This window comes from Homo sapiens, chromosome 1 (genome assembly GCF_000001405.40).
Source record: "Homo sapiens chromosome 1, GRCh38.p14 Primary Assembly".
Classification (NCBI taxonomy): Eukaryota; Metazoa; Chordata; class Mammalia; order Primates; family Hominidae; genus Homo; species Homo sapiens.
This window is the reverse complement of record NC_000001.11, coordinates 209,492,445-209,564,533: the sequence shown is the minus strand read 5'-3', so window position 1 is coordinate 209,564,533 and position 72,089 is coordinate 209,492,445. Positions and strand designations below refer to the sequence as shown.

Genomic DNA, 72,089 nt, shown 5'->3' with positions numbered 1-72,089 from the left:
GAGCCCAGAGCACATTTATTTCATTAAGTTGAGATTTTAGTCTTTATAATTCATTCATCATTTACTTCATCATTCATTCAACAGCATCTACTCTGCTAGGCAACTGAATTCACATGTATTGGTACAGAGAGAAGGGTGAAAATAGTTTGGAGTAACCAGAGAGTCTCCTGGGACAGGAGGAGAAGCCTGGGGAAAGCAGAGTGGGTGCAGGACTGGGCCCCCAGGGTGGGCCTAGCTGCAGGCTAGCAGATGCTGCTGTACTCCTCCCTTCCAGGAAGGCCCTACCAAAGCTGCAGTGACTACAGGCCCAAAGCCAAGGCACACAGTGGACAGGGAGAAGTAATGCTCACATCATCTTCTCTTTAAGAAAGAAAATGCATCTTAAAAGCAGTAGGAGCTAATTTGCTCTTCTGTAATCAATCACCCAGTACAGGAAATAAAAACACAGGGAGATTCTAGGCAGGCAGGCAGGCAGGCAGGGGGACTCTGTAGAGAGGATGGTCTTCACTTCATGGGTTTAACAAAATAAATCTTAAGGACATGTGGCATGAACATGTGTATGTTTGGGTATGAGGAGGTGTGTATGTGGAGGGCCATGTTTAAAGTGGTGCCAATCTTCTCCAGGCTTCCAAACAGTCTCGCCTCATCTTGCCTGTCTTTTGATCTATATGTGGGTAGCGGGGAATTATTTCAATTAAGGCTTCTCTGAGCTCTTACCTCTAGAAAAGGAAAATGGTCATGTGCGGTGGCTTACACCTGTAATCCCAGCACTTTGCGGGGCTGAGGCTGGTGGATCACTTAAGGTCAGGAGTTCAAGACCAGCCTGGCCAACATGGTGAAACCCCATTTCTACTAAAAACATAAAAATTAGCCAGGTGTGCTGGTGCATGCTGTAGTCCCAGCTACTCGGGAGGCTGAGGCAGGAGAATTGCTTGAACCTGGGAGGTAGGGGCTGCAGTGAGCTGAGATTGTGCCACTGCACTCCAGCTTGGGCGACAGAGGGAGACTCTGTCTCAAAAAAAAAAAAAAAAGGGAAAAACATCCAGATGTCACCCTGGAAACAAGGAGCTTAGATTTACCTCCACCTTTCAGCTCATCGCTGGCTACCTTCTGTTCCCTCCCGAGCCTTGGCTTCCCTGTCTGTAGAATGGGGAGATTCTCACTCTTCCCTCTCTGTCCCACACCACTGAGGTGAGGAAAACGACAGTGTTACTAAACCTGGTGTAAGGTAAGCTCCAGGGGAACCTAGTGCTTGGGCTATTTCCATCTGAGCCTTGGGGTTGGGATGAGAACAGCCCACGACAGTGTTAGACGGTGGCTGTGGAAACAGCACCCCTTGGGAATGCCATACGGTGTGGCACGCGTTTTCTAACTGTTCCATCCCCACTGCTCAAAGAAGTGCCCCAGCCAGGTCCCTTTCTCATTTGCTGTCTTTCCTTCCCTGTCTTTTCTTCCTTTTTTTCTCCCTCTCCCTCATACTGTTTCTTTTATCCCTGTATCTATTGTGACTATAGTTTCCAAATTAAAAATTTGGACATAGCCTGACAATACATCAGAGTATTTGAGACATGGACATCCACAGGCATTCTGGGATGGGTGAGCTAAACACCCCTCTCCATGTGCTGCCTCCTCTGCCTGTGTCTGCTCTGGGCTCCAACTCCACGGTCATATGACAACATGTTGGGGTCAATGTGATGCCAAATGCCCAGATGTTTAGAAATATCCGGATGGTAGATTTAATGTTTACTGTTTTGTATATTCTGAGTGCCCTGTGCACACAATTCAGTAAAAACAAATACATGAATAAATTTTAAAAACCTCTGCAACCCAAGCAGTGAGTTGTTTAGCATCTTGTCTTCAAAACAAGTGGTAGAGATTGGGTTTTTTTCCTTCCTCCTGGCATTATTTTGGTGGTATCCAATGCAGACTTCATATAAGCCATCTCTGACCAAACTCTCTGAATACCTTCCTAGGAAGAGACTCTTCTATGCAAAGAACCCCATTGTTTGGTTTCCTGAAGCCACATGGTCTGTATAACAGTGAATGTGGTCCCTGGTTCAAATCCCTACCACATCATCCATCTGTCCATCCACCCACCCACCTGCTTTTTCTTCATTCCTTCCCTCCCTCCCTTTTCCCCTTGCTCCCTTTTTCCCTCCTTCTCTCCTTCCAAACTTATATGTCCCCTACACACCCTGCACTGTGCTAGATACTGATCCTTGTCTGCTAGGACTCGGGGTTTATTGGGTAAGACAGACATGCACACAGCAGTTGTAGAACATGTTCAAGTGCAATTCTTCCCCAGACCTGTCTCCGGATATTTTCACCTTCTCTTCCTGACTTCATGTCCCATGCCCCCACCAGCTTCCCTGCACCCCCTGTGTTTCCAGGGTGGGAGCTCAAAACATATTAGAGAAGAGCCACTCCTTTGTAGCAGGGAGATTTCCTTCCCAAACACATGTGGGTGTCTAGAAGAAAGAGAGATTTATACCCACAAGTTTGAATGGTGTCCTTTTCTCTCCTCTCTCTCTGGAACACCTAGTTCATGTTTCCCCACAGAACAGCAGGCCTCCTGCCATGGAAGGCAGCACCTCTCATCTAGGGTGGGGGATATTTCTTCCTGCAGAATGTCCTCCCCTTGCATCCCCACCCCCACGTGGGAGCAGATGGACAGGGGGACGGAGCCAGTTGTTTGTTTCAGTTCTGGCTGGTGTCGGCCTGGTGGGAGAGTGTAACCAAGAAGAGAGAAGGCTTGTGGCTTTGGGAGCTTAATTAAACATATTTACAAAGTCCAGGCCTGGTGAGCTAGTGAGGAACAATGAGACAGAGGATGGTATTGCATTATAAGATTAATAAACCAATTAAAGAAAGACTGCAGTGGCCTGGTGGCCCCACTGGGGCAGAAGGCGAATTTGACAGCTGCTCTTTTTTGATGATTGCCACAAATTTCGGAAGAAAAGACAGCCTGGGCTTCCCCTAGTCCACGAGAGAATACCCCAGGCTGTTGTCCTGTCTAATCGCTCAGACTGCTAGTCAAGTTGTTTTCCAAGCCTGTAGGTTGGATGTCATGTTTAGTCAACTGGGGGAAAACAACAACAACAACAACAAAACCCCAACAAAACAAAAGCTACTTCTTCTCTAATCCTAAAAAAAAAAAAAAAAAAGCACACACATGAGACCATTTATATTTTCTCGGAACGCACCATTCCCAGGAAGAGTGGGATAGGATAGGCAGGGGAATTTGGGGAGCTCCTGCAGGCAGTTCACAGAAGAGCCTCGCTGGGGAGGGCCTGCCTCCCGTGGGTCTGTCTCTTGCCCGTTCTATCAACGTTAGCATGCTGCTCCACAGCTCTGGTTCTCTTGTAATCAGATTACTGTTAGAATTTTTGCACATGTTACATTATGTTTAAATGACTGCCCCTTGCCATTGCCTGGGACATAATTAGTAAAAACAGGCCCTTATGCAAAGTCCAATGAAGACCCTGACTTTATGAAGCAACAAAACAAGCGCCTCGACTCATTAACCATAGGCCATAGGCCTCTCTTTTCGCACGACCTCCCCTCCTCATTAACATTATTTTCTCAAGACCCCTAAAGGCATGTGCCTTTCCTAAACACTCCTGGGCCAGGGCCCAAAAGCTCCTGCTCAAAACCAGGAGAGAGGCTGTGAACACAGTTTCCCTACACGATGGGAAGTGTGAGTTAGAAGCCCGCACCTTCAGTGATAGCCAAAAAAGCATAAGACAGTGTGTTGGGGCTCCTTTCCCTTGCTTAGCTGTACCAGCCCTGGGAGCTCAGGGGCCCCAGTGTTCGTGGCATCAGCTGCCTAGGCTTGGTTTTCACAGCTGTCAGACTGCTCCTATCAGGAGCTGAAAGGATGCTAAGATGGCCATGCAAGTTTCAGAAAAGGTTCTGGGTATTTCAGTTCCTTCATTTGAAAAAAAAGAAAAAGAAAAAAAAGGGGGATAGTAACATAGTAAAATCAATTCTGCCCACTTTATAACATTGGCAGAGAAGCAAGGCGAATAATGTACTTGGAGACTTCTAGGTAAACATGACTATTTGTTGTTATCAGGCAGTGCCTTAATTCCTTCCTATCTGGAATAAAATAAGGAATGAATGACTCAGACTGACTTGGGTCTTACCAATTGTGATCGTGGCAACTTGTTGGGACTCTCAGACCCTCATTTTTAAATGGGAATGACAATGCTTGAGGTCGAAATGTGGCTTTTGGCATCATGATGAGGTTTTTGTCCCTTCCTAGCTGCTTAGTCTTGCAAGATTTATATTCTTATCTGAAAAATGAGATAATTCCCACCTCATAGGATTATTCTAGAAATTGATTAAATCGTTTATGTAAAGTTTCCAGCTCTGTGTCTGGTACATAGTAAATGCTTAGTGTAATAATAACCACATATAAAAATAATCTTTTCTTTTTCTTTTTTCTTTATTGAGACAGGGTCTTTCTCCGTTGCCCAGGCTGGAGTGCAGTGACAGGATCACAGCTCACTGCAGCCTCAACCTCCCGGGTTCAAGCAATCCTCCCACCTCAGCCTCCTGAGTAGCTGGGACTACAGTCACACACCACCACACCCAGCTAATTTTTGTATTGTTTGTAGAGATGGGGTTTCCCCATGTTGCCGAGGAGGGTCTTGAATTCTTGAGCTCAAATGATCTGCTTGCCTCTTCCTCCCAAAGTACTGGGATTATAGGCGTGAGCCACCTGGCCCAGACAATAATCTTGATTTTTCTTGTTAATAAATGAGATTATTTAGACAGCATCCTGCACAGTATCTAGCACATGGCAGATATTCAATAAATAAAGGTTTCCACCTTCTCTCCTTCCTAAATAAATGAAACCAGTCCATATAATAAAAAACCTGGCCCAACTCAGTTTTCTTTTGAACAGAAAGGCTATTGCAGCATAGAATGGTTAGAGCCTGAGAAGGTCACATACCTTTAAAAACTGCTCCACAGGGTCACTGCTTTCTCCAGGAGAAAAGAAATGGACGTAAGAGGCCGGGCACCATGGCTCACGGCTGTAATCCCAACATTTTGGGAGGCTGAGGCGGGTGGATCATGAGGTCAGGAGATCGAGACCATCCTGGCCAACATGGTGAAACCCCATCTTTACTAAAAATACAAAAATTAGCCGAGCGTGGTGGCATGCGTCTGTAATCCCAGCTACTCAGGAGGCTGAGGAAGGAGAATCACTTGAACCTGAGAGCCAGAGGTTGCAGTGAGCCGAGATCATGCCACTGCACTCCAGCCTGGGCAACAGAGTGAGACTCTGTCTGCAAAAGAAAAAAAAAAGAAATGGCCATAAGGAATGAAGTGGGAGGAACAAGGACAGAAAAATCACAACTCCACAGGAAGCACGGGGCTGGCCTCTCCTGGGCCTTCTCCCCATGCTCAAAGACAGTGCCTTTCAGTTTTCCTCACATGCCTCTGAAAGTACTCTGAAAGTCTATGTAGCTCCTCAAACATCTTTAAGCTAACATCTACAATTTTCTCCATTAAGTTTGGAATCATTCCAAAAGGTATAATTTCAGGGTATTATAAGTACTGACTCTTTAAAATGAAACCATTACTACTTGTTCAATGTATTCAATGGAATTGGAATATTATAGTGATCTATCATCGTCCTTTAAAAACTATGTGAAACTGTTCTCTATTATTTCAATTTGTTTTTTTTTTTTTTGAAGTTTTGTACAGGCAGGGTCTCCCAGTGTTGCTCAGGCTGGTCTTGAACTCCTGGTTTCAAGAAATCCTCCCACCTTGGCCTCCCAAAGTGCTGGGATTACAGGTGTGAGCTACCATGCCCAGCCTCAAACTGCTATTTAACATTGAGAAATTTTATTTCATTCTCTAATCTTCTTAAACTCACTTTTGTATTCTAACTCCCACAGAATTTTATTCTAATGTGATATGTTTTTATGCTTGACAGTCTTTTTGAAGTGTACAGTTCAGTAATGTTAAGTTCATTCATATTGTTGTGTGTAATCAGAAATTTTACTATTAGTATGTTTCCATAAGTTTCCAAATGTCAAAATTACTTCTTCAATGAATAATCATTATAATTCAGTGTACACATTGCCAAAAAACATAAATATAACATAAATTTTGTCATTGCTAACTTAAACATAGTAGAAATTTATTGGGACTACATCTCTTAATGAGATTAGTGAGATCCTCCAATTAGATAATAAATATTCCTTTTTGCTAGAATGATAAAGGATATAAATCCATTCTATTCTTTATTGAAAACTGGTTTCACTTTTATAAATGTGCACATTGATTAATTTTGCTTACATGTGTAAGTTGATGGGAACAGATATTTTATTATGGTAACTTCATCAATTATTTGAAATCTTTTTGGGTTCAAATGCTCCAAATCACACAGTGACCTATCATCAAAAATTATTTTCTTTTTCAATTCTGTCAAAAGAGAAAAAGACTTCCTAAGGTATTTGTTGCCCATAATTGGAACCATTCCCTTTCTCAATTTCTGGGAATATCCAAAAATCCTTTTCCAAAATTTATTTAATGACTATTAATTACATCTTTTATTCATTTTTTTTTTTAACTTAGCAGCAACTTGTCTCATTCAACTTATTAAGAAAAGATTGAGGCCAGGCACGGTGGCTCACAACCTGTAATCCCAGCACTTTGGGAGGCCGAGATGGGTGGATCACGAGGTCAGGAGACCGAGACCATCCTGGCCAACATGGTGAAACCCCATCTCTACTAAAAATACAAAAAAAATTAGTGGGGTGTGGTGGCGCATGCCTGTAATCCCAGCTACTTGGGAGGCTGAGGCATGAGAATCACTTGAACCCAGAAGGCAGAAGTTGCAGTGAGCTGAGATCCACTGCACTCCAGCCTGGCAACAGAGCAAGACTCCATCTCAAAACAAAAAAAAAAGAAAAGAAAAGATTGAAAAATTAAAATATTGTAAATTTCAATATACTTTTTTCAATGCATTTTAAAAAGCCAGATGCATTTGTTTTATTGCATGCTTCAAGTGTCTTTTTGTCAAAACCATATAGCTCAGATTTAGCTCATTCAATTTATGAAAAATGCCTTATGCATAATCTCTTTAGCAAAGCCAGTCTTTCTTGTCAAACCAGTCTGCAAATCAGACTTACTTTCTGTAAAAAGAGTCTGACTTAAATTTTTAATTCAAATCAACATCATATATTTGAAGGAATATTATAAAAACTACTATAAGAGGGATTACTTATAATCTTGTAAAAAGATTACTAAAAAGCAGTCAAGATTAAAATCATGAAGGATATAATATAATTAATCTATTTTATGGTAAATTATAAAAGCAAGAATAAATCTCTATGCTGTTTCTCATTACTTAGTCACAATTAAATGTTATATGAAGCCAAAAATGCAAGTTATTTATGAAACAAAAGAAAATACATAATAAAAGTGTCGCAAATATGCATGCATATGTGAACTGAGTTTTAGAGTTGGCTTTTGGGAATAATTAAATTAAAATCTTGTATAAAAAACAGAAATAACTCCTTTAATTTCATTAGACATTGAGATAAACTCTCCAACTGATTTAATGAAAAAGCAATGTATATGTTACTAAAGATGAATTGGTCCAGTAGCTAGCATTTAATTTTATTTTTTGATTAATAGAAGGTGTAGGAGAAACAAATTTTAAACATTTTATAAGATGAAATAGTCTCAGGATTGATTGTAACTGGAATACATATTACATTATTTGATAAAATAGATTTTAAGTACCTATTGAATAATGCACACTGCATTCAAAAGAAAGCGTATACAATTTCTCTCTGTGGTTTTATCTGGCTTAACTTGTAAGTGTTAGTAGCCCTGAATACATTTTATTTGTGTTTAAAAGAATTAACATTACAAACCTGTGCTGCTTTGGCTATTCAAAGAGCCTTTCCTCCCTTCCCTTTTCCTTCCCTCCTTCCTTCTTTCCTTCTTCTTTTGTTTTTGGCCATCCTAGGGTTGGTACTGAGAATATTTGAAAAGAGTTGCTTATGTTTAATATGTGAGGAAAAAAGGACTTTTTTTTAGCCTTTGTTATTCTTTATGATGTCTTTTCTTTGCTCTCCTGGGACCCTGTCAAAAGCAATGCATTCTTGGACAAGCCTTGAGGAATGCAGAGAAGAGGTCCTTACCCCAAATTGCCAACATTCCACTGCCGCTACTCTATAGGATGACTGATTAAAGACCACTTCTACAAGGGCCCATTACTGAGCTTGTAGCTTGCTCTTGACTAAAGCAGGGAAGGACTGAAGGCCCTAAGATGAGCTTTTGTGCCTTAATTTATCAATAAGGAAACACACCCCTGAAAAATGTTTTTAATTGTCCTTTTTGTTTGGTGCCCTGAAAACTTTTCCATTCTGGAGAGTAAAGCACAGTAAAGTTGCGAATGGGTGAGGGAAACTCCTTTCTTTTGTAAAGTGAGAGAAAGGCAATTAAAAAGTGCAGGGATGGGGAGAGCAAAGGGGACTGATAGGACACTAGGAAATAGTAAATGCGGTTTGAGTATCTTAGTATCTCCTAGCAGTGGATCAAAATAGCCATATCTGAATACACCTCAGAAGGTCCTCATGGATGGAATTATTTCCACACACTCACACTCACAAGCTCACACACACCAAACATTCCCAAACACACACCTTCACACCTACAAACACTGTTGTACACACGGATGTATACTCACAGGCTCACCTACGTACACACCGTCATCCATATACACTCACAAACTCTTTCATACACTTTCACACTCACACACCAAAACACACACATCCACACATGTACGCACACTCACCTTTTCTTCACTCACACACACCTGCACTTACCCACATTGCAGAAGTTGTTAGAAGGCTCAGAGAGGTCTTTCATTTGCTCCAGGTCACACAGCACAACTGTGTACCCCAGTTTTAAGACTACTGCTCTAGGATATCATGTACAGCTCCCCTCACCTAGGCCAAAAGTCTTGCTTTCCTTCTAGGAGACTGGGAGAGATGTGATTTTTTTAATGGAGATGGTTCAGCCCCTTCTTTGTCGAGGAGGAGAAGGTGCCAGGTCCTGGCAGGTCAGCATGAAACCCTGGCTGCCCACTGCTGTGTCAGCAAAACTCTGCCTGCCCTGGGGATCAGCGGGGTTTTTCTCTGAGGCACCTCAGCCAGGGCAACTTGTCTGAATAGCACAAAAACCTAGAAATATACTTCATTGACGATCAGGTATGGCATTAGTCACTGGTTGGTGGCAAACAGAAATCACTGTTAATGTACCCAGACACACTTTTACATCTTGTGGTCCTGTTAGTCCAGTGGGGGGCAGTGTGGTCACCTAAGCAGTCACCTTGGGATATAGTGCCAGGCCTGCCCCAGTTGTGCTGTGTGACCTGGAGCAAATGAAGACCTCTCTGGGCCTCTCACTAACCTCTGCAATGTGTGTGAGTGTACGTATGGATGTGTGAGTGCGTGTGTAAATATGTGTGAGTATGTGTATGTGCAGAGGTGTGTACACATGAGCGTGTTTCAGTGAGTGTGAGGCAGTGTGAGAGGGTTCGAGAGTGTATGGCATATGTGCGTAATGCTACTGTGCAAGTGTGTGAGTGTGAGAGTATGTAATGAGTGTGAGCATTTGTGTGCAATGAGTGCGAGCATGTGTGCATGTACACATAGATGGTGGAGAGAGAGAGGGTCAAGTAGAAGGGAATCTTTAAGGGAATTTCCAAAGTATATTAGTATCTCCCAGTGACAGGTGAGGACACAGGAGACTATTTTTCTTCTTTCAACAGATACTGATTTGTTCTATACAACATATATAGTTTGCTGCTAGGCTCAGTGTTGAAGTTGAATGATAAAGAAGACAAATACAGTCCTTGCCCTCATGGAGCTGACAGTCTCAGATTCAGATAAGAACACAGGCTTTTGCAATTCAGTGTGAGAGTTGCAAGAGGGGCTGTAGGGAGTGCTATGGTCTGGATGTTTGTGTCCCCACAACATTCATATGCTGAAGCCCAAGGTGATGGTATTAGGGTAAAGGGCCTTTGGGGAAGTAGCAGGTCATGAGGGTGGGGCCTCAGAAGGACACTCATAAGAGAGACCCTCACCGGTTCCACCAAGTGAGGATACACTGAGAAGTTTGCAGTCCACAGCTGGAAGAGAGTCCTCACCAGAACCTGACCAGTCTTGAACTTGCCTCCAGAACAGTGGGAAATACATTTCTATTGCTTACAGGCTGCCCAGTCCTATGGTAATTTGTTATTGTGGCTTGAATGGACTAAGACAGAGAGCTACGGGAGCACAGAGGAGGAGCACCAGGACAGACAGGACGAGAGGCCGGGCCTTGCTGCTGAGACCTAAACCACAGGGTAGAGAGCTGGGTGGGGTAGAAGCAGCGGGGCTCTAGGCCTGTGTTTCCACTATGGTAGCCATTAGCCACATGCGACTGTCGAGCACTTGAAAACTTGGCAAGTCCACACTGAGATGTGCTGTAAGTGTGGAATACACACCAGATTTGGAAGACTTGGTATGGAAAAAAATGTAAACTATCTCATTAATCATTTTTATATTGATTCCATGTTGAAGTGATAACATTCTGGATAGATTGAATTATAAAATATGGTTATTCATGATACCATCACTCCTTTCTTTCACTTTTTTTCACTGTGGCTACTAGAAAACTCACGATTGCCTATGTGGCTCCCATTCTATTTTTATTGGCTGGCACTGCTCTAAGCAACAAGAACGGTCTGCACAGAGCTCAGAGGCAGGTGGGAGTTCGATGGATTTGGGGAATTGGAAGGGATTTTTAATTGCTGAGCTTGGGGTTTAGGGAGGTCATGGGGCAGCCTTATGAAGCGTCCCAGTGAGCCCTTCACAGGAGCCTGACTGTATCCTGAAGGCAGCAGGAAGGATTTCAGGCAGGGATGTGATCAGATCAGACTGATGTGCTTCAGAAACCATATTCTTACTTTATTCATGGAAAAAGGGACGAGGAACGAGAGCAACACTGAAAACAGGGAAGATGAGTCAGAGGCTGTAGCAGGCAGGGGCCTGGTGAGAGATGACCGTGGCCAGGGCTTGGTGTTCTCAGTGTGGATCGAGAAAAGTGAACCATCAAAATGAGTACTTTCATTACAGACACCTGGGATTTATTTCAGCAGGGAACTCTAGGAGAGTTAAAGTTTCCAGTGTCTGCATCTTATACTCATGGAATCCTCAAGCCACAGATGAATAGGGCAGGAAGGGAGTTTTCAAAGTGATTTGGACATTCCTCTTTAGGGGCTCTGATAGAGCAGGGCCCTTTAATCCCCAACCTGAAGAACTACCTAACAGGCAGGTGCTTTTCTTCCTGGGATGAAGAGAAGAGATTTTCTTCCCGACAGAAGCTTGTCAAAGCAGCGGTAGCTTGAGGGTACCCCAGGATGTGGGCCACAACACCCATGGAGACTGTTTTGCATGTCATTTCTAACAATTGTCTCTGCAGGCTGCCATCCCAGAGAACATCTGAGCCAGTGATTTTAGGTTTTCTTTCTGCGGAAGCCAGCACTTTGGCAGATGCTTGTGGAATGATAGGGTGCCTGTCTGGGCTGGCTTCCTGGTGCTGTCCACTTTTCCAGCCCACAGTATAACAGCCTCTGGCATTTGATGCACCTGACTTAGAAAATCAGCCGTTACTTGCCAGCTGTTGTTAAAATGGTCTCCCAATTGCTTTTCCCATTGCTGATCTTGTCCACTTCCCCCAACATGTAATTCTTTATTTGTGATGCTAAATCTGATTACCTTCCTCCTCTGCCTCAAAATCTTCCAAGATGCACCGTGTACCATAGATCAAAGCCCAGCACTCCTCCACAGGGTATTCAAGGCTCTCTAAAATCTGGTCTTCTTCCTCTGTGACCTCATCTCCCATCATTCTTTCCAAGTCTCTCACCCTCTAATGATGCCCAGCCATCTGCTAGCCTCAGAACACACCACACCTTGACTCATGCTGTTTTCTGCCTGCTATCAGCTTTCTGTTTTCTCTCCCTAGTTCCAAGTCCCAGGTAAACCTACTACAGGTTGCACATCCCTAATCTGAAAATTCAAAATCCAAAATATTTCAAAATCTGAAATGTTTTGAGCACCGATATGGTGCCACATGTGGAAAATTCCACGCCTGACCTCGTGTGATGGGTCACAGTCAAAACACAACCAAAACTTTGTTTCATGAACAAAATTATTTAAGAATACTGTATAAAATTACCTTCAGGCTATGTGTATAAGATATATGTGAAATATAAATGAATTTCATGTTTAGACTTGAGTCCTATCCCCAAGATATCTCATTATGTATATGCAAATATTCCCAAATCTGAATAAATACAAAATCCAAAACACTTCTGGTCCCAAGCATTTTGGATAAGGGATAGTCAACTTGTGCCTTCTCCTTGAAGGCTTCCGTACCATCTCTCTTTGTAAGGAATCCCAACCTCCACTGCCTTCCACATGTTACTCTGTTATAGGACTTGGTCTGGCCAGTCTTGTGTTATTTCTTGCTTATAGGTTTTCCTTCCCCATTATGCTGTGAGTTCCTGACAGCCAGGAACTCTGTCTGCTTTGCGTTTATAACCTAGAGATACACAATAAATACTGGCTGAGTGACAGAATAACTTCATGGAGCCCTTGGGGTTGACAGTGTCCTACTTTAGTCTTTCATAGGGACCTGCAATATTTATGGCAACCTGGGGCAGGAGGCAGCACTGGGACAGGGATGAGGTGAGTGAGGGGACCAGGGTGCAAAATATAAGAAGGCACCCCCTCTCTGGGTGCTGATCTGGGCTTGCCCGACCCTGAGGGTGGGCACCTCCTAGGTGTTCCTCCTGTTTTCCCCTCATCCCAGCCCTGGCAGGAGGGAGGGATGAGAGAAGTCTTGGGATCTGAAATGAGTCTTGCCACAGGGCATCTATAGGGACAGGCTAGGCTGTCAGTTCCTCCTCTTATTCTGATGCATGGAGCTCTCTGAACAAGTGAGCTCAACCCATGTCTAAGGGGCCCAGAAGTTCCAGCATGAATCCAGAGCCTACTGGCATGAGGAGAGTGGCCACAGAGATGTGGCCCCACAGATGGGATGGCCTGGGGAGTGGCTGACATTTGGAACACTCTGGAGACAGGCAGAAGGGTAGCCCTCACAGGCAGTCTCTCTAAGGGAGCAAGGTACCAGCCTGTGGGCCGGAACATGAAGCCAGAGAACACGAAGCCAGAGGACATCCCCAGAGGATAGTTACATTCTGGGGTTCAGTGTAGACATATGTATCTTAGGTTACTCATAGAATATAAGACATATGAATATAATATAAGACATGGAATATAAGAGAATATGTATCTTAGGTTACTCATAGAATATAAGAGACAAATAAAAAGTTATAGCAGGAGGAAATGCTAAATATTGTCTACCTTGGTGGCTCTCAACCCTGGTTGCACAGTGGCTGTCAGCCTTGGTTCCCCACAATCACTGGGGAAATTAGAAAAATATCTATGCCTGAACCCTACCAAATTTAATAATCATCTTTGGAGATAATGCCCAGATAGTCATCTTTTTTTTTTTTTTTCTAAAAGCCCCTAGTTGGTCCTAATCTATAGCCAGAGTTGAAAGCCCCTGATCTAGACCAACTTCATCATCTTATAGGGCAATTATCTGTGAAATTATTGCTTGCACGTTTATTTCTCATATTAGATTGAAAACTTTATATGAACAGGAAAGGTATCTGTTAATCACTATATTCATCCCCAGGGCATGGCACAAGGCTGGCACAAAGTTGAATGAATAACTGAGTCAATGGGTGAGTAAACCAAGGCCCAGAGAGGGGAAGGAACTTAGGCAATGTCATGCAGCAAATACACATGTGACAGAACCAGCATTAGAATCTTTGTCTTTTGACTCCTTGCTTGGTGTTCTTTCAGTTATCCCATGACTTCCATGGTTGGATGGTCACACCTTGGATCGCTTTACTCCAGAACTGGTAGATGTGCTTTTGTCTTCCTACAGGCCACATTGCCTGCTGTTGTAATTATTTGGGAGTCACAGGTTTGGAACTAGATCTTATTTTTTTGAGCATCACCAGCTGACCCACCACAAACGACTGACTTTAATAACTAAGGTGGGGAAGAGGGGGCTGGAAGGGAAGATGGGGAAATAAGCCCCACTCCGACTCAGGCTTTTGAAGTACCATACCTTCATTTTAGGACTTCACTTGCCAGAGGCCACTTTGCTGTTCTTCAGCCTTCCCCTACTGTGCCCTATGTAAACTTGAACTTTCCATCTTCTCTAGCCAATTGCTCAATTTTAATTACCTGTCTGGTTGAAAAGTCCTGAAAACCAATTCACAGCAAGGTGTTAATGATTGATAAGCTTTGATGGAATACATCTTCCTGGGATCTTTGCATATCAACCAGGGACAGTGTCCTGACTCAAAATAAGGGACGTCTAATTGCAACATTTTGAGTAGAAGGGAACAGAACTGTGAGGGGCAAGTCAGGGTGTAAACAGGGTGGCCCTTCTGGAGAGACTATCCTCAAATCCATCAGAGGAAGGCAGCCAGGAGTTTATCTTTGAGTAAGGCATCTGAAAGGCACTATTGGGGGTCAAAGTCTCAAGTCTACCTGGGTTAGAGGTGTACTTTGAACACAGAATTCTCACCTTCTACCAGTGGTATGAGACCAGCAGCTTCCCTGGGATTCTGTAGGGGGCTTGGCCAATGGGCTCAGACCCCTAGTGGTCAAGGAGGAAGAAAACATATCGGTGCCTGAGGCGGAGCTCTTAATAAATGTTAACGCTCTTTCTTCTCTCAGCAGGGACTGCTCAGCCTGCAGCCCCAGAGGGAACAATTAGATTGTTTATCCAAACCTCAGCCACTTTGCTATGTAATTGATTTTTCATTGAGTGTATTTAGGAAATGGTTATTTACGTGAATACAGGCACACCAGGGACATGGCAGCATCTGATCATAGGAAATGGGAGGGGACCGAGATCAAAGGGGTTGCTGGAGGAGGAATAGTAGGAGGGAGGGTGGGCTTTGGAGGCAGACATCCTAGGCTGAGATTCTGACTCTGCCGCTGACTGTGCAGATATGGGCAAATTATTAACCCTCTTGGCCCTGGTCTTTTTTTTAAGAGGGGGATAAAATGTACTTCCTAGTAGGGTTGCTACAAGGATTAAGCTAAACCATGCTTGCAAAACACTAAGAACCGAGCCTGCCGTATCATATACACTTAGTAAGCTGTTGTTATTATTACTACTACTATTATTTTCTATGCCTGGGAAGCTTTCCTATCCTCCACTTAGCCTGCTGCTTCCTATGTCTCAGCAGTTAGCCTAAGTCTCGCCTCTTCCCCAAAGCCTTCCCTGACAGCCACAGTCCCATCTAGTTCCTGCCATTTTCCATAAACATTTATGAGATTTAATCTGTAGCATCATATTTTAAACCTCACTTGCAAGCCACAGTATTTTATCCTTTTCTTCCCCTTGTCTAACCCAAGTGTTAGCAAACTACAGCTCACGGACAAAATTCTGGTCTCTTGACTAAGTTTATATAGCCCACGGGCTAAGAATAGCTTTTACATTTTTAAATGGCAGAAAAAAATCCAAAGAAGAATATTTTGTGACACATGAAAACTATATCAATTCAAATTTCAGTATGCAGAAATATTTTATTGGAATGCAGCCACAACCGCTCACTTACATGTTCTCTATGGCCGTTTGCGTGCTACAACAGCAGAGTTGAGTAGTTGGGAAATCATATCTGATTTCCATTTTAAAACAATAGCTGTATGAGGTAGGTGTTTCTTGGTTTCATCCTACAGATAAGAAAATTGAAGTTCAGAAAGGCCTGGTGGCACATGATTATACAACAAGGGAGGGGCAGAGGTGGGATTTGAACCTAGGCTTCACCAGATTCTCTCTCCTACCCTCTCTGTCTCCCTGCCTGGCTGGCACAGAGTTGAGGCTCAATAATTGTTCATTAGGTACATTCAAAGTAACTTCTGAGGCTTGGACAGTGAACGAACTTCATGCCCCACATGCTGTCCCATCTGCTCAGCCCTCCTTGGTGCTGGGGACAGCTAGTAACTTGGTCTAGGGGCTGGCCGGCAGGTCCCTTCTGTTTTCCTTAACCTTGCACCAGCTATACAGAGGCCAAATGACAAACATTAATTAAAGTACGAGGGAACAACTTAATTAGCCCCTAATAGTCACATGCTGCCAATTAAACACCTCGATGGCTAGTTTACTCTGGAGCTTAATTAGGTGTTTCTCAATAAATCTAGCCGCGTGCCACCAACTGTCAGTTTAGGAGCCAAATCTTTTCTTGGATGTGTCCTCTCTTAGGAGGGAGAAGGATGGCCGGTTTGGCAGGAGAAGTGAAATCTGATATTGGAATATCTCAAGATTATTTCATGGTCTTGTTGCATATTTTACACTTGATGGAAATTACTGTGCAGGTAATATTTCACTTCCTGCCTATGCCACTGCCGCACCTCTGGCAACAAGATCCTTTAGCTAAAGGGCCCTTAAGAGAGGAACACTGGAAAGTGCACTGCAGCTTTCCCCTCGTGTAGGTAATGTGGAATCCCACTCTTTGGTGCCAAACTGTCAACTGCCTAAGCACAGGATATCCTCTTAATAACTGTGAAATTGAATTTGTTATGAATGAAGGGCTAGGGTTTAATAGCACCACAGGGGAGAAAGTTTGAGGCTACTGCAAGGTCGGTATGTGTAACTGAACCAAGAGACTGCTGAAGACATCAGCCTGTATCTGTTGATGGAGTAGCCACAACAAGGGAGATGAGGCCCACTGGCACCTGGCACTATTCAGGGACATGAGCATTGAGTGTGGGGTGGCATTTTCCAAGAAATGTATATAAGCACAGACATTTCCCAGGGATGCTGACCAGCTTGGCAAGGGGACCTGGAAACCAAATCAGTTAAGGAATGGAGGAAGATATTGAGAGTGCTGAGTCTGGGGCCTAGGTATTTCTTGGGACCAGGAACTGGGTAAGGTAGGCATCATGGAATTGATGACAAGCTGCCATAAGCCAGAGGGCATAAGCAAATTTCATGTTGTCCCATAGGGCAGTACGAGTGTCCAGAGGTGAGTGTTACCATAACCCATGCTTTTAACTACTGTACTTTCTGGACAAAGAGTACAGGTTAGTAGGTTTACAGCCCTCCCCATAGCTGGAGCCATTTCTTCCCGATTTGCAGGCTGTGGCAACTTTTTTTTTTTTTTTTGAGATGGAGTCTTGCTCTGTTGCCTAGGCTGGAGTGCAGTGGCGTGATGTTGGCTCACTGCAACCTCCACCTCCTGGGTTCAAGCTATTCTCTGCCTCAGCCTCCCAAGTAGCTGGGATTACAGGCCCCTGAGGCTGTGGCAATTTTAAGACAGGACCCCAAAGGTCTTTGACTCTCTTCTCACCAAGAGGTGGGGTCTCTGCCCCCTTTCCTTGAATCTGCGCTCTGTGACTACTTCACTATTAGAATATAGGGGAAGTAGCAATGTGCCAGTGTCCAGCCCTGGGCCTTAAGAAACTGGAAGCTGCCACTTCTCTCTTCTGGGATGCTCACTGTTGGAACCCAGCCACTGCACTGTGGGGAGGCAGACAAGTACATGGACAGCCATGTTAGATGTTTCAGCTGACAGCTCCAGCTGAGGCCCCAGCCAGAAGCCAGCATTAACTGCCAAACACATGAGCAAGACTTCTGATGATTCTCTGCATGGAGCAAAACGAGCTGTCCCCACCAAACCCTGCTCACGTTGCATGTTTGTGAACAAAATAAATGCTTGTTGTTTCCAGCCCTATATTTGGGATGGCTTGTTAGACACCCGGAACATAAGCCAAGGCAGGCTCCCAATCCTCAGAACCAGTCCTAACCTGAAGTGTCAGATATTTCTGTCTCTGCAGTAAGCCAGGTTAGCCTGACCTTGATTCATTGCCTGGTGTATAGTAGTGTCTCAGAGTATTTGTTTAGTGGATGAATGAATACAGGTTCCCGTCATGCAAACTGGACTATTGCCTTAGTCCTAAGATGGGATCTTCCTTGAGTTACCCTAGTTAAGTGTTTTTTAAACCTTGATTTTAACAATGGTGTCCATTTTTCAAATACAATCTGAAGGTATTCAAAATATGTAAGTGATCTAAGTGTGGAGTTCCTTTAGGTGAATTGAGGGGAGGGCTTTCAGCCCTATCAGCTCAGCCTCCCACTTACCACCTCACCAGGACCCCAAGGAACTTGGTTTCTGTGGCGCTCAGCTGGAGAACCCAATGCCCTTGTTTATAGAATTCTTACCTTTTGCTTTTGGTCCTGTTCCTGAGTTATCTCTCAACCACTTTTCTCTTCTTTTTTCTCCCAGGGGTAACCACCACAGGCCCACAGGCTAAAATTGAGCTGGAGTAAGTGGCAACAGAGAGTATTTATTGTCCCCTAAGAGCCCTGGTAAGCTTCTGAGAAATTAAGTGCTCATTTCCTAGCAGATAAAAGTGAGTATTTGGCCAGGCACAGTGGCTCATGCCTCTAATCCCAGCACTCTGGGAGGCTGAGGTGAGTGGATCGCTTGAGCCCAGGAGTTGGAGACCAGCCTGGGCGAAACCTTGTCTCTACCAAAAAAAAAAAAAAAAAAAATTAACCAGGTGTGGTGGTGCATGCCTGTAGCCCCAATTACTTAGGAGGCTGAGGTGGGAGAACTGCTTGAACCCAGGAGGTCGAGGCTGCCATGAGCGAAGGTTGCACCACTGTTCTCCAGCCTGGGTGACAGAACAAGACCCTGTCAAAAGAAAGAAAGAAAGAGAGAGAGAAAGAGGGAAAGAGGGAAAGAGGGAAAGAGAGAAAGATGGAAAGAGAGAAAGAAGGAAAGAAAGAAGGGAAGAGAGAGAGAAAGAAAGAAAGAGAAAGAAAGAAAAAGCAAGCAAGCAAGCAAGCCAGTCCCCAGCCCCTGAACCTTAGGGCCCCATGGGGCAATGGTGCTGGCCCTTCCTTTGGGAGGAGATTGAGCTGGCTGTGGTCTGCCTTGCCATGATGGGGGAAGGGCAGGGGGCTGCGAGAAGGGATTCTCCACTTTTGGGTGATGGAGCATTTAGCAAAGCTGATCAGGAGCACTTGCCTTTGGGCTGAAGCAGAGAGGTTCTGAGCTGTCACCTGGGGGCAGGCTGAGCGCTCAACAGACCTGGGTGGGAGGAACCTAGGTGTAAACATGGCCTTGGAAAGGAGAATGTGAGGCCTGAGGGGAGCAACAGTTCACTTTTTCTCCGTGACTGGACCCAGGAGGCTGGGCCCAGGAGTGGACTTGGGGTTGAGACTGGGGTGCAGGGTAGTGGAGGGGTGATAAGAAATGGGGTCAGAAGGTACAAGGACATCAGAGAGGGACCAATGAAATGGGTCTGGGCTGGGAGGGCGGCCAGGGAAAGGACGGCTGGCAAAGAGCAGGGCAGGGTGTCAGAGAAAGGCAGCTGATCCAGAAGCTCACCCAGTTGGAAGTGCCTGAGGGTGGGAATACAGGAAAGAGAATGTGGGAGGAATCTGGGGAAGGGATCATCAAACTTGCTGAAGGCTCTGAGGGAGCCACTCAGTTTCCTCCTGAACTCCAGAGGGATCCTGTGGCCCAGGCCTAAGGGACCATTGCTTCTTTAGAGAGTCAGTGTGACGCAGTAGGAGAAATGCTATCTAGGAGTCAGGGGTTCTGGCCTCTCGTCTGATTTGGCCACTGGCCAGTCATTTTGGTTTTCTGAGTCTTTCACTCCCTTGTCTGTAAAGTGAGAAAGTTGATTGGTATTGATTTCCAGGTCCATTTGGGTTCTAGCAATTGCATGATTCACTTCAACCCAATAAACACAAGTGGGTCAGGTACAGCCTTGGGCCCTGGCGGTGCAGGTGGACCAGTTCCCCATGACTTCATGGAGCTCATGCTGTAGTGAGGAAAGTGGACATTTCTACAGGTAGCAGGGCTACCAAGTGAAAGTGGGAAGAAAAACATGATTTTATTACTAGGCCCGGGTCAAAAGTGAGGGGTAGGTAATAAGGAGGGGGTAGAAAACCTTCAAAATGGGAGCTGAAGGAAGAGCTGGTTGATTTGGAGGTGAGACAGGGAGGTCTGGGAGGGTGTGCTTAAGGGTTCAGAGCAGAGTCAAGTTGAGGTAAGAAAAGACAAGGGAAATGTTTGTTTGTCCTCGGCCCATTGTGGACCTTTGGCCTGCTCTGAACAATTGGCTTCCTGTGCTGGACAAAGGGGTGTAGGCAGGCCGCCCTAGTACCCTTTGTTCTGGACACATTGTAGGGATGTAGCTCAGCAGCAGAAGCTCTCCAATCCATCTCCTTCATTTGAAACATGTACTAATTTTTTAAAGTATTGATTTTCACTTTGGAAAAATTAAAGAATTGAAAACACAAATAATTCATAACGTTAGCAGCCAGTAACACAGTGCCCATCCTTAGTTCTCTCTCTCTCTACACACACACACACACACACACACACACACACACACACACACAGGCATGCAGGCACACACAGAAGATTAGATTAGGCTATTTTTCTCACTTGGCAATATATTTGAACATCTCTTCTTGTCGATAAATATGAATCGATATCATCAATTTTAATGGCTTCATAGTAATTTTATTGTGTGAACATAACATAAATTATTTAACAATTCCTATTGTTTGAACTTTAAATTTCTTTCCCTTTTTAAGTTTGCTATAAGTAATGCTTTGATGGAAATAGTATTATGCATAGATATTTGCACCTTACCTTATTATTTCCTAGAATATAATGATTTTACAGCTTTTGATATATATTACCATATTATTCTCTAGAATTTGTTGTTCTCGCCTATTCCCAAAAGCAGTGAATAGATGTCCATTTCCCACCCCCCATGCTGACACCAGGCATTATAATTCTTTTTAATCTTAGCCATCTGAAAAGTAAAAAGGACATATCATTGTTTTAAGTCATATTTCTTTCCACCGAGGCTGAAAATGGTTTACATTTTTTATTGTCATTTACATTTCTTCTTTCATGATTTGCTTTTACATATCATTCTGCTATTTTACCCCCCATGGTGCATATATTAGTTTCCTAGGGCTGCCATAACAAATTACTACAAACTTGGTGGCTTAAAGCAACAGAAATATATTCTTTCATAGTTCTAGACGCTAGATATCTGAAATCAAGGTGTTGGTAGGGCTACGTTCCCTCTGAAGACTCTTAAGAAAGAATTCTTCCTTGCCTCTTTCTAGCTTCTGGGGTTTGCTGGCATTCTTTGGTATTCCTTGGCTTACAGCTGCATTACTCAATTTCTGTCGCCTTCAGACAACTGTCTTCTCTCCATGCTTATCTGTGTGTCTCTAAATCTTCATCTCCTTATAAGGACACCAATTATTGGATTTAGGGCATACTCTAATGCAGTATTTCATCTTAAATTGACTGCATCTGCAAAGACCCTACTTCCAAATCAGGTTGTGTTCATTGGCCCTAGGGCATTAGGACTTGAACATATATTTTTAGGGGACACAATTCAGTCCCCTACAATGTGCTTGACTTTTTCTTATTAATTTGTAATAGCTTTATGCTTCACCTTTTAGATCCACTGACTCACACCTGCCTCTCTGCTTGTCCAGAGAGGTACAGAGAAGTAATGACTTGGACTTGAGGAAGGTAGGTTCTTTTGGTTAACCACAGTGTGAGTCATGAGTATTGTGGGTCTTAGGAGTTCCTGCATTAACCCTTTATTTCTGGAGAAGATAAGTGGTGGTGGGAGGGAGAGAGGAGGGCATTGTTTCTGGTGCTCTATGAGTGGCTGTTGGCAGATCTACCACTAACAGGTCAGTTTGGTAGGTGGACAATGATTGGGATAGGAGAGAGACTGAGCCAGCAGTGATAGTCTCTGAATCATAAATTGGTAAATGAATGACCCCTGAGGCTGGGTAGGAGTCATCCAGCTCTATCAGGACTTTCTGGGTTTATTTGAGATTGTTTTGCTAATAGTGGTTTCTTAAAAGCATCATGCATTTTCTTTCCTGCTTCTTAAGCACTCAGACATTTCAATGGCAGCTTAGCCCTGAACTTACAGGTTTCTTGCACTTGAATGGATCATGTTCATAGTAAGAAGCAGAATGATTGGAAGCTAAGAAGACTCTCTGCTGTCCTTGACCTCTGCAAGTTGCTTTCTGAGATGGGTAGCAGAATAAAGAAGAATTGGCTCAAATTTCCAGTTTGGTTAAGCTGAAGCAGTAGTCTAGTGGGGAGTTTCATTAGGGGCCCAGATCCAGATCCTTCTCTTCAGCACCGTTGCCTCTGAAGAACAGCTCTGCAGAGTGAAGAGCAATATGGGGTTCCTGAGAGTTCTAGGGTCTCTATAAGTGGGAAAGGCCTTGTTCCAAGGTGACAAGGGGCCAGTGTGTCAGGTAGTCTGCTCTCTAGTGGGCCTGGGGCAAGAACAAGTGTGGGCAGCTCAACCTGTATCTTTCACTTGGGTGGCAAGTGGCATCAGGGCTGGAGGAGAGAGTTGGGATGGAGGATGGTGTCCCATGTCTACCACTGCCAGCTCCTGCTCAGAAAAGAATGTCAGCATCAGATTCAAGTGACTTCCTGAAGCTGAAAGCCTACTATGACAAAAGCGTTGGAATAGAAAACTCCTAAATTTAGGAGAAAATATAGGCCTGGATTTGAACCCCAGTTCTGCAATTTACTAGCTGAGTATCATGAGTTAATTTTCTTAATCTCTTTACATTTCAATTCTGTTTTGTAAAAGTAAGACAGTATTTTGGTAAACTGTTTATAGAATAAAATTAAGTAATGTATGAGGAAAAATGCATCATAGGGTCTTGCAGATAATAGGTACTAAATAAATAGTAGTTTATTTCTTTCTTCTAGTGTCTTTTTATTCTATATAATATGAATTGAGCAATACCACTGAATGTTTTTCTCCCAAATCATTCCTCCATCCAGCTAGTTGAAGTTTTATAATTCCACGTCTCATTTCTTTGTTAAGATATTCTCCCTTAAATATGCTTTTGAAAAGTTACTGCTGTTTTTGGCTGATCAGAAATCAATATATCTCTGACCTACTAGGCCCTTGTAGGACATGTGAATGCCAGTGCTCATGGAGAAAGGTGGAGGAAGAGAGCCAGAGTGCAGTTCACCTCTGGGAGAGCAGACCAGAGTGGCTTCCGTGGGCACATGCTGGATTGAAGGTGAGAGACACAGGAAGTGTGGCACACGGGAGAGCCTGGGCCACACTTCATTCTCCCTCAGCAAATGTCAGTCACAGGCTGTCTAATCTCCCTTCTATGAAAGTGGAGATGTGGGCATCCTGAGGACTTGGGTAGAGTGTGAAGGTAAGGCCATTACCCACCTACAGGTGAGGAATATGGGACTGAGAAAGTCATCTAGGTGAGCAGTTGCATTCCAAATCCAGGCAGGCTATGGAAACAAGGCTTCAGTTTGGAGAGGCTAGTCAGAAAGGGAGAATCTAAGTGAGGGACAGCATTCAGGAAAGCCGGAGGTTCAAAGCCAGGATAAGCCATGGGGCCTGGGCTCTGCCCTGAGATGGTGGCTGCAGAGATGTTTTCTAGAGTGCCTGCAGCCCTGGGCAGGAGCAAGGATGGTTGGATGGAGTGTAATAGGGTTTTTTTCCCTGCAATCCAAAACCTGCCAGGAGTCCCCCACTCCCTGATTGGTTCTAACCACTCTTCTTGTCTCTTACCTAATAGTGAGAAGACGTGACTACTAAAGTTGAGGCCCCAAGTCTCAGCTTCTTCCCCCTCCAAAGCATGAGTGGAGGATTCACTTAAGGCCACTTTGGTAAGTCTAGATCAACTCTTCTCAAAACTACTTCATTCCTTTGGAATAAAATCTTGAGTTTAGACTTTCCCAATACTCCTCATGGTATTGCAGTGGCCAGGAACCGTATTCTGTACTTAGGACAGCTGAGACACTCTGGCATCAAGACCTAGCTCCCAGGAGCATTGGCCCCTCAAAAATCAGTCTTTTGAAGGATAAGGCATTTTCATCACCAGGGGGAATGAAAGACCACAAGGACTCCCTTGATCTTCCTCCCAGGGGGTTCATAATTCCATAGGCTAAGACTCTGAATTATGTGTTTTGGGGGAACATTGTGCTCTGTGTGATTGAATGTGTGATTCATTTGACACTGAGAATAAAACCAGGTTGAATAATAAGAAAATATAAGCCTCAGAAGATTTGAAGTAAAGCCTTGAAATCATTGTCGAATCATAAATTAACACCCATAACAAGAGTAAAAATTTACCCTGAATTTAGGACACTCTGTTTTTATTTTTTTCAACTGAGTTTAAATGCTTTCCATAAATCCCAGATATTTGGGGGCTGTAAAGATGATTAAACACCTAAAATGTAGTTCCCTTGGACATAAGAAGAAAAATATTAAGCACTTTCTTAAACAAAGTCCGTAAGTGAGGACTGAGTTATGGTTTCTTTGAATAGTGAGGCTATGCCTTCCCTACTGAGGTCAAAAGGAAATGAAGAGAAAGGAAATCAACTGGAAAATGACTCTCAAGCTTGAATCATTATTTTCTTCTTCCATCAGGCACCTGCTATTGGTTTTTATAAGTAATAGTAAAGTGATTAAAAACATACTGAAACCTTGACACAGAATCTGGGGGAGGGGGCCTGAGCAAAAGAGTCCTTGCTCCTTCATAATCCTGCCTCCTTGGTATCCCTGTCCCTCATTTTCATCCATCTTTTGAGCATGACTCATGCCCTAATGCTGCCCTGATGCTAAAGCATTTATATGGTGATTTGTCTTTCAAGAGAGTTTGTGCCTAGCCTTGCAAACAAACTACCAGCCCATCTCACAAACACTGAACTATGCCATCCCCAGTGCCCAGAAAAAATGTACTGATGTTTCTCCCACTTGCTATAAATGAGTGCTTGCCTCTTGATATCTTTAGTCATAGTCAAGTGGTCAAGTCAATTAACACTGAGCACCACTTCTCAGATCCTACCATTTGATGTGTGAGGTAGGGGAGTGGCAGGCTAGCCAGTGCACCCCCAGAGACTGGGGACATAGGCTGCTTATTCATAGGCTCTGCTATCTCCATTTTTTAAAGATAATAACTTACCCAAGGTACCAGGTTAGTAAATGGCAGATTTGAGCCCAGGTCTCTTTAAGAGAAGAGGAACGTAAGAAGTTACAGAGAGGATAATGGGGACATCTAGATGAATTCTGAAGAAGGCTCACCATCTCCCGGGTTTCTTGACACCCTTCTGGTGTGCACTTGCTTAAGTGAGCTGTATTTATTTGATGTATCCGAATGGATGGCCACCATATATATACTTAGCATGATTCTGGGCACTGTGGCATTAGAAAGGGCCAGCCAGACTTCACTTCTACAGCCTCTGCCACTGCAAACTTGAGTGAAAGCGGAGCAAAGTTGGAGTCTTGAAATATTGGGAACCAGAGAACCTGCCACAGAGCTCAGCACAGGAGAGAGAGGGAGTCAATTCTCAAGCCTGGAGAAATCCCCTGGGGTGATGAGGTGGAGCAGGAGGACCAGAGAAGCTGCTGAGGATTTGAGCAGAGTCAGCCTCCGAGACAGTTCTTTTGTGTCTGTCTCGAAGGCTCCACTCTGTAATTTTGATGATTTTCCTGTCCATGAGCTCAGTCTCTCTAATGCTGGTTACCTAATGAAAATCCCATTCTGGTGCCTTGGGACCCCTACTCTGCCTCTTCCTGGATCCACAAAACTGGTGGATTATGCCCTAGTCCATTACTTTGCATCTAGCTGATAGTGGACATTCCTTGGATTGTGACTGCTTGTTGGTATTTACCAACAGCTACCTGGATTCTTTGTGCTCTGTCCTTTGCACTTCCTTTCTCCTACCAGTGGGTCTTCCTCCAGCAACTGTGACCTGAGTCATGTTGGAGGTGATGACAGCCTTTAATACTGTACCTCAGCTTCACCCTGGAGGGAGATGCCTGAAGACTCTGCCTCCACAGGCAGGTCAATGTCCTCAGCCCCCTCTCCCACTCCAATGTGACATCCTTGAGCAGATCCTTGATCTGTTTCTCTTTTCACCTCCATGATTCTTCAAGGAAAGTCTAAAATCAAGATTTAGTTCTAAGAGAGTCTGCAATATTGCTAGATAAGCAAGAAGTACAAGCAAAAAATAAAAATAAAAAACAGCATTCCAAAGTAGGACACAGTCCAGTGCTAAGCTGTGTAATATGGCATGTGGTAGAAAATCTGAGAAGGGAAAGTAGCACAGGGCACTGGAATCAGGAACGGCTTCATGGAGGAGGTGAAACATGGGTTGGGCTTTGAGGATGGAGAGGTCAGTCTTCCATTTCCCCACTCTGGTTATAAGTGCTGTGTGCTCCCTCGGGAGAAGGGGGGTCCTTATGTATGTGGGCATCAAGGTCCCCAGTTTTTGGAGGATATGTGAGTGCCAGCAAAGGGGACCAGGAGGATAAGAAGGTCACACTCCCCTCTAGATGGTCATCAAGAGCTATTAGTTATGAAAGCTATTATTGACCAACAGATATTAAATCTTGGCTGCTTGTCCATATGGGTAATGATCATAATAGAATCTACTCTCCTGCCAAATGGATACAGATAAAATCTTGGAGAATAAAAAAAGACTTAGCTTTCTTGAGAGGGAACTCTCATTGAAATGGCATCTATGAAGAGCAAATGCCCTATTCTTAAGTAAGGCTGCAGGGAAGCTAAGGGTATGAGTGGAACACAGGATGGGGAGGTGGGAAATTAAGGCAGGAAGGGGACTGGAGTCAAGTCTGGTACTGAAGCAGTAATACAGGGCTTTTGAACCAGAGGTTTGTATAACAGATACATGTGGAACTTTGGTGAATTGCATACGTCAGCTCCATTTTTATCCCAAGATTCTAATACAGGAGGTCTGGGTGAAGTGGAACCTCCAGCTGGAACATAAGAGGATGTGGTTGTACTTACTCACATCCCCTGCCCACCTGAACCCTGGGAAGTGCTGACTGAATGAATGACAACCACATTGACAATGAACAGGACTTGGAAACCTGGTGGGGCAGTGATTCTCAAAGTGTGGTCTGTAAACCACCTGCATCTCAATCACCTTGGACCTAAGGAATGGAATCTCCAAGAGAAGGAAACTAGGAATCTGCCTTTTCAACAAACACAACAGGACAGCAGATACTTAGACACTTACATACTAAGGTTTGAGAACCACAAGAGAAACAGTAAGTACAGAAGCCCACCAAGCTCATACAAGCAGTAAGTGTTAGAGCTGGGATTAAAACCCAGGTCTGACTGACTTTCCAGGATGTAAAGGAAATCCATCCTTTTGCTATTATGTCAAGCTGCCTCTAAGAGCAGGTAACAGGAGGAATTTCAGGCTGGCTGTTGCTCAGGCAGGGGCGACTACAGGAAGATCAAATCTGGAGGTAGACAAAGAGGACCTCACCACAAAAACTGCTGGGCTGAGGCAAGACCCACACTTCAGAGGGATTGAATGGGGATGTTAATTAATACCTTTGTTCTTAAGAATCAGCAGGGTTCCAGGAAGAAGGGCAAGACCCCGGAGCTGGGTCAGAGGTACAAGGTAGGAACCTAGTTCCTAGTTCCTAGAAATAAGAAATGTCTTAGGAATCAATGTGGATCCTCAGAGTGGATTCAGAAGCCAGAGATTCCTTAAGTTCTCTCTGGCTAGGGTCAGGACTGATCCCCAAATCTGGTAAGTACTCTTAGTGAGGTAGACATTCAGTCCTGGGTAGGAAGCTGTGCTATCCTATAGTTGTAAATACTGGTTGCCCATTATCAATTTGAAGGGTACTGAGAAGGCCTGTGATTATACTCATAGGGCAAAAGCTCCCACCCAGAGTTCTAGTCTTTCTGTTGCCTTTAACATAGTGATCTTAGAGAGATTCTCTTCTTCACATGCTGACCCTAGGGCTGAAACTCAGCCTCTAACTCCTGGTCTTATTCCTGGGACAAATATTTATTTATTTCTCTTGGCTCTTCTGCATCTGATCTCCTTCTGATATTTGGAGAATTCTTGACCCTGCAAGTCTCACTGAAATGTGGATCTGGACTCTGTTAACAAATATCAGAAACTCAATTTTCCAGTCTTCTGAAGCTAGGGTGGGGAAAATGATGTGGACTTAACAAGTTAGATAATCAGAGAGAGCAATCTGAACTTTATTTGGGAGTGAGTGTCCAAGGGCAGCAGAGGTAGGCTCAGCATCACAGCTGGTGGAGTTCTCATGGTGGTCATCACATTCTGGAGTCCAGCAGTGGCTGCGGAGGAGTCCTTGCTGTCGTTTCCGTGGAATGAACTTTGCTCTGTGTCTGGCTGCATAGCCCCTCTGCCTCCTGGCAATTCTGTAAATGACCCAACATCCTTCTAGTTAATTACTTTGCTACTAAACAAGTCAGAAATGTATTAAGTTTCCCTTAGGAAAACATAAGCCCCTCTAGGTTTTTCAATGGAGAGAATTGGATATCAGGAATTGGATTGGTGGATGATGGGGAAGCTGAAAAGCCAAACAATGGTGAAGAAACCTAAAGATGAACAGTTGCAGAATGTTGTTAATTACAAAGGACTGGAGTCATAGTGGGAGGAGGAGGCTGAAGCTAACCAATGTGAGCTTCAATCATGCCTTGTCTAGTGGAGATGAAGCTTACCTGATGCAATGTAGTCAGAGGCATGGCCTGAGGCAAAGCAAGGAAGAAATAACTACCCTGACCTCCCTCCCCGTCTTTCCCCAGGCTGCCACCAGTGCACCATTGGCAGAAACATTGGCAGAGTCCAGCTGGCAAGAGGGCCTCGTCATCCCTGCAAGACATAGCAGAGCAAGGGAAAGGTGGGGAACCGATGGCAAATGACAAGCCCACAGTTAGTCTCTGCAGCTTTCAAATAAGAATATTGCTGGTCAGATGCTAAAAGAGGACATCACCACAAGAATATATTAGAGACAAAAAATTTACAGGCTGGGTATTTCTCAGGTCAAGTAATATTCTGTCTAGCAAGAGAACTATGGGTACATAGCGCAATCATAGATTTTACTTAGTTCTGCTTAAAACTCGTGTCTGTTTTGGTTTGTTTATTTCACTGTATTTCATACCCTTGGGCTGTCTGGCCTTCTCTTTTAACCTAGAACCCTGAGGAGGGGAGGCAGGTCAGTAATAACCACCTCCCTCTGCAAACTTCCACATCTCCAGTCCTTTCCAGAATTCTTTTACCACCTTGACCTGAGGTTTTTATTCTGCCCACGGGTTAGGGTGCCATAGTTGATTGTGAGAATGATCTAAGGGAGTCTTAAGTCATCAGGTCATCAGGGAGGTGCTAGACACCTGGCAGAGGAGAGATCCAGAGTTAGAAGAGGCCCCAAACACCTGCAGCCCTGTGGGGGCGATGGGAAAGCCTGCCTTCAGGTGAAAGAATCCATTCCTTTATAGTTTGTGACCCTGAGCACTCAGCCCCTACACTTCCTTTTTCTTGCTTTGCTCTTGCTTTGAATTAAAATTAGGAACTGAGCTTTTTTTCATCTTGATACCTTCAGTACTTAACATAGACCACTGTAACCGTGGTGACAAAAAAAAAAAAAACTATGAATGAGTAAATAAGAGAAACAACGAATGAATAACAGCTGCTATGACAATTAAGGCATATGCTCCATTGTGTGGCCATGTGAGATAAATGTCTCCTAACTCACTGCTCTTTCTGTGGCTGTCCCTGGAGATGGGCTTGCGCACCTCACTGCCTTTCCTGCTGTGGGAGGTGAGAGGACTGGGGAGCCCAGAAGCCCAGAAGATGCTCCTGCCAGTAGAGGGCTCTTCCTCTCACTGCTCCGAAGGGATGGCACAGCGGCTGAGCACGATGCTATGGTGGTGTCTGCCCACCTCTGTCCTTTCACCCACATCTCCCCCGTCACACTACTGGCCAGGTCAGGCTGGCATGGGAAATTTCCCTTAGGAGACCTGCAAGCTTGTGGCTTTCTCTTTTTAAATGGTGGTTTCTATGATAGGGAAGGAGTGGGGACTATTATCCTAAAGCCAAACTCACTAAATTTTCAATATGGCAAAAGAAAATAAAGCAAGGGGAGACTTAGCACATCTTAGCTTATAAATTCTGGCTGTCCTATGTGACTTTCTGTTCTGAGTGAATGCGTGATTTTTCCAATGACAAAGAGGGTTCTAGAGCCCCGTAACTTGGAAATGGCTTGGTCTTGGTCTATATTGATGGATATCTTTCTACCTCCACCTATTTCTCCATGAAAACCTCCCCCTTACACACACACACACACACACACACACACACTGCACACTGGTGTTCTGCCAGCCCCAAGGCCTCCTTCCTACTGCTAATTTATGATTCCTCCTTCCTGGTGTCAGTTTTGGCTGATACTAAAGTGGCTAGCACCTCTTTGGAGATCTTTGGAAAACTCCAGTGAGTTGGAAAAGACCAGGACATGGAATCTGTAGAATAACGCTGGATGACATCTGGTTGGATGAAAAATGGGGACAGTCTGACCCTAAGCAGCTTGCCAGAAGCTAGGAACAGCTGCTTCTCAAGGGGGAAGTGTCATCATCGCATCTCCTGAGTGGCCCATTTTCTGCTCTATAGGAGGTAAATAAACATAACACCACCTGAAAATTGGCCTTTTGAAAAAAAGACTTTTTTTTGAAAAACCATCACGGAGGTTCTAACGTTGAAAACTGGAAGCCCCTGGAGCCAGAGTCATGGGAGGAAGTAGGAATGTGAGGGCCAACGGACTAACTGGTCTCTCTTACTGGGGCCATCTATTAACCCCAAAGAGGATGTCTACTTCAGTTTCTACAGTAACAGCTTTAGGGCTGCCCAGTGGGCATCTAGTGGGAGAGAAGGTGCATATTTGGGGGAAATTCTTTAAACACCAAGTTGTTGTGTGTCTCCCACATGGTGTGTGCAGGGGTCTGTGTATCTGTGCTTCACTAGCATCCTTCTCTTTCTCTTCCTTTCTCATCTTTTCACTCTGTCTTTCCACTTCTGTCTCCTCTGGTCTCTGTCTCACTCTCTACTTTGTCTGTCTTCTGTCTCATAGTCTCCCTCTTCACCTAGTTTTCTTTCTCAGGTTTTCATTCTTCCTCCTCAGCTTGGCTCTCATTTTCTTATTGTGCTGGGTTGAATAGTGTTCCCCCAAAATTTGTGTCCTACCTGGAGCCTCAGAATGTGGTTCTATTTGGAAATTGGGTCATTGCAAATGACCTATTTAATTGGTTATTTAATTATTCAATTGGTTATTTAATTAATGGCCATCTCAGTTAAGATGAGGTCATTCTGGTACAGGTGCACCATGAATCCAATATGATGGTATCCTCATAAGGAGAGGAGAAGAGACACAAAAACAGACACACCCTGGCAGATCACTGTGTGACTACGGAAACAAGAGACTGAAGCAATGTGTCTACAAGCCAAGGAACACCATGAATTGCTGGCAATAACCCAAAACTACAAAGAGTCAAGGAAGGAATCTTCCCTAGCACCTTCAGAGAGAACATGACCCTGCTGACATCTTGATTTTGGATCTCTAGCTCCCAGAACAGTGAGATAATATGTTCTTTTAAGCCACCAATTTGTGGTACCCTAGGAAACAAATGAATTTATCACTAAGTTCATGCATACTTCTTCTCCCTATGCATAGCACGCCCCCCACACACCCCACCCCCCCCACTGCCTTTTTTCAGATTCAAACCATTGATCTCACCCATTGCATTTCTGGCATCAGGTGTCAGCTGGCTCATTTTCTTTGAGGCAAAGTTCATATCCACTGGATTCACACCTCAGTTGCCACATGGGCTGCTTCTCTGCTCAGAAATGCCAGGAGTTTTTAAATAGTTCATAAAAGGGACCCCCTTTTGACCTGACCCTCCCAGGTAAGTATGCTGTCTTTGAGGACCACAGAAAGGTTCAAGAATCTGGGTTTTCAGTCTCCACATAGCTCTGGGCAAGTCTCTTAACCTCCCTGAATTCTTTCAATGGCTTCATCAATTAAAAAAAAGGCAACTGCTTTAGTCTTTCCTGCCTCTGGAGAATGTTGTTAGTGTGAAAAGACCTTCAAAAGTACAACAAAGAATGCTGTGCACATTTATAGTCCTTTATTATTCAGACTTAGGAGGCTGGGATGAAATAAATATTTATGGAACCCAGAAGGTGACATGGAATTTTATGGATATTATGACGTTGGATCCTTAAAGCAACCTACCAAATAAGTGATTCCCATTTTAAGTGAGGAGAAAATTGACTTGAAGCAAAGAAACATCACTTTCATAAGAAACAGTGAAGATTCTAATTAAACCCAGATTTCCTGACGTCCAATTTAGAGATTACTACATTACACTGTGACCCTCTCATTTGTTGATTTATTATTTTTTATGGCACACTTCCTTCCCATCTTGAAATATTTCTCTGACCCTTCAGAAGAAGCCACAGACTCAATAGAGTCTGGTCCCCTGTGTAAGGAGAGGTTTAATTTTCAAGTACAAATATTAACAACAGGCCCATAGAGGAAACATTTTGGAGGAACAATCGATGTTGGCAGACAGGAGCCTATCAGGAGGTAAAGGATTTGTAAAAGTGAAGTTTAAGGCAAACCTTTGAAGGGGAGATGAGAAATGCTGCCTTCAGAAAGGAGGAAGGGTCAAATTCAAGGTCCACAGTGGGCTAGAGAGTGTGTGAATCTCCGCCTGAGCTCTGCAGCGGGGAGAGTTTGAAGATGTAGAATTCTGTCTGCATAGCATGCATTATGTCTTTATGTGATATGTATGCGTCAGAGAAGAGAATTTCTTTTCTGTCACAGGCATCGTCTAAAAATGCACACACTTGAGAAATCACCACTCTCTCTCCTTTCTCATTTCTCCACTTTCTGCACATCTTCCTACTTGCTGAGCCTTTCCTCTCATTCCAGAGGGACAGAAGCACCAGCACCTTCTTTAGGAGCTGTTTATCTGGCATCCGCCTCTCTGCTGAGAGAGCAGACCCCTCTTCTTCCCTTCTTTAAGCCCCAATTGTATCTTCCATCCTCCCACTCTGAGTGTGATTAGAGTGAAGAAAATCTCATAAAAAGGAAACTCAAATGTCAGGTAATTACAGCCCATAATTTGTTTATCTTTCAGAAGCCCATATTGGAGGAGCATTACTCACTCTGAGGATCCTGGCATAGGCAGATGCATCACTTGTATTGAAGTATATTATCTGCTGTGATATTTATGATGAAATGAGTTTGCCAGCCATCGTCTATCAGGTCACAAACTCTTACTCAGCCTTGAAAAATGGCTTTTAATACACTCTTGTTGCAAGATTGGGGTGGATGTACAATTTGTGACTTTCCTACCTCTGCTGTTCCCGGGAACAGGGTGTACAGGGCTGTGTACAGGGTGAACGGGGCGGGGAGCTGTGTTCCTTTGCCTTATTCACAACCTCCACCCTTGGTGCAGTGAGAACATGAGTTCCTTAAGGACAGTCCATGTCTTACTCATTTTGTGTCCTCTTTGTACAGGGTCTGGCACATGTTTGATGTCAACAAATGTATGTTGAAACAAAATGAATTGATTCACATGTGAGGAGATTTAGCTTCTGAGACCAAGACCCCATAAATTCCTGGAGGAAAAGTAAAAGACATACTTAACATCACCTGAGATCACTTATTAGCTCACTTATTCAATCATGCATTTGCACATTCGTACAACAAATGCTTATCAAAAACTATTGTGTGGAAGGCACAGTGCTAATTGCTAAGTGGGCTAAAAAGATAAAGTAAAATATGGCTTCTGGTCAGGTGTGATGGCTTACACCTGTAATCCCAGCACTTTTGGGAGGCTGAGGTGGGAGGATCGCTTGAGCTCATGGGTTTGACACCAGCCTGGGCAACATGGCAAGACCTTGTCTCTACTAAATTTTTTTTAAATGAAAAATTAACCAGCTGTGGTGGTGCACCTATAGTCGCAGCTACTTGGGAGGCTGAGTTGGGAGGATCCCTTGAATCCAGGAGGTCAAGGCTGTAGTGAGCTATGATCATGCCACTGCACTCCATCCTGGATAACAGAACAAGACCCTGTCTCAAACAAAAAACAAAACAAAAAAACATAACTTGTACCTTAAAGGAGCATATGATCTAGTACTAAGGGTAAGAGAGAAATGAATGGTACAGGGAAGAAAATGAGGCCATAAAAATGCTTTGAATGCTCTGAGGATGAACAGATTTCTTCTAGCTGGAGACATGGGCAGGAGTGGATATTTGAATAGAATTACAATGGATGGTATATTAATTGTTTTTTTGCAAATAAATTAAAGTGAGTCTAGCTTTTGTAACAAAAGGTGTTCACAGGCAGCAGACTCTACTATCTCACAGAACCCATGAAAAAACTCAACAAGTAAGTCTCAGGTAGGGGTGAGAAGCAAAGATCTTCAGGGACCCTGTGGTGGAATCTGTGGCCCTTCCCCAGAGAGTTCCCCTGTCAATGTAATTCAGTGCCAAACATTCTTTGTTTCTCTGATGAAACATTCAGTTTCCAGGTGATCTAATGTGATTAATCAAGCAGAGTGTCAGGACTCCAGTCTGTAAACTCATTAGCTATGGCCAGGGGAACTGTCCCCAGAAACATGGCTGCTAAGACCCCTCTTTGTGCAGTGGAAGCAGTTCCCAAGAACAAGGGCTGAGCAGCCTCTCTGGCTGGGGGCACCTACATGTGGGTAAGATTTGGAGGTGTGTGGACATGATCACGAAGGACATTGCAGATGTGGGGAAGCGCAGGGCTGAAAGCCTCCCACCAGGACTCTCTGCCTGGCTCCATCTGTTCTCCCCAGGCTCAGGCATGGTCATTTGTTCCCCCAGCTCTCTTCTTGATGGGCTCAGGTATGAGTTTGTGTGTGTGTTTGCACCTGGGAGCGTGTGTGTTTGCACCTGGGAGCATGTATGTGAATGCAAGTGTGAGCACTTGTGTTTGGTTACTTTTGAGTGTATGTGCAAGTCTGAGCACGTGTATGAGTACATCTGAGTATGTGCGTGTGCCAGTGTGTGTGTGTGTATGTCCAGTGTGAGTGTAATATGTGCAGTGTGAGTGTGTGTGTGTGATTATGTCCTGTGTGTGTGTGAGAGTGTGATTATGTCCTCTGTGTGTGTGTGTGTGAGTGTGATTATGTCCTCTGTGTGTATGTGTGAGTGTGATTATGTCCTCTGTGTGTGTGTATTTGTGTGTTGAGTGTGATTATGTGTGTGCTGTTCTGGGTTCTACTTTGGGCTGGGTAGCAGGGTGGGGAGAGGATGATAAAACAGCACAAACTTTCTCACTGCCAGAATGGGTTTCTTCTTAGCATAGCTTTTATGGACTACTATGTAAAAAGAGTTTCTGGTTCTTCACCTGAGAAAATTACTAAAATTACTAAATGCTCTCTGGTGTTAATCTGCCTTCCATAGGTACTGGCCCAGACAATGGAGTAGAGCAGGGAATAGAAATATCCATTCTGCAACACAACAGTTTCTTCATGTCCAAGCCTAGTAATTTCTTTCCTGAAGGAGGAGTTCATTTCATCCTCTTGAACCTTGTCTGTTTGTTCCTTGCTATGCTACTCCCCAGGATGAACACAGCCACCGCCCCCTCTCTTCTAAACCACCTCTTTTCCACACAGAATGATTCTGGTTCTGTCCATTTGTTGTGGGCTCCTTTCTCAGCTCCTAAATGCACGGGCTGCTTGCTGGCAGGCTTTTTCTGTTCCTCTGCTTCATCTTGCTCACTCCTGTATGTGCCCACCAAAATCCCAAGGAATCAACAACAGCTTTAAAAAGTGGGCTTTGTTTCCTTCTCTCTGCAGGGGATCAAACATAGGCACCTGCCTGTCCAAGGGGGTCTAAGTCACAGTACAGAAGTGGTTTGCAAAGGCTGGTGGGATGGTGTGGCAGGCCTGTGGAGTTGAATAAAAATCCTGATGTCCTTCCTGGCATGAAGAATGGAGCTGCCAAGCTGCCCCCAGGAGAAGCGTGCTGCCTATGCATCTCACTGGACTTCTGTGTACAGAAGAAATATTGGTGGTTTGACCAAACGCTCGGGCTCCCCACGACTCCCGTTGTTATATGGGAAAGAACAAGGTCTGGCCCACCTCTCTAAACCTTTATAAAGGAGCCAGCTGGTGCCTGCCACTTTGTTGCCCACTGGAGAAGACTGGCTGCATGCATGTCATGCACCATATCCCAGCAGCAAAGGCCCTGATTTTTTTTTTTTATCAGCTGTAGTTCATTTGTAAATTATTAACCTCTCAAGAGCCAATATTTGCTCAGGGCCTTCCAGTCCATCTCAAGTGTCGATACTGTGCTTGGGAGATTGCGGGGGAGGATGGTGCAGGGAGCTCGGTCTGACACGCTGTTGTTGGGGAGGAAAATGCTCTTTGTCTAGCAAGAGAGGAGGATCTGACTCAGCAGCAGTAGAACCTCAGGCCAGCCCTTTTCCCACCTGGGGCTGAGGAGACTCAGCCATGTGAGAGTCCACATAGAAGCAGGGGTCCTCAGTGCTCTCTAACCACATTGAGAGTCTACTCTGCCCCAAACCACTCCACTATGCCAGGCTGAGGCTTTTTAGGCCAATATATATCTAAGGATAAAATGAAGGGAGTTCTGGATGATGCATTAAGAACACTCCTGAGACATTAGAGCCTTGCTTTGGATTTGAAGAGGGGAACTTTACTTGTCACCCTGGGTGAAGTCAATTCCTCTGTGAATCTCCCCAGTGAGACTGTGGGTACCTTAGGAGAAGAGACAGTGACTTATTCATCTCAGAATCCTCAGACTAGAATAAGGCCTGGGATTTATCAGGCATTCAGTAAATTCTTGCTGAATGAGCAATTAACTTGAGGTCTTCAGGGTTCCTGGGACCAAAGAGTTGGCCTTTATAAAAGCACATTCGTAATTCAATCTGTACAAGTAGTACAATTCAGTATGGTATGTTACAAGTCAGTTATTGAATATTACACATTGCCACAATGATCTGTCAGTAATAAAGACACAGTCCAGAAAATATTCTCTCTCGTAGGTCACAACAGTTGACCAGTTGACTCCAATGATCTCATTAAATAGCTTGAGGTTGAAAATAACCTAGTGTTTCTCTTACCCAATACACTATTTGCTGATTGAACAACATAAAGTTTCCAAAAGTGGAAAGGGCATTATGAGGAAAGGTATTAAAATAAAGCTATCATCTTAACTTTTAATAAAACTGTGTACAATACTGAAGATACTTTATAGCAAGATGAAAAAATTAGAGTCCTTGGTGTTGTGCAGATGAATTCTAGTCCCAGCATTATTCCATAATATGTACCTTGGGCAAATTAACAACTCTGAGACTCAGTTTTCTCATCTTTAAAATGGGGATACTCTATCTACCTCTTAAAGTTATTGTGAGGACTGAATGAGTTAATACTTGGAGAGGACTCAGAGCAGGGCATAGTTAAGGACTCAGTAAGAGCTAACTTTACTAACATCGCTACCATCACAAATAATAAGTAAGAAAACGTACCTTGAGGATCTTGCATAGTACCTGGCATAAAATAGGCTCTTAAGAGATGAAAGCCAATTAGTACTAGTAATTAGAGTTTAAAATGATAAGATTTTAAGGCATGTAGAAAACAAGAATATCTTGTGTTTCTGGCAACCAAAGTTATTCTATTCCAGGCCATGGGGATCTCCTATTTCTCCAGAAATATGGAGGCTACAAGAGAGAACTAACATTTATTGGGCACTTACATTGTACTAGTTACTGTGCTAGGGGCTTTAAAAACAGTTTTTCCATTTAAGCAAATAATCCTAATATTTTAGATAATTTACCTGAAACCCACCGAGATGACGTATTTCTCCAATGGTTACATTAGCTAATACTGGTAGGACTAAGATTTCAACCCAGATATGTTTGGACTCTATAGCCTGTATGCTTTCCACTTTTCAGAAACTTATAAACAAAACAGAGCAAAAACTTTCTGGAACTCTCTGGAGCCCTTGGCTGTTCTCTGGACCTTCCTTTGCTGTGTCTTGGGGCAGGCACATCTTGGCTTAGGCTGAGCTTTTCTATTTGCCAAAAGAGTCATCTCAGAGGGCACAGCCTGGAGTGCAGCTCAACAAACATATGTGTAACAGCCGAGTGCCACCACGTTAAGAACTGGACTTACAAGATGGATAGGACCTGGTGGCAGCTGTCCTTGAGGAAGCCAGAGCCTGGAGAGACAGATCTCATGTAATTACTTAATCCCCATGAAATGGTGGGAGGTAAAGGGCAGGAATGTGCACAGGGGGCTGCAGGAGCACAGAGGAGGACACTAGGGGAGTCTGGACTTTGAAGGAAGATTTCCTGGAAGAGAAGATGCCAGAACTGAGTGTTGAAAGTTTAGTAAGAGCCAGCTGAAGAAAAGTGAGAGGAGGGTTCAGGAGAGGGGAGAGCAGGAGCAAAGACACAGAGATGAGAGATAGCATATAGTGTCATGGAACTCCAGGCCATTCAGATTTATCAAAGTGGAAAGTGCAATGCAGAAGTGAGTAGACAGAGATCAAGCAGAAGGGGCAGGCAAGGCCAGGGCTCAGAAGTCCTTATATGCATGTCTGGGAGTTTGAACCTTATCCTGAACATGCTGGCAGAGGAGTGATAGGTAGGAAGCTTGGAGTTGAGGTGAGCAAGGCTGGAGGTAAGGGGTTATGGGTGGCTATTGTCCAGGGGAAAAGATGATGAAGGCAGTGATAATGGAAATAGGGCAGAATGCAGAGATGCAGGAAATGTTAGGAGGCTAAGCCTTCAGGATTTGCTGGTTAATTGGGTGTGGGAGAGAGGGAAAGAGAGGTTCAAGAATGATTTCCAAGAATTTTGCCTTAGACAACTAGGATTGATGGTGCAATTAACAGAATGTTAAGAGGAGAAGAAAGCTTACGAGAAATGTAAAGCATCAATTGTTGTACTTATTGAATCTGGGGTGCTTGTAGGACACCTGAGTGAGATTGGAAGTGCAGGGGGCAGTGTACCCTGAGGCTAAAACTAACAGCCACATCCAAGCTCAGAAATTAGCAATGACTATGAATGTCTCTTCTTAACACTACCTGCCTCACTTTCTTACTCTCTATTTACAGGTTATAGCAGAGTACCAATATTCTGCAGAAAACCAAAACCTCACCTGCATTCCTACTCCTATCATGATGTTCTGCCCCCCGGGACCCTTGTTTATGCTGGTCTCTCCTTTTGAAAGAACGTTACCCTTTTCTTCACCCAGCAAATTCTTACTCAGACTTCAAGACTCAGTTCAGAGTCTGGGGATGAATATTCTACAAATGGCCCCCAGGATTGTCATGGTCCTCACGGCAGGTACACAAGCTAGTTTTCTTATTGATACATAATAGATGTACATATTTTGGGGGTACATGTGATAATTTGATACATTCATATAATCAATTCTGAGCAATTGGGTTATCCATCACCTTAAATATTTATCTTTCCTTTTTGCTAGGAACATTCAAATTTTGAAACATTCTAGCTGTTTTTTTTTCTTTTTGAGACAGAGTCTCTGTCACCCAGGCTGGACTCCCCTCTACCCAGGTGCAAGCAATCCTCCTGCCTCAGCCCTCCAAGTAGCTGCAACTAGAGGCGTGCACCACCATGTGGACTAATTTTTGTATTTGTTAAAGAGACGGGTTTTTGCCATGTTGCCCAGGCTGATCTCAAACTCCTGGGCTCAAGCAATCTGCCTGCCTTGGTTTTCAAAAATGTTGGAATTACAGGCATAAGCCACCGCACCCGGCGCACATTCTAGCTATTTTGAAATGTACAATAGATTAATATTAATGATAGTCACCCTGCTGATCCATTGAACACCATATCTTATTTCTTCTATATAATTATATATTTGTATTCATTAATCAGCTTCTCTTCATTCCCCCTTCCCTCCACTCTCCCAGCCTCCAGCAACTACCAGTCTGCTCTTTATCTTTATGGCATCTACTTTTTAAGCTCCCACATATAAGTGAGAAGATGCAATATTTGTCTCTGTGCTTGGCTTATTTCACTTAACCTAATGACCTCCAGTTCCATGCACATTGCTACAAATGACAGGATTTCATTATTTTTTATGGCTGAGTAATATTCTATTGTGTACATATACATTTTCTTTCTCTATTCATCTGTTGGACACTTAGGTTGATTCCATATTTAGGCTATTGTGAATAGTGCTGCAATACACGTTAAGTGTGCAGATATCTCTTTGATATGTTGATTTCCTTTCTTTTGAATATATACCCAGTAGTGGAATTGCTGAATCATATGTTAGTTCTAATTTTAGTATTTTGAGGAACTTCCATACTGTTTTCCATAATGGCTGTACTGATTTATGTACCAACAGTGACAAGCTAGTTTTAAAAAATAACCCAGGGTTACATTAGCAGATGCTTTGTGCATCATTTCTTCTTTAAATTCTTCTTCTGGGAACTGAAGTTTCTCACACTGCAAGCCCGAGTAGTGGCTGCAAATCAAGAAATTTCTCTTCTAATGGGGTTGTGCATCGAGTACCCCCATGCTACCTGGGCACTGGGGTTTCTCAGCCACTCCACTGAAATTTGCATTGGCTTATTGAAAGTCAATCACAAGTCAAAACCACAGACTCACATAGGAGAACACTGTTGTTTGGGCCCAGCAGCTCTGAAATCAATACCTTTAATGGTAGAACCTAAAACTAAAATAAATAGGAAGGAAGGAAGGAGAAAGAAAGAAAGAGAAAGAAGAAAGAAAGAGAAAGGGAGAGAGAGAAAAAAGAAAGAAAGAAGAAAGAAAGGAAGGAAGAAAGAAAGAAGAAAGAAAGAAAGAAAGAATAGAGGAGGAGGGAGAAAAAAGGCAAGAAAGAAAAACAAGGGAAGATTTGTTGACTTTCCAGTATGTACCAGACTGCATAAAAAGCTGTTGCTCTGTAGATTCATTCAACTTCCACTTATAAAGCACCTACTCTGTTCCAGACACACTAGGCACTGGGGATACAGAGATGAATATGCACTATGCTTACCATCTAGGGGGGCAGAAAAATACCTAATGAAGGCACAACAGTATGAGTACTATGGACAAAAAGGGGAGAATAATTTTCTCTGGTATGGGAGAAACGTGGGTTAGGGATGATATCATAGAGGCCTAGTAGGAGTTTCTAAGCAGAGATGGGGTGGAAAAATATCTTAAACAGAGATTAGCAGGAACAAAGGCATGGAGCATGCATGCCAATGTATTTGGGGATTATTGAGTACTTTGGCACAAAGTGGCTCCTATTTTCCAACGCTCAATAGACCAGTTCCCTGAATATTTACTTTCTTCATTTGCTTTTAATAATTAAGTACCAAAAAAAGTGGCTTTGATTGTCAGCTTCACTCTCGGGGTTAATTAGATATTTCCAAATAACTTGCCAAATACTTGCTTTGATCCCAAGTTTGGCTCCTCCTTTCTTTCCCTTTCCCTAAACACTGATTTCTCTGGAGAGCTCTTGTTGGAGAATTGACTGGAGCTAATTATTCCAGATAATTAAGATCGCTAAGCAGAGCAATTTAATTTTTTCTATTTCTTTCTTTCTTGTTTTTTTTTTTGAGAAATGTTAATGTCTGCATAACACACCATCAATAAAACTCCTTTTAAAAGGTTAAGCTGGCTGAGTGCAATATTGAATTGAGAATGACTAGGATCAAATGAAATCCAGTAAAGATATTTAGCAGAGTAATGAAGTTTATTCTGGAACAAATGGCTTTTCCTTATCAGAATTTGCTTTTATTTGATGCAGTGCTGAAATAGGGAAGAACGAAGTCAGGCCAAGCCAATTGCATTAAAAGAAGTTTTTCAGTGACTTTCCATTTACATTCTGTACCTGCCTTTCACTGTCCTCTGCCCCTTCTCCTCTCCCTCCTAAGCACAAGGGTCTTATAATATGCTCTGACTTCCCCCTTCCCTTTATCTCCTCTAAATGTAGGCTGCTCTAAACATGCAATTCTCTCAAGTGTCCTGTGAGTAACAAATAGGTGACACATATGTCAGAACCCATATAACAACTTTTGGAAGAAAGGTTCGAATATACAGTATTGAAAAAAACAACTTGAATTAGTTGCCAACATTTAAACATTTGGAGACTCCAAATACATGTCCAGATTTCCAACTTCTAAAAGCCTGGCATTCCTACCTAATAGTAATTGACTGAAATAGACCAGGAGCTGTCCCCTTTAGGTCAGGTCTGTGGACTCCAGCTTGCCAATACCCTACCCAGCCTTCTTCACTCATTATCTTACCTGCTCAGCCCCACAGAAAAGCAGCCCCTGATGGGAGCTACTCTTTCCACTTTCTCCCTCTTCTATTATACCCAAACTAGCATTTTCTCTTTTCTTGGACAGATTTAAATTTTGTGATGAGAAAACAATCTGATTTAAAAAATTCATTTACTGAGACTAATGATGGATAGTCTGTTTAATCCCACCAGGAGTGTTGCATTTTCAAATTATCTCACTTGAATCTCCAACTGTTAACATTTTGGGCCATGTGCCAAAAAATAAGAAAAAGAGGTGAGGAATATAGGTAGTATAGGAGGAGTGTTGTTGGTTAGCCAGACTTCCCTGGCTTATCTCCAAGTACTTTGATGGTTATAGCGTCCTTTAATGGAAAACATGGGCTTTGTACTCAAACAGATCTGCGTTCACACGTGTACCATCACTTATATCTCTGATGACCTTCTCAGGGTTTCTGAGCCTGTTTCCACATCTGGAAAATATACTTGAAGGGGCTCTGCTGAGCTGGCATATGTAAAGTGTTTGAAACAGTAGTTGCCCAAGAAGTGTTGGTCTCTTCACTGCCACTTTACTTCCACATGGGTTCTGGGGATGGATATTCCGAGTGGTGTCTGGATGACTACAAGGTCATGCCTGACTTTTTAGTTAAAAGTATTTATATCCAAAGTAAGTGTCAGATAATATAGTCACTATTAAAAGAGCACATGCTTAAATTAGTTGATTTGGTGATGTACATAAGAACCATAGTCCTAGCTAGGTACTGGAGAAAACATAATTCACTCACTCATTCATTGTTTTTTCAGTATATTCATTTATTCAACAAACTTTTATTGGGTGCTGTGTTCACCAGCTTTCACTAAGTTATGTTGTGATAAGTACAACCCCAAAACCCAGTGGCTTATAACCAAATACTTATTTCTTGTTCATATTGCATGCTCATTGCCAGTCAGCTGTCGTTCTACTCCTGTTCCAAGCTGTTTCCTGGCATCTGGGATCTAGGATGGAGGAGCAACCTTATCTGAGACATGCCATTCTCATGGCAGAGGGACGAAAGGAGCTAGTAAAATCATGGAATGCCTCTTGAAGTGTCTTTGTGGAACGGGAACACTGTCACTTTCATTCACATTTTATTGGCCAAGACAAGTACATAATTATGCTTGTCGTCAATGGGCAAGGTACCCTTCCTTTAGGAAGGCACTGCAAGTCACAAGCAATGGGTAGGAAAGGTTAATAATCATGCAGGGGAGAGGGAAGACAGGTGTTCAGGAACATTATTATCTTAGTCTGTTTTATGTTGCCATAATAGAATACCTGATACTGGATACTTTATAAAGAAAAGAAGTTTATTTAGCTCACAGTTCTGCAGGCTGGGAAGTTCAAGGACATGGTGCTGGCTTCTGAAAAGGTCTTTCTTGTTGTGTCATAACATGGTGGAAGGTCGTGGGAAGTGGGCATGTATGAAGGAGCCTAATATGAAGGGCATCCATGCTTTATAACAATCCATTCTTGCAGGAACTAATCCATTCCCCCAAGAGCTAATCTAGTCTTATGAGAGTGAGAACTCACTCACTGTTTTAAGAATGGCATCAAGACCCATGAGGTGCAGCCCCTGTGACTTAAACACCTTTCATTAGACCCCATCTCCCAGTATGGCCACATTAGCAACTAAACTTCAATATGAGTTTTGGTGGGGACAAACCATGTCCAAACCATAACATTCCACCCCATAGCATTCCACCCCTGGCCAACTCCCATCCCCTGACCAAAACTCATGTCCTTCTTACAGGTAAAATACAATCATTCCCTCTTAGTGGTCCCAAAAGTCTTAATTTGTTCTAGCACCAGTGTAAAAGTCCAAAGATCAAAGTCTTATCTGAGCCTCAAGGCAAGTTCCTTTTAGTTCTGAGTTCATAAAATAAAAAACAAGTTATTTACTTCCAAGACACAATGGTGGAACAGGCATAGGGTAGATATTCCCATTACAAAATGGAGAAATACACCAAAAGATGAAAGACGTAACAGGTTCCAAGCAAAAATAAAACCCTTCGGGGTAAACATTAAATCTTAACCCTCTGGAATGATCTCCTTTGACTCCATGTCCCACATTCTGGGCACACTAGTGTGAGTGGTGAGCTCTCAAGGCCTTGCACAGCACTGTTCTCATGGCTTTGCTGGGCATATCCTACTTGGTTGCTCTCATAAGTTGGAGTCAAATGCCTGTGGCTTTTTTGAGCTGACGTTGCATGTTCCAGTGGCTCTACAATTCTGGGGGTCCCAGTGGCAGCCCTGCCCTTGTATCTCCACTAGGCATTGCCCTGGTGGGGACTCGCTGTGGCAGCTCCAACTCTACATTTCCTCTTGTCATTGCCCTAGTAGAGGCTCTCTGCAGCGCTCCTCCCCTGTGACAAGTCTTTGCTTGGGCCCACAGGCTTTTCCATATATCCTTTGGAATCTTGGTGGAGGAAGACATACTTCATAGCTCTCACATTCCGCAGGCCTAAAGAGTTAACACCACATGATTCCAAGGCTTACTGCTTGCACCCTCTGGAGTGGCCACATGAGTCTCTTTTTCTCACCTGGGGTCACTTGAGCCATTGCAGTAGTATCCTGAGGGGAGCTAGCATCCCGAGGCAGCACAGGGCAGCAGTGCCCCAGACCTGTCCCCTGAAACCATTCTGTCTTCCTAGGCTTCTGGGTCTGTAATGGGAAGGGTGCCCTCAAAAACCTTAAACATGCCTTTGAAGCCTTTTCCCCATTGTTTTGACTATAAGCACCTGATTCCCTTTTAGCCATGCTAATCTCTTTAGTAAGTGTTGCTCCACCAAACTCTTAATGTCTCTCTTGAAAAATGTTTTTTTTAATTCTCTGCCACATGGCCAGGCTGTGAATTTTCCAGATCTTTCTACTTTGCTTCCCTTTTTTCCTAGCAGTTCACTGTAAGCAGTTAGAAGTAAACATGCAGCAGCCTGAGTGCTTTGCTGCTTAGAAATTCCTTCCACAGATATGCTATATTATTGCTCTTAAGTTTGGCCTTCCACAAAACCCTAGGGCATGGACAAAATATAGCCACGTTCTTTGCAACCATATAACAAGGCTGACCATTGCTCCAGTTTCCAGATCAATATCCTCATTTCCATCTGAGACCTCATCAGAATGGCCTTTATGGTCCATTTTCTATCAGCATTTTGGTCATGACTGCTTAACTGATCTCTAAGAAGTTCCAATCTTTCCCTCATCTTTTTGTCTTCTTCTGAGCCCTCACCAGAATCACACTTAATGTTTAAGTCATAGCAATACAGGCTTTTGCTGGTCTGCTCCTCCAAACTTTTTCAACTCTTGCCTCTTAACCATTTCCAAGCTGCTTCTATACTTTCAGGTTTCTTTATAGCGATATCCCACTCCTGGCACCAATTTTCTATCTTAGTCTGTTTTGTGCTGCTATAACAGAATACTTGAGACTGGGCAATTTATAAACAAAGAAGGTTTATTTATCTCATGGTTCTGCAGGCTGAGAAGTTCAGGGGCATGGCACTAGCTTCTGGTGAGGACTTTGGTGCTTTGTTATAACACGGTGGAAGGTCAAAGGGGAAGTAAACACAGGAAGGGGCCAAACATGAAGTGTGTTCTCACTTTATAACAACCACTCTTGTGAGAACTAATCCATTTCTGCTACAACTAACCCTGTGTCTTGAGAAGAACTCACTACAGCAAAAACAGCACCAAGGCACCTGTGAGGGTGAAACTCCTATGACCCAAACACCTCCCATCAGGCCTCACCTCCAACACTGCCTCACTGGCAGTCAAACTTAATGAGTTTTGGTGAGGACAAACCACATACAAACCATAGCAACTATCTAAGTGATGGGCATAAAGGGAAGGATAAGATGTGGACCTTTCCCTCAAATAACTCATAGCTTAAAGAAGAAGATGGATATGCTGATGATTATGGTGAAATTATTAATGGCCATAGTAGCTCACAATGGGCATTGGGCTAAGTAATTTACATGTATTAAACAGTTTAATCTTCACACAACTCTGTGAAGTAGGAACTATTATTATCTCCATCCCATTTTATAAATGAGGAACAGAGACACCCAGCCATCAAGAAAGATCACAGCCAAGATCAGACAAGCAATAAGTAGCAGAGAATAGACTTGAATCTGGGTTATCTGGCTCAGGAATCTGTTTGCTTGGTCACAGCAAATAGTAGAGTGTCACAGAGTGCTCCAGATGCACAGGCTAGAGGTGGGGAAGTGGTGACAGGAGATGATCCTTAAGGGTAGAGGAGAATTTAGCAGGTGACAGAAAAGTCACTCCTGCTGGAGAGGCAGGAAGGAGCAGAGGCTGAGGTGTGAGCAGTGTCCGGAGTGACACCAGGAGCAATTTGGTGCTGGAAAAGCCTGAGGTACGAGGCTATAGAGTGGTAGAGAGGCCAGCTCATGGGGGACTCACCTTAGGGAGCTACTTAGGGTGAATTTAGGAGTATGGGAGTGGACACAGAGAGAATAGTGTGAGGCCATTGTAATATGCTCCTCTGTCCCTTTCACCAAAGGGAATTTCTTATTAGGAAATCCATTTTTATATTTGCGTAATCATTTTTATTCCTGCATACATGTGCCTGTCTCTCTGGACAGTGGTGCTGGCTGTGGGGTTTGGGCTGGTGCACCCTGAGTTGATAAAAGAGACGACCAGTCTGGGCAGGCTGCAGTATTTTCTACTGGATTTCACAGGTCTGCAGAAACACTGAGCATTTTTGTTTTCCCTAAGAAACAGAATGTTGGCAGCTTTATTTTTCTCAAGGGTATAGCACTGAATGTTATTTATTGTTCTGACTCTGAATTTCGTGCTGTCTTTTTTTCTGTTTCCTGCTGACAGGTGATTTGCTCTTGAACAATTAACAGAGTGAAGGCTGTGTTCCATCTCCTCACAGTCTCCCGCTGGGCATCCTTGGGAGCACAGGAGGAGAAAGGCTTTCTTCTTGATCCTATTACTGCTGCCCAGCATCAAGAAGGATTAATTAACCCACCAGGTTTTGCTTCATTACGAGGAAAAAAGAAAAGCCAGTGACAGTGGAATTCAAACATTGAACAGGCAAAGGAATCAGTGCTCAAGCACCTTATGAACATTTCGAAGACTTAGCTGGGCGGTGTGGCGCAATGTAAAGTAGGGTGACTTGGTGCAAGTTACACACCCCTGCAGCCCTGTTTCTTCATCCTCAGAGTTCACACTTCAATTCTACAAATTGATGGCCTATTCTGAGCTAAGCCCCGCCCACTCTGAACTAAGCCCCGCCTACTTTGATTCCCTACTCTGAGCTAAGGAACAGTCTTTCATCCCCATGAAAGCTTTCTGTCTAGAAGGAACTAAAGAGCATAATTATACTTATTTTCCAGTGCTGTTGTTAGAATTAATTAAATGTGGTATAGCATGTGAAAGTACTCTGTAACTAAACATTGTATAAATGTTAATTATTCTCATTTTCATATTTGATATTCAGGCATTCAAACAATTATTGAGCACTTATTAGGGCAAAGAACTATACTTGCAGCTAACAGTTACGTGAAAGAATTCGAAGACATTGTTTTTGCTGTTTAGGAAGGTCCCACATGGCAAAGCAATTAAGACACACACATGAAATAATTAAACAACAAAGTTGGGCCTAAAGAAGTTTCATCTCACGTGCTAATCATGGCTGGCTGGCTATGGCTATCTAGAGTATTATGCTGAAAATGATTCTGAAGCTCTTTCTGGGCTCAATTGAAAAGGATGATCTGGTGGATTAGCAATGAATGCCATGGGCATAAGTTGGGCATGTAGTGGTACGTGGACTAGTTGTTTATAGTGCCTAATACAAGGTAGCAAACATAATGATAAAAGTAACTGTTATTGAAATTCAGCCAAGATTGGTATCAGTGTAGGCTTGTATGACTGACAAAGAATGTAGAGGAGCTAAAGAGTAAGCTTGACCTTGAATTACGAGTAGGACTTCAGTGAAGATAGGAGGCTATTTCAGAATGCAGGGCATCTGGTAGGGAGTAGTGGATGGTGGAGAGTAAGGAACTCAGTACTTGATTCAAAGCCTGGGTCTCCCAGAAGTGAGCTGTGTGGCTTGGGCCACTTTATCTCCTGAGGTCTCAGAGTTTTCATGTATAAAATTGTAGAACTTGTCTTGATGGTTTTGAACATTCTTTCTAATTCTGCACAACAGTCCATTTGTGGGTTAGATGAGCCTTTACCAAACTGTATTTCATGGAACAATGGTCCCAAGAGCTGTTCTGTGAAAAGTAAGTTTCATCATCAAATAATTTTGAGAAATTCTGAATCCTATATACGTGTTGATTCCTATTTCTTTCCTTCCATTCTTTCTTGAGTCCACTCTGATTGGTCCTTAAAGTTGGAGTTTATTTTTATCATTATTGTTATTGTCATGGTAGTAAAGATGGACAAAGGCAGATTCCACAAACATCTCAAAATAAAAGTCAATAGGACTTGGTGATTAATTGCATATAGGCAATGCAGGAGAGGGTCTAAGCAAAGATGTCAAGTATTTCAAACTAGAAAATGAATAGAATAAGCCAGGGAATTATTGATGGACAAAAGAAGTTGAACCAGGTTGGTGGACATGGAGCAGGGGTGCGGAGGGAGAATACCATCCTGCAGGCTAGGTACCTCATGGGTACAGGAAGAGATGCATCTAGGTTACTCACAGCTATGGAAGATTATTGCAAAGGTGTAAGAAAAGGTGAAGGAGATCATCTCAGCAGCAGCAGCAACAGCACAACGTTGGGGTCTATAGAGACCACCTTAGTTTGCCTAAGACTAAGAAATTTCTCAGGACACGAGCCTTTCAGTTCAAAAACTAGGTAAGTTCTGTACCAAAAAAGTTAGTTGTATTATTAGGGGATCAATTTTCCTTATTCTAGAATGGACAGCTGGATTCATAATCAAAGGACAATGTGTTGTTGCCAGCAATTTCTGTTGAGCATTTTATGAACAGAGTTTAGATTAGCCCCTTAACAGATGGCTGGTGTCTCCTGTGCCTAGCACATGTAGAAGCATCTTTAGCCCGTCCAACCCTCTCTGGTCTTCCTGGCTATGGCTGGGTAACATTTGGATCCACCTCTTAATGGAGTATGCCATATGCAGTGGGAAAAACAGAGAGGACTGCTTTCATACCATATTCGTGTGATAGAATGAATAATTCTTTCATGGGTTCCTCCCCGAGTCCATCCAGTTCAGAGGAAAGATGATTAGGACTTTCCTCCAGCTGACTTTAAGGGAGGGTGGGATGTTTAGGTAGAGGAGTATTTACAAAATCAGGGGAAAGAGTTGCATTTGGGCTTAAAAAATTCCTGAATATTCTTTTTTAAAAGAAATGCCTGGTCAAATACCGTAGGGAATTACTGAGGAAGAACTTGAAAGAGGGATGGAGAAGGAAGAGGAAAGATAGAAAAGAAAAGAGACAGTAGGAGAGAAAAAGAGAGGAGAGAGAGAGAGAGAGAGAGAGAGAGGTTTGTCACAACCAGGTTTTCCCACCCCTACCTAGGGCATTAGAACCTTCCACTATTGCAGCTAAGAGAATAGAGCATGTGAACAGCTTGTACATTTACTTAAACACCAATGGTTTCAGCTTCTCATACTGCACTCTACTCAAAGGTACAGTAGATTCAGGGACCTGTCACTTAAGACAACTCTTTACCTTCCAACCAACCAAAGTGCATTTTACAATGTCAATGCCATTTCACAGAGAGGGGCATTCATCAGGGGTGTCTGAAGTCCAGGCCAGCCTGAGAAGGAGGTGCCAAGGCTTGGGAGTTGAGGGACCCAGGTCCTAGCTTTCTCTCCACTGGGCTCCATTGTGTGATCATGGGCAACTGGCTAAACATCTCTGGACTTTGTTCTTCCAACCTTTAAAAGGAAGCAAGGACCCACTCTTTTTGTTGAAAGAAGCTGGAGAGAGTAACTGCTGAGCCCAGGGAGAGGAGGGCAGATGCAGGGCCATTGTAGCCTGCTCTCACGAATATAAACACTCTAGAGTTTGGTCAACCCCAAAGGCCCTTTCTTCCTTATTGGTTACTCAGGATTTCCAATCACCTGGGGCTCTCAAAAGTCAACAGGGGCCACTCAGCTAACCTCAGGGGTTTGATATAACCGGCAGGTGAAAGAGGCCAAAAAGACCTCCCCAGACTTCAGCGAGTTGTCAGCCCTTAAGCCCTTGAGCCTGCAGCAGGGGATGAAATATCCTTTGGTTTTCAAATCCCATTGACCCAGGGCTTATCCACGAAGGCAGGCTGGAACCTGGAGCATAGGGCGAAGGCAGATGTGGCAGGTTGGCTCTAGGCAGAATCACTTGGTAGACCCGTCCTCGGCACCTGATTCTACATCTGGAAAAGTGAGTGATAACTGTTGGAGTAATAGTCCTCAGGAGTGCCTGTTAAAAGGGATCAAAGCTTTGTGCTAAAGGGGATCCTAGGAAGTATAAGAGAAATAGCTGAGAGCAGCCAAAAGGTACAGGATGTGGAATAGGGGCACGGAGGCAGCGCTGGTAACCAGCCCTGCACACACTCATTAAGGCCCAACCATGAGCTGTGACCAGAGAGTTGGGATATGCATTTGGAAGTTGAAGTCCAAGTTTACATCTTTCATTGTGAGTCCTCAGTGGACCCATCTACCTGTTGATGGTGAACAGGTCCAAGACTGTAATGAGGTGTAAGTACCATTAGGTGGCGATACATGAATGCCTTTCCCATCTGGTTCCAAAAGAAGAGCACTATGGGTTTGTCTCCCAGCTCAGGCTTATAAGCAGCACATCCATGTTCCCTGCATCTGTAGATCAGCTTTAGCACCCACAGTGCCAGCTGCAAGTGGGGGTAGTGTGTGTGCGTTTTGAGCGCGTGCATGCACATATGCCAATTGTTGTGTATTTTCACCTCAATGTCGGTGACCAGCAAATGAGGCATCAGTGACACCCTGGCAGCAACTGACTACTTGGGCCACACTCTGAAAATGGATTGCCTCTGTTTTCTCTGCTTGATCTTCACTGGGGGAAAAGAGTTAAATTCGATTTCCAGGAGCTCTCCATGAGAGCCAACTTCAGCACAAGTTCCCATTTCCAGAGAGGCTGCCGAGTCTCTCATTTGTAAAGGCCTCCTCCCTTTGCCCTGAGCGGACTAGCCTTCCCCTACTTCTGCCTCTTTGCCTCTGTGTCACAGTTTTGTGGTCGATGACACCCTCTCCTTATCCTGCACCTCCTCCTGGTCTTGCCGACATGGCTCAATACTTTGTGCCTAAATACAGGACTTGTACCAGTCTCCTATGTCCCCGTGGAGGGCCCAGTGACAAAGGAAAAAAACCAGCCTTTCTCTGCTCATCTGGGTGCATAGGGCTCACCCTGAGGGAAGCTGGAAGTGGCAGCAAATTTTTGTTTATAAATAAAAACAAAGACAACTTGTCGTTCCAAAGGAAAATGCCCCCTGGTGAAAGAAACACTTAAAACCACTGAAGAATTAGTTTCGTTTTGTCCTTGGTGGCCACCCTGTCAGCAGGTTTCCTTGATCTTATGTTGGTGACAGAGTCTCAAACTGAATGCCAAGGGAAGGATTCCACACATATTCCTTGGATTTGTAGCTGAGGTACAGCCCTGGGCCTGGGGACATGGAGAAGACCCAGCCTGCAAAACTCAATCATGGCTCTGCAGATTTTACCCAGTTTGGAGATCTACTAGCTACCACACTCGACACACACACACACACACACACACACACACACACACACTATGATGGATGTCATTCTTGTCTGCAACATGCTCTAGTGACTGGGCCCAAGTCAGGCACAGCTTCTTGTGTGAACTGAAACACCATTCTTTTCTTCCCTGTGTGAAAAAACAGAATACAAGGGTGAGTGATCTTATGAAAACACTACTGAATCTGTTCCATTTTACATATTCACAAAATTGAGGCCACTTAATGTAATAGATAAAAGTAATACAGAGACAACTACAATAGGAAACAAAAGGTGAGAAATGACAGAAGAAACAACACTCAGTGAATACTGGGACTCAAGAGCAGGAGCAATGGCAGCCACTTTGGAGTAGGAAGGTGAGCACTAGGAAGGGCCCCCCACCCCCTGCAATAAGCTTTGATGGACGGATGGAATTTTTTTCAAGGTATTCTTTTTTAAAAAACATCTTTATTGAGATATACTTCAAATACTATAAAATTCACTCATTTAAAGCATACAATGCAGTGGTTTTTAGTATATTCACAGAGGTACACAACCATTGTCACAATCTAAGTTTAGAACATTTTTGTCGCCTCTAACAGAAACATGCAGTCATGAGCAGTCAGCCCCATTCACCCCTCACTCCCCAGCCCTAGGCAACCACTAGTCTACTTTCTGTCTCTATAGATGTGCCTATTCTAGGTATTTTATATTAATGGAATTATAGTTTTTTGTGGCTGTCTTCTTCAACTTAGCATAATGTTTTCAAGGTTTGTCCATGTTGTAAAAGGTGTCGGTACTTCATTTCTTTTCATGGCCGAAAAATATTCCATTGTATAGATATTCCCCATGTTTGTTTATTCATTCATCTATTAATGAACATTTGGGTTGTTTCCACTTTTTGCCTATTATGAGAAATGGTGCAGTTCTTTCATCTGCATGTTTTTATGTGGACATGTTTTCATTTCTCTTGGGTGTATACCTAGGAGTGGAATTGCTAGGTCATATATTATCCCTATGTCTAACTTTTTGAGGAATTGCCAAACTGTTTTTCAAAGTGGCTGCACCTTACCGCATTCCCACCAGCAATAAATAAGGGTTTCAATTTATCAGTGTCCTTGTTATAGTCTGTCTTTTTGATGATAGACATCCTGGAGGGTGTGAAGTGGTATCTCGTTGTGGTTTTGATTTGCATTTCCCTGATGACTAATGATGTTGAGCATCTTTTCATGTGCTTATTAGCTATTTGTATTTTTTTTTTTTGGTGTTGGGGGACATATGTCTATTCAAATCCTGGGCCCAGGTCAGGCACAGATGCTTTTTAATTCGGTTGTCTTTTTATTTTTGAGTGGATGGCTGAGTTTTTGAGAGGTGTAGGAGTGTAGGAGCAAAAGCTTAGATGTGGAAAAGGTAGGCACTTGTAAGGAGTAAGAAGTAAAACAGATTGGCTTCAGAGTGTAGCATTTTCATGAGAGATGTGACTCTGCATTTAACAGAAAAGGCTGACAAACTTCTCTAATGATCTATCAGTTTGGGGTAACAATGAGATAAAATGAGATAAAGAACCCGTGTTTATACATAAGAGGAATTCATAAAAAGAAGCTGATGCCATTGCTATTATTGGATGCCTAAAATGGACTGGTCACTGTTCTTGGAGTATTACATATGATCTTATTTAATCCTCCTAACAACTCTATTAATTTATCCATTTTTCAGGTGGGGAAAGTAATCGTCAGTAAAGTTAAATACCTTGCCCCAGGTCACCCAGCTAATAAATGACAAAAGCAAACTTCAGACCCACGCTTGTCAGTCTCTGAAGTGCTAGGGAGCTGCACATCACTGCTTGAGAGATAAAACTAGAAAGTTTGGGGATCTTAGGCTTCGTACAGGACATTGGCTGTTTAGAAAAAGCATATGTTTCATTCAGAGTCACTGGAGAGTTAACGTCTTTGAGCAGGGGAGACTAGGAGCTACATTTTGGAAAGATAAAACTGGATGGTGAGTGTGTTAGGCCATTCTTGGATTGCTATAAAGAAATACTTGAGACTGGTTAATTTAAAAGAAAAGAGGTTTAATTGACTCACAGTTCTGCAGGCTGCACAGGAAGCATCTGCTTGGCTTCTAGTGCGGCCTTGGGCTGCTTACAATCATGGGAGGAGGTGAAGCAGGAACAGGCATCTCACATGGTGAGAGCGGGAGCAAGAAAGAGAGAGTGGGAGGTGCCAGACACTTTTAAACAATCGGATCTCACATGAACTCATCACCAAGGAGATGGCACTAAGCCATTCATGAGGGATCCACCCCCATGGTCCGAACACCTTCCACCAGGCCACACCTCCAATACTGGGGATGACATTTCAGCATGAGATTTGGTAGAGCACACACTCAAACCATATCAGTTGGAATAGAGGAGACTAGAAGCTGAGACACAGATTAGCAGGCTATTAAAATCATCCAGGTGAAGGATAAAGAGGCCAGAACTGAGCAGGTCACAGGTCACAGGGAGCCAGGAAGGAAGGCAGGTACGCAGTGGTGTACTGGAGCCAACTTGAGCCACCTCACAAGAACCGGTTATGAAATCTTCAGCCAATTTTTTTTTTTTTTTGAAACGGAGTCTTGCTCTGTCGCCCAGGCTGGAGTGCAGTGGCCCCATCTCCTCGGCTCACTGCAATCTCCGCCTCCCAGGTTCAAGCAATTCTTCTGCCTCAGCCTCCTGAGTAGCTGGGACTACAGGTGTGCAGCACCACGCCTGGCTAATTTTTGTATTTTTAGTAGAGACAGAGTTTCACCATATTGGCCAGGCCGGTCACAAACTCCTGACCTCGTGATCCACCCACCTCGGCCTCCCAAAGTGCTGAGATTACAGCCGTGAGCCACCACGCCCGGCCAGCCAATTGTTAAACATGGCCATTACTATAAATTAAGTCACAAAAACTTACAATTTAAAAATTTATATTAAAAACAAAGGTAATATATACTTAATAGCCAGCTCAAGTTCTATGCCTTTGCCCTTCATGCCATGTCTCCTTGCTGTCTGCTCCATTGTTGTGCAGGGTTGCTTGAGTTCTGGGGGCTCTGCTCCCAAGATGCTAATTTATGAAGCAATCCTTCATCTGGACATCATCTGTCAGGTGGGGAAGGAGGGCTTGTGATCCCGTCAGCCTGAGTAAAGGCAACACAGAAGAGCTCCATCAAACAAAATGGGACGGATGGATGGCGGACTTCCCAGTGTCAGGGAAATATTGATTCAGGCAAATATATGATCTATCACATGAATATCCTGGAGGCTGTTGCAAATAGAGACACTGCAATATGGGGAGTGTTTTCCACATGATGAAGGATGGCTTTTTGGTGCTGCATCATTGCAATGAGAAGTGATGCGTGGGGCACCAGCCTCACGCCTAGAGTCATGCATTATGGAAACACTGATGCCCTTTCATCCCCACAGGTAAGTGGAGAAATGTACAATTATGATCCTAATAAAATCAGAGAGGGAGAGAGATGACGGCAGCTTCTCCGGGGATCCAGAGTTGTCTAGGACCAGGCAGGGTGCAAGGCTGCTAATTGGACTTTCTGGGAGCTGCCCACTGGGGGAGTTGTGGGTATGGAGTAACTGCCCACTCACTGCACCCTCTGTCTTGCCTCAGAGTAATGAACACACAGGAGCCCTTATCAGGCCTTGGTCATTATCATAATCAGAGATGGAATTATCTTTATCACAGGTGTCATAGATTCACACTAGCACTGCATTCTCTACCGCCCTCTGAATTGTCATGTGAGCCTAATAACAATTTACTTTACCGATGCAGGAACTGCACTCTGGGAGCTTATGTGGCTCACTGAAGTTATTCTGCTGTGGCAAAAAAAGCCAAGACCAGAATCCAGGCTTCCCAAACAGTGTGGGGGTGATTTCCATGATATATCAGCTTTCAAAGCATACTACAGAGAAGGCTTAACTCAGAAAACTCTTCTACCCTATTTGGAAATCTCAAATGCTGCACTTCATCCAGACTAGCAATAAAGGAAGAGAGACTGTTGTTTGCCCACCTTCCTACTATGGGCTTGAGGAAGGCTGTACCTGGATTCTAGTCTCAGCTGTGCGGCTTCCCATTCTTTGTCTCCCAAATACTTAATGCTTTGTTGTTTATTTTTTATTTTATTATTATTATACTTTTAGGGTACATGTGCACAATGTGCAGGTTTGTTACATATGTATACATGTGCCATATTGGTGTGCTGCACCCATTAACTCGTCATTTAGCATTAGGTATATCTCCTAATGCTATCCCTCCCCCCTCCCCCCACCCCACAACAGTCCCCGGTGGGTGATGTTCCCCTTCCTGTGTCCAAGTGTTCTCACTGTTCAATTCCCACCTATGAGTGAGAACATGTAGTGTTTGGTTTTTTGTCCTTGCGATAGTTTGCTGAGAATGATGGTTTCCAGTTTCATCCATGTCCCTACAAAGGACATGAACTCTTCATTTTTTATGGCTGCATAGTATTCCATGGTGTATATGTTTTTTTTTTTTTTTTTTTTTTGAGACAGGGTCTCAGTCTGTTGCCCAGGCTGGAGTGCAGTGGCACAATCATGACTCACTGCAGCCTTGAACTTCTGGGCTCAAGTGATCCTTCCACCTCAGCCTCTCCAGTAGCTGCGGCTACAGGTGTGTGCCACTACACCCAGCTAATTAAAAAAATCTTTTTTGTAAAGACAGTGTCTCACCATGTTGCCCAGGCTGGTTCTGTCACCTCAGCCCCACAAAGTGCTGGGATTACAGGTGTGAGCCCCAAATACTTAGTATTTCTAAGCCTCAGTTACCACATCTCTAAAATGGAGATTAATTCATTCAACATGTATTAATTGAGCATCTATTTTGTGTCAGGTACTATGATAGACACCGATAATAATAGTGCCTATCTCATAGGTATTTTGGCAAAAATTAAATGAAAAGAAGGCAAGTAAAGGGCTAAGCAAGGTGCCTGGCTAATGATAAACATTCAACTGGTGTTGGCAATTAACATGAATAAAGTTCCCCGATATGTCCCTATTTCTTCCTTTTGCAAATATTTATTTAAGGGCCTGATTAATCTAAGGGTTCAGGAATGAATAAAGCATAGTTCCTGCCATTGAGGAGTTCTGTCTTATTGAGGATAGCACAGGCTATCCTGGTTTGAATTCTGCCCTGGTTACTGGCTATAAATTTTTGAGCAAGTCCCATAATCTTTTTGAACTTCTCGAAATAGGGATAATAATACTCACTTAAAGGCTTTTATGAGGTGTTGAGATTATATATGTAAGTGTCTAACCCAGTAACTAGAACATGATTGGCATTCAATTAATGATGCTAATTATCATTATTGTATTCTCATTGTTATTGGATTATTATTAAGCAGATGCTTTCAATGCAATGTGAATGTACTTGACTAGCACACAACTGTCATTCAATTAATAGTGCTGACTATCATTATCGTTAGATAAATAGATACTTTCGATGCAATGTGAATATACTCCAGGAAACAAAAGGCAAAGCACTCATAAAGGGGCAAGTTCACAGAGCTGGTTCTTGACAGATACATTGAAATTGTTCTGGAAAAAAAAGGAAGAAAGAAGCTTCTATAGCAGGGGAAATAAAATTTGCAAAGGCTAGAATGTTCAAGAGGAGGGGACCAGTTGTGCCTGGCTGGAGGAAAGGGAGAGTTGGGGAGGGTGCAGCAGGGTCAGGCAAGAAAGATGGAGCAAAGTTGTAGAAGGTCTTGTGAGACCCTAAAGAGTTTGTCTTGTAGAAATTGGCACTGAGGAGTTGTTGCAGGTTTATAAGAGCATATTCTGGGATAGGAGACAGAGACCAGGCTTTGATTACCTGTAGCATGCAGGCAATTTCTCTGGGGTCCTCTCACCCTACCTTATTCCTCCAGCTAAACACCCAGCCAGTAGCTCTGAAACTGTCCATACTGTTGGAGTGCTGAGCCTGAGGTGAGCATGTCCACCATACGCTGTCTTGCTGGGAGCGCTGCTGAACATCTGAATTCACCTCTAAATGCAGAAGGAAGAAAGATCTCCAGCCAGACTGTTTGACCTCCACTTAGCAGAGCTCAGTTTCTGAAGAGTCTGTATTCCAGAGACTTCAAGGCAGAGACAGCATCCCTGTGGTTGATACCAAGAGCTCGATATGGGTGAGTCTACCAACCAGTGTCCCTGGGGAGAAACAAGATAAAAGCAGACATGAGCAAAAACTCACAGGTCTATGGAGTGAGAAAAGTTTCAGATCCCTCACTGTTCTATTCCTTTCATCTCCTTTGTATGTTGGGGGCATTTCCTGAGGGCTGGCTTTCTGTTTTATGTTAACGATGAGCTATTTTCCAGTTACCCCTTTGAGATTTTAGGGCTGTTATTAACTTGTCAGCAGGTTTCCCCTCTATTTTAATTACTCTTGCTCAGCAGCGTATGGTGGGACATGGGCACAAACGATATTTAAATTGTGTTTCCCATTGAGGAGTGGCTGTTTCATCTTTCCTGGTGACCTCTGAGTGAAAGTCATATTGTTGGTGTGGCATATATGTGAGCCCAATACTCTCCCTCATCATATACAGAAAACCCACCTTCTAGGGAAGGGAGCTCCTTTTCTTTGTGGCTTCTGGGAGTGTTTGAAGGATTTCTGAAATGTCTGACACCAAAGCAGGACTGTACTTATAGAGTGGGAAATCCAGGCCCAGACCTTAGTGGAACTTCTCTTTTCTCTCCTCTTAGGAGCTAGCCCCCTTGGTAATATGTAAAATGGAGATGATGTTTACTAGATTAGCCCTCTCATATTGTCCTCAAATTTCAGAGCCCTGGGTGTTCCATGGAGACCCAGGGGCTAGTAGCCCAGCTGAGGCCTCCACTGGACCAAGGCCTCTTCTGACCTTTCCCTGATCATAGGAGACAAGGGAAGTCTGCTCTCTAGAATAATCCTACTGGGAAAGCCACTTAGACTTTAGTTAATGGTCACCCATTCAAGCTAATTTTTCCCATTTAAACACAAGCTTTCAGGATGCAATGCTTTAACCTAAAGAGTGTCTTTATGGTGGAGAAGAGCCCATCAGGGCAGATGGCCTTTGGAAGGCTTGTTTTCCATTTCCTGTGTAGGCAGCTGCCTCTGTCTCTGCTGTGTCTGCCTAGTTAGCTTTTTTTTTTTCCCTGGTTTTCCTGAGAGTTATCAGGAAATTACCTGGGTACTGGGGAATGATAGATATCCCAAGATTGTATGACAGATATGGTTAAAGGCGAGAGTGGTTCCTCACTTCCTGAATCCCTTTAGTCAGGACCTTGGAATTAGTATCTGATTATACAGGGCCTGGTGCTGTCACCTCTTCTTTTGTGTAAGTTATGCTGACTCCCCAGCTAAGTCATAAGCTGCTTGAGGTCAGGGACCTGTACTTATATTTTGTGCATATAATGTTATAATAATAGATAATCTCTGTCCACAGTCATGTAGTCTTTATTTTTATAGTTATTTTAAAAAATTTAATAGTTTTAAAACCTTATGAAGGTTTTACAGATGAGGAGAGAGAAAGGTTGAAATGCATTGGCAGGCATCCCATAGCTAGTAAGTGACAGAACTGGGATTTGAACCTTTGAACTGGGCTTTGAATCAGGCTTAACACAGCCAGTGATCTTTCTACTGCATCATACCATACAGCATAAGCACCAGGTCTCTTCATTTCCAGTCTTGACCTCTAGGCTACATGATTACTAAAGTGAGTCCATACCACAGATTCTTGCTCCTGAACTTGGTAGCTTCATCTGTTTCCTCGTCATTCCTGATGGTGGTGAGATGGCAAAGGAGAGCATGTGAGGAGAGCTGGCAGCTGTGGCTGAGTCTCTGTGTGCAGGAGTTTAGGCTTGCAGTCTGCTGGCTTCAATTTACCTCCCTTAATTGATTTTCATTTTATTTTGATCAAATATATACATGCACACAGTAGCAATCTTTTTCAAAAGGAATCCCTCATTTGAACCACAAGATCACAGAATGTGTTTTGATTGGCATTTTCCCCCATTCTCCCGAGGATGGTAGAAAACTGGTGTCCTTCTAGATATGGGAGAGATTAATTCATTATATATAATGGATACCTTAGGACAATGGTGCTCAAAGTGTGGTGCTTGGAGCCCCAAATGTCTCTAAGACTCTTTTAGGACATCTGTGAGGTTAAACCATTTTTCATACTAATGCTAAGACGTTTTTCCTTTTCACTGTGTTGACATTTGCACTGATTGTTTATAAATTGTGTTGTGTATAACTGCTGGCACCTTAGCATGAATCAAGCAATGCACCAAATTGTTCCTGATCATTGTATTTTTCATGGCCATATATTTGCTATGAATAAAAAAGCATTGGTTTTCCTTAAGAATTCCTTCATTAGGTTCTAAAAAGTATTTTATGTGACAAAATAAGAAATATTCATAAAGCATTTCTGCTGTATACCACACTACCATTAATGTCCTGAGGAAAAGCAGCCATGTGATTGTTTGAGTTGTGGGCTGAACTGACAGCCTTTTCTATTGAGCACCATTTTTACTTGAAAGAATGACTAATAGACAAACTATCACTATTCAGACTTCAGTTTTTGGCAGATATTTTCTAAAAATGGATGAAATGGACAAGTCAGTTCAAGGAAAACAACTGATAATAAAATGAGCTTTCAAATGAAAATTAGAATTTTGGAAAACTTTTATCTGCTGCTGTGAGCTGGAAAACTCTCCCATCCTTAAAATATTTTTTTCTGATTGGATGATATTAATGTCTGTGATTTTTTGACGTTGTATAATCAAAGGTGTCAATGTTTGGAAGACCTGCAATATGAACCAATATTTTCCAAGTAACCAGTGCATTCTGTTACAAAATCATGCATGGATAAAAGAACCAAAGTACAAGATAGACCAGTATATTTTAGTATAACAGAGTACATAAAGTTCATTGATATGACTTCAGATTCCACATCACAAGTAACCTTTGAAGAACTATTATTTATTGCATTTTTGTGTAGAATCAAAGAATAGCCACAATTATTGCAAAAGACTATTGAAATTCTTCTCATGTTGTGTGGCTGGATTTTCTTCATTTACTTCACCAATAACATATCTGAAAAGATTGAGTAAAGGAGATGTGAAGATAAGTTCAGAAGATGGTTGGCTAGAAGCCCATAGCGCTCATCCTGCTCACAAAGACAGCTAGAACAGTGAAGAAACAATACTATTTTAATAAAAATAACTGAGGGAGAGCCACAGAGTGTGTCCAAGGGGTAACAGAAACCCTGGAGAGCACAGAAACTCAGGATAGTCACATAGAGAATGAAAGGAAACACCAGGCCTCCACCACCCCATCCCCAACCGGATCAGCTGGGAATCAGGAGAAACTTCTCTCTAAGGCAAGGAGATAAAGAAGAGGATCCTAGCAACCCCATCCACACCTTCATACCTACAGGCCTCACCATTCTGGTTCACCTGCAGTCCTCAGGGGCACCACACCCATTTGAGGGATCCGTCTGGATTCCACATAGCTGTGCCTCAAAGAGAAGGAGCCAACGCTATGCCCCATCTCTTATGGTTTGCTACACCTTCTTGGGATTGGAACTATGGCTGGAGTGTGTCTTGCTCTTGGGGTGGGTAGCCCCTTAATTCCTGAGGCTAAGCCACCAACAAACCACTCCAGCCCAGTGGCACAACATCCCCAAGCCATGCTGTGAGCAAAGCTGTGACTTCCTTGTGGAGCCAAGCAGAGATGAAGCTGCTCCACCTACCCCTGCCCTCATCCTCTCAGGCCATAGGTGAAGCAGCACCCAGCCTCCAGGAAAAACAGTACCTTGGCCACTCAGAGCAGTCATGCCTCCCTGGTGCCTAAGCTGAAGCAGCATCCTGTGTCCCAAGAAACAGCACCTTGGCTTTCCAGAGTGGTCATGTACTCCAGCTGAAGCAGCACCCTGCATCCCCCAGAAATGGTGCCTGGGCTTCCCAGAATAGTCATGCCCTCACAGACATGAACTGAAGCAGCATATTACCTTCTGGGGAATCAGTACCCTGGCCAAGCTGTGCAGCTGTGCATCCCAGGGCTGAGCTGATGTGGTACCTCACATCCCAGGGAAACAGAGCAGTGATTGAGCTGACAGACCTCACCTTACAAGCCAAACAACTCTTAACACCCTGCTTCCCTGGAGCTGGACTAGCCTCCTTGAGGCTAAGCTGCTAAGATACTGCACTCTCTGGGGAGTGCAGTCATCATTGTGCTGTTTCCTGTCTCCATCATCCTCATCCCAGCGCTCTAATAATAGCTGAGCTTCACCATCCTGGGGTACTTGTTGCTGCTGCACCTGGCTTCACAGAGTCTGGGATACTGCTGAAACCCACCACCACAGAGTCTAGAATTACCACTACACAGTACCTCATCTCTTGGGACCTGAGTTGCTACTGTGACCTATTAGCTCAAGTTCCTGAATTGCAGCTATACCCTGGTCCCTGGGCCCAAAGCTCCAGAGCACTCCCCCTTCCGGTGTTGTACCCTACCCCTCCTGGGGGAGAATCACAGTTACGATCTGGATCCCTGGGTCTGAGCTGCTAGGAGGTGCCTCAGAATCACAGATCCTGGCTTTGTGGGCAACCTATATCCCTGCCACAGGGAGCAAGCCTGCACTGGAAAACCCAGATGCCACAATAGGTTCATGAGACCCTCAGGCTAGGATCCCAGCCCCAAAGCCACTCTGGACACCTGCACCTGGAACCCAGTGCTGCTGCAGCTGCTTGTAGAACCATGTCAGACCTGACACTAAAAAGGATCCCCTTGGCTAAGTCTTCCCATCGTGGGAAAAATGACAATAAGAGGACCCCAAAAGCCCTTGACACCAAGGATATTAATAACCTACACAATTGCTATGACTGCCATAAACTTCTACAGCCTGAGGCATCCACAGTTATTGCTTATGTTGAATGTAGCTGAAGAAGCTGCACAAAGACTACACCACTGAACCTATGCAAAAACAGTCACCACATCTCTTCCAACCAGCACTGTAATGTTTAACTGCAGGTGCAAGTCTTTCTCTATAAAAGTGACACTAGAAAGTTTGGAAGAGACAGTTGTTCTACCAGATGCACAGACATCAATGCAGAGACAAAAGAAACACAAAAAAGTAAAGAACTGTTATACCACCAAAGGCACATAATAACTCTCTAGTAACAGATCCCAAGGAAAAGAAAATCAATGAATTGCCAGAAAAAGAATTGAAAATAACCATCTGAAGCTGAAGAATTCAGTGAATGAAATGAAGAGTACAATAGAGAGTTTCAGTAGCAGGCTTGATCGAGCAGGAGAAAAATTTCTGAACTCAAATATAGATCATTTGAAGTCACACTCTCAGAGAAAGAAAAATAAGAAAGAATATGAATGAAGAAAGCTTACAAGACTTGTGGAACACTATTAAGTGAACAAATATTTGTATTATGGGTATTCTAGAAAAAGAAGTGAAGAAAAATGTAGAAAACCTAGTTAATAAAATAATAGCTGAAAACTTTGCAAGTCTGGGGAGAAATATGGACATCCAGATCCAGGAAGCTCAAAAGTCTCCAAATAGATTCAACCCAAAAAGGACCTCCATAAGACACATTATATTCAAATTGTCAGAAGTAAAAAAGAGAGATAATTGTAAAACTGCAAGAGAAAAGCATAAAATCATATATAGGGGAATCTCCATTACACTAACAACAGATTTCTCTAAAGAAACCTTACAGGTCAGTAGAGAATAGGATTATATATTCAAAGGGCTGAAATAAAAAATTGCCAGCCAAGAATACAAAGCCTAGTAAAGCTATCCTTCAGAAATGAGGAAGAAATAAAGACTTTCTCAAACAAGCAAAAAATGAGGAAATTCATCACTACTAGACAGTCTTAGAAGAAATGTTCGATCAAGGTAGTCCTACATCTGGAAACAAAAAGATGATAATCACTATCATGAAAACACATAAAATTATGAACTCATTGATAGACTAGATACAAAATGGAGAATAAGAAATATGACCCAACTATATGCTGTCTTAAATAAACTCACTTCACCTATAGACACATATAGACTGAAAGTGAAGAGATGGAAAAAGATATTTCATGCAGATGGAAATCAGAGGTGAGCAGGAGTAGCTGCTATACTTACATTACATAAAATAGACATTAAGTCAAAAACTAAAAACATACAAAGAAAGCAATTATATAATAATAAAAGAGCCAATTTAGCAAGAGTATATAACAGTTGTAAATATATATACACCTTAAGACTGGAACACTCAGATATATAAAGCAAATATGATTAGACCTAAATGGAGAGATAGACTCCAATTTAGGTTGGGGACTTCAACACTCCACCCACAGCATTGGACAGATCATGTACACAGACAATCAGCAAAGAAGCATTGAATTTAAACTGCATTTTAGACCAAATGGACCAAATAGACATTTTCAGAACTTTTAATCCAACAGCTACAGAATACTCATTTTTTTTTCATCAGCACAGGGAATATTCTCTGGGATAGAGTACATGTTAGGCCACAAAACAAGCCTCAAAAGAGGTAAAATAATTGAAATTATATCAAATATCTTTTCTGATCACATGGAATAAAACTAAAAGTTAATACCAAGAACAACTTTGGAACCATATAAATAAACGAAAATTAAACAACATGCTCCTAAATGACAAATGGGTCAATTAATAAATTTAGAAGGAAATTAAATAATTTCTTGAAACAAATGAAAATAGATACACAATATACCCAAACTTATAGGATACAGCAAAAGTAGTCTTAAAAAGAAAATTTAATAGCAATAAATGGCTCTATTATAAAAGTAGACAGATTGCAAATAAACAACCTAATAAGGCATTTCAAGGGCCTAGACAACCGAGAAAAACCAAAATCCGAAATTAAAGGAGGAAGGAAATAATAAAGATAGGAGCAGAAATCAACAATATAGAGTCTAAAAAATTTTAAAAGATCAAAGAAAAAGTTGCTTTTTTGAAAAGATAAACAAAATTGACAAACCATTAGAAAGATTAACCAAGAAAAAAAAAGGTGAAAGATCCAAATGAATAAAGTCAAAAACTAAAAAGGAGACATTACAATTAACATTGCACAAATACAAAGAATCATAGACTACTATGAACAACTAATTGCCAATTAATTAGAAAACCTAGCAGAAATCGGTCGGGTGCAGTGGCTCACGCTTGTAATCCCAGCACTTTGGGAGGCCGAGGCGGGCAGATCACGAGGTCAGGGGATCGAGACCATCCTGGCTAACACAGTGAAACCCCATCTCTACTAAAAAAAATACAAAAAATTAGCCAGGCATGGTGGCGGGCGCCTGTGTAGTCCCAGCTACTCGGGAGGCTGAGGCAGGAGAATGGCGTGAACCTGGGAGGCGCAGCTTGCAGTGAGCTGAGATCACGGCACTGCACTCCAGCTCCAGCCTGGGCAACAAAGTCAGACTCCATCTCAAAAAAAAAAAAAAAAACAAAAAAAAAACCTAGCAGAAGTTGATAAATTCGTGGACAATGTATCTTGCAACCTACCAAGATAGAACCAAGAAGAAATAGAAAATCTGAACAGACAAATTATGAGTAAAGAGATTAAATCTGTAATAAAATGTCTCCCATCAAAGAAAAGCCTAGGATCTAATCACTTCATTGCACAATTCTAGCGAACATTTAAGGAAGAACCAACACCAATTCTCCTCAAATTCTTCCAGAAAATTTCAGGGGAGAGAATTCTTCCGAATTTATTCTATGTAGCCTACATTACCCTGATTGCAAATCCCTGATGAACATAGGGGCAAAAATCCTCAACAAAATAATAGCAAATTCAGCAGCCCATAAAATGATCATTCACCATGATCAAGTGGGAATTATCCAAGGATGCAAAGATGGTTTAACATATGCATATTAATAAATGTGATACATCACATTAACAAAATGATAGACAAGAATTGTATGATCATCTGAATAGATGCAGAAACATCGTATGATAAAATTCACCATCCCCTGATGATAAAAAACTTTCAATAAGTTAGTATACAAGGAACATACCTCAACACAATAAAGCCTATCTATAACAAACCCACAGCCAACACTATAATGAATGGGGAAAAGTTGAAAGCTTTTCCTCTAAGATTTGGAACAAGACAAAGATGTTCACTTCCAATACTTTTATTCAAGATAGTACTGGAAATCCTAGCCAGACCAATTAGGTAAGAGAAAGAAATAAGCAGCATACAAATTGGAAAAGAAAAAGTCAAATTGTCCATTTGCAGAAAACATGGTGTCATGTATAGAAAATCCACAAGTTTCACCAGAAATCTCTTAGAAGTGATAAAGAAATTTAGTGAAGTTTCAGGATACAAAATAAACTGCCATAGTTTGGTTTGACTCCTCCAAATCTCATGTTGAAATTTGATCCCCAGTGTTGGAGATGAGGCCTCTTGGGAGGTATTTGGGTATGAGGGGAATCCCTCATGAATGGTTTGGTGCTGTCCTTGTGGTAATGAGTTCTCACTCTACTAGTTTCCATGAAAGCTGGTTGTTAAAAAAACCTGGCACCTGCTGCCTGCTCTCTTGCTTCCTCCTTCATCATGTGATCTCTACACATCAGCTCTCCTTCCCCTTTCACCATGAATGGAAGCAGCTTGAGGCCCTCACAAGAGCAGATGCCAGTGCCGTGCTTCTTGTACAGCCTGCAGATTCATAAGCCAAAGAAACTTCTTTTCTTTATAAATAACTTATCTTCAGGCATTCCTTTATAGCAACACATGATGGACTAAGACATCACTATACAAAAATCAGTAGCATTTCTATACCCCAACAATGAAGTAGCAGAAAAAGAAATCAAGAAAGCAATCTCATTTACAATATCTACAAAAAACATAACTAGGAATAAATTTAACCAAAGGGTAAAATATCTCTACAAGAAAAACTATAAAGCAGTTCTGGAAGAAATTTAAGAAAACACACAAAAAAGGAACGATTTCCATGTTCTTATCGATTTCCATGTTTCTTATCCCAGTTAGAACAGCTATTACCATCAAAAACACAAAAAAAGTACAGCTGAAGATGCAGAGAAAAGGGAACTCTCATACACTGTTGGTGGAAATGTAAATTAGTACAGCTATTATGGACAACAGTATGTAGTTTCCTCAAAAAACTACAAATAGAACTATCTTATGATCCAGCAACCCCACTGGTGCATAAATATCCTAAGAAAAGGGAATCAGTATGTCAAAAAGATATCTGCACCCCCATGTTTATTGCAGCACTATTCATAACAGCCAAGATGTAGAATCAACCTAAGTGTTCATTATCAATGGGAGAAAGAAGAAAAGATGTAGTATATATGCACAATAGATTATTATCAACCATAAAAAAGAATGAGATCCTGTCATTTGTGGCAACATAGATGAGCCTGGAGGACAGTATGTTAAATGAAATAAGCCAGAGACAGAAACACAAATATTGCATGTTCTGACTGATACATGAGTGTTAAATAAAATTGATTTAATGGAGGTAGAGAGTGGCATGGTGGATACCAGAGATTGGAAAGGGTAGAATGGAGAGGGAGATGAAAAAAGGTTGGTTAATGGGTACAAAAATATAATTAGATAAAAGGAATAAGTTCTAGTGTTTGATAGCATAGGAGGATGACAATAGTTAACAGTAACTATACTGTTGTATACTTCAAAATAGCTAGAAATGAAGATTTGGAATGTTTCCAGCACAAGAAGTAATAAATGTTTGAGGTAAAAAGAAGCAGATATGTAAATCCAAATATCTTCTATTAAGTCAGACTTTGAACACATTTGCAAAAATTAAAGGCCAGTTGTGGTGGCTTGAGCCTGTAGTCCCAGCACTTTGGGATGTCAAGGTGGGCGGATCGCTGCTTGAGCCCAGGAGTTCGAGACCAGCCTGGACAATATGACAAAATCTTATCTCTACAAAAAATACAAAAATTAGCCAGGTGTGGTGATGTGTGCCCGTAGTCTCAGCTACTTGGGGGGGCTGAGGTGGGAAGATGTTTGATTCTGGGAGGTGGACATTGAAGTGAGCTGGGATCACACCACTGCACTCCAGCCTGGGTGACAGAGTGAGACCCTGTCCCAAAAACTAAAATAAAAATTAAAAAAATTAAAACAATGTACTATTTTTTCTATTTTTTGAACACATATTTGTATAAAAACATGTTTTATTAACATGTAATAGGTTTATTATGCTATTTTAAAATAAATATTTAACATTTTTTATTTTTCTTAGTTTTTATTTTTAATATGGTAAATTTCAGTACATATAGTCCATAGAAACCCAAATTCTTTGGAATACTCAATGAATTTTAATAATTTAAAGGGATCCTGAAATTAAAAATATTTAAGAACCGTTGCCTTAGAGCCTTAGGTTTAAATCTCTCACAGACTGCAGAATTTTAGGGTGAAAAATTCTACAACAATTGCTATGCAAAAGGCAGTCAATTTTATGTTATCTGATAGCTTTTTAAGAAAGGATGCCTAGGAAGTAAATTTCTTAAACCTTGGATGTCTTAAAATGTCATTATTGTACTCTGATTCTTAATTGTGAATTGATACTTTTGTTGGGTATAGAATTCCAGGTTGAAAATACTTTCCTTCAGAATTTTGATGAACTTCCCACACATTTTTAGCTCTAAGTATTGCTCTTAAAAATTCCAGGCCACTCATGATGGTGTGTGCCTTGTCCCAGCTTCTTGAGAGGCTGAGGTTGAAAGATCACTTGAGCCTGGTAGTGTGAGACCAGCCTAGGCAACATAGTGAGACCCTGTCTCAAAAATAAAAAAAAAAAAGGAAAAAAATCAAAAAGTCCAAAGACATTTCGGATATCTCCTTTTTCTTGAGTGCTCTAAAATACCATGTTTCTATGATGGTATGAGCTTGTCCTTATCCACTTCTATTTTTATGATTATTTGGTGGAACTTTTCAATTTGGAAACTTATGTCTTTTAGTTTTGGTAAATTCTCTTCATTTGTTTCATGCATGTTTCATATTCTTGGTTGTCTTTTTCTAGAATTTCTTCCATTTGAATATTGGACCTTCTGGAATAAGTTTTCTAATTTTCTTCGTCTTTCTTGCTATAGGCAGAACATCTGTGTCCTCTCCAAATTCATATGTTAAAATTCAACCCCCAACGTGATGGTATTTGTAGGTGGGGGTCTTTGGAAGGTGATTAGGTCATGAGGGCTCTGCCTTTATGAATGGGATTAGTTCCCTTCTAAAAAGGACACAGAGAGCTCACTCACCCTCTTTTGCCATGTGACGTTACAGTGAGAAGAAGGCCGTGAATCTGCCAGCACCTTGATCTTGGACTTACTAGCCTCTAGAACTGTAAGAAATAAGTTCATAAGCCACCTAGTCTATGGTATTCTGTTGTAGCAGCTCAAAGAAAGACATTTTTATTCTGTTTTCCCTTGTGTACTCTCTCTCTCTCTCTCTCCTCTTTCCCTCCCCTCTGGCTTATATACCCTAAGAAATTTTCTGAATTTAACATTTGAAGTCTTATATTGAATATTTTATTTGTGCAATTATGTTTTTAATTTCCAAGAGCACTTTTCTGTTTACTTAGCTTTCCTTCACTATAGTATGCTGCTTATGTTTCATGGATACAATATCTGTCTTGTTATCTTCCTGAGAACATTGGTGATACACAACTTTATACTTTTGTTTTCCTTGAATTTTCTGTTTTTTCAAGTTGTTATTTTCTCCTTGATTTTGTTGTTTATTTTTTCCACTAGAGGACTCCCTCAGATATTTAGATGTCCCTGGTCATTTGTTAATATTTATGAATGAGTACTAAAAAGCAAACTTAAATCCCTGAACACATAGGTTCAGTTTGTTGACTATTGAGCCTCACTATAATGTGTTCAGTGTGGACCATTTGTTGAGAAACCTCCCATGTGAAAATCTAGCCCTTTCCTTTGGGCCGGCCTGATTCTCCAAGAAACATCTTTCAAATATCTACCTTATAGGCCTGGCTGCAAGCATGCTGGAAACTGATTGGAAGGAGAAGGCTGAAGATCACAATTCACGGAACACAATATTCATTTTAGGCTTGATTAAAGTATGGCACCTGTCTTCTACCCTTCAACCCTCTCTGTTATTCCAAATACCCTTGGTTTTACTCTCTTTAGAGATGATATCTTCAGCTCATGTTGGATGGGGAACAGGCAGTCACCCAGACACTTGGAAGAAAGAGATCTGGCTGTCTGTTTATATTTTTACACAATGTAATATTTATACAAGATAAAATATACAAATATTATATGCAAACCATATTAATAACACATATGTAAATTATGAAGCATGTTAACAAAATGAACATCAATTAAGAACAAAGGCATTCCAAATATTTTTGTACCTACCTCTGCGTTTCTTCCCTTTTCCACCTCCCTGCCTCCTTCACCATCCTGACACAGAGGTAATTACTGTCATGAATTTTGTATTAATCATTTCCCTGCTTTTAAAATATAGTTTAATCATATATGTATATATCTATAAACAATGTATGTTTTCAGTTTTGCCTGTTTTGAGCTTTGTAAGTATGGTACCATAGTAATAGTTTTTCTATGAATTGCCTTGCATGTCATTCAAGGCATGTTTCTAGGAGCAACTGCTTCTAAGCTGACTTTAGACCCTTTCTCCTATTTTCAGTTTCACTTTCATCCCCACTTCCAGAATTGCCTTGCTGCCAATTCCAGAGCCTTTGGAAGTTCCTCAGTATACATTGATTTATTTGCTGGATTTCTCTACCACTAGCTTAGGGTTTAACTTTTTCAAGTTTGTTAAATCACTAAGCTACTTTATCTGAGTAGTAGCCCAACTTATAAAATGTTGTTGCTTGCATCATTTTGTATTGTTTGTCTTTAAAGTTATGTTTAAAAATCCCTTTGCTGTAATATTAGTAAGATTTTTGGAGAGAGCAAATCTAACCGTGTGTGTTTAATCTTTTATCATTCAAATATTTACAAGTCCTTACTTCCTTTGAATGGATTAAAATCACTCAGGATGGTCTAATCCCACCAGATTTTAGTTTTCCTGTCTACCATCCCCACTTTCAGAACCTGCTCTTTAGATGTGTGTGTGTGTGTGTGTGTGTGTGTGTGTGTGTGTGTGTGATGCATGCCTTTAGAAAAAAAAAAGCACAGTCATGTATATGTACAAGCATGCAAGCAGGGCTACAATCCTACTTTTTGCATGGGGTTTTTGATCATTTATTTGAGCGTATTGAATGTCTATTATATGTTATGCATTACATTAGGTACACAAGGATATAGAAACTAGTTATAGTTTCTTGCAAAGAGAGTTTATTGTACTGAGAAAGAAAAAAATCTATAAAATAGCACAGTGTGATATGTACTACTCTGAAATTTCAAGGCATTAGAGTTAGGTTGTGTAGGGTTGAACAAGGCATGAGAGATGACGGTTGGAGTAGGTAAGAACTTGTAGAGGAGGTGAGGCTTCATTTGAGCTCTAAGGGTATACTTTAGAGAAGAGACAAGGAGTGGAGAGAGTGTTCCAGGAGGGAGGAACTCACTGCCTCCTTGCCCACTGAGCTCTAGCTACACTGGCTTTTCATATCCCTGGATGTGTCATGATCTTCCCCTTTATAGGAAATACGTTCATGCTGTTTTCCTGCCAGGATGGTCTTTCTCCCATTCTTGTTTTAGCTTAATCCTATTTGGCCTTGAAGACTTAATTTAAAATTTTACTTATTTAGGAAAGCTTTCTTTAACTTCCTCAGTGCAAATTACAGCTCCCCCACCACATGTTATACTCTTATATCATGTATCATACTTTTCCTTCTCAGTTTCTTCACAGATTTTTAGTTGTACATTTACTTGTGTGATTACTTGTCTAATGTCTATTTCTTACATTAAATAGAAAACTCCAAGATGCAAGAGACTGGCTGTTGTCACAACTACCTCACTGGTGCTTAGCATAGTGTGTAGCCCATGGAGGAGTTACCTGGACCTGTATGGACAAGGAAAGG

The 72,089-nt window shown here is 42.6% G+C and overlaps 1 long non-coding RNA gene across 1 annotated transcript, besides 1 other annotated feature; it reads left to right on the top strand.

Annotated features, from left to right (window-relative positions):
• The first annotated feature begins 21,615 nt into the window (after positions 1-21,615).
• Positions 21,616-47,756, top strand: LOC105372898 (uncharacterized). The gene is made up of 7 exons (XR_922535.3): positions 21,616-21,688; positions 23,105-23,226; positions 23,746-23,836; positions 33,160-33,287; positions 35,855-38,259; positions 39,141-39,372; positions 47,181-47,756. It is a non-coding gene; the product is annotated as an uncharacterized LOC105372898 (long non-coding RNA).
• Positions 21,824-22,024: a silencer, noted in NCBI's record as "peak673 fragment used in MPRA reporter construct". NCBI's record gives its function as "represses an SCP1 promoter by STARR-seq MPRAs in K562 erythroleukemia cells {active_cell/tissue: K562}" and the evidence as "EXISTENCE:reporter gene assay evidence [ECO:0000049][PMID:32103011]".
• Positions 47,757-72,089: the final 24,333 nt, after the last annotated feature.